Source organism: Carcharhinus amblyrhynchos, chromosome 22 (genome assembly GCF_965287045.1).
Source record: "Carcharhinus amblyrhynchos chromosome 22, sCarAmb.v2.hapA, whole genome shotgun sequence".
Lineage (NCBI taxonomy): Eukaryota > Metazoa > Chordata > Chondrichthyes > Carcharhiniformes > Carcharhinidae > Carcharhinus > Carcharhinus amblyrhynchos.
This window is the reverse complement of record NC_137345.1, coordinates 44,441,291-44,513,379: the sequence shown is the minus strand read 5'-3', so window position 1 is coordinate 44,513,379 and position 72,089 is coordinate 44,441,291. Positions and strand designations below refer to the sequence as shown.

The window sequence follows — 72,089 nt, the reverse complement described above, 5'->3', positions numbered from 1 at the left end:
CATTCTCCCCAAACCCCTTGACACCTTTAGAATCTAAAACTCTATCTATTTCCTTCTTTATATTCAGTGATATGGCCTCCAAGCTTTCTGTGGTGTCGAATTCCACAGGTTCACCACCTGCTGAGTGAAGAAACTTCTTTCATCTCAGTCCTAAATAGCCTACCCCTTATCCTGTGACCCCTTCTTCTAGACACTCCCAGCCAGAGGGAATAACGTCTCTGCATCCAGCCCTCTCAGAATTCCATGCATTTCAATTAGATTCCTTCTCGCCTTTCATAATCCCAGTGAATCCAGGCCCAGCCGACCCAATCGCTCCTCACACAACAACCCTGCCACCCCAGGAATCAATCTGATTTATCGACTGCTGCTTTTCTTGACATAGATTAATGACAAACTTGAGAATACAGGGCACAATTTCTAAATGTACAGATGATATGAGACTTGCAAGCATTGTGAACTGTGAGGAGTGTCACTACCAGGTGAGAAGGGGAAAACTGGCTTCCCTCTTTTAACATCTATTTTGATCACAACTGAGGTTTAAGTTTTCTTTTACGAGGATGTATCCTTTCCAAATTGTGAAATGTATTCTGCTATTTAAACTGTGAGGAAAAGGAACCAACCAGACAAGGTTTATTGCGTCAAAGAATGAGCAAGTTTATTACCCACTAAACCAAGAAAAATAAGAAAAAAACTTTCCATTTATGGAAATCTTTTAATGCAATGGGAAAGTTCCAGTCTTTGAGACAAATGCTTTGGGTTCCTTGGTCTTGATGGCCAAGGGAGGTGCATTCATAATGCACTAAAAGATTGATTATCAACTTGCAAAAATCCTTCCAAACACACCAATGATAGGTGGTTAGAGAGGAAGAGGCTCCTGGTCAACCGTGCTTGATGTGGAATGGCAGTCCTCAGGCTATAAGCGTCTGGTGATCTGGTGTTCCAGGAAAGAACAGCTATCACATGTTGACTAAAGTAATACCTGAAATAAGTGGGTTGACTTATGACAACATATTGATGAAGATAGGCTTGAATCTACAGGCATTTAGAAGATCAAGACATGACTCAGTTGGTCTTTAGCATCCCAAGATTCTTGGCAGGACTTGGGAAAATTTAGAACTGTTTAAAAACAAGGGGTCATCCATTTAAGGCAGATGACAGGAATTTTTTCAGAGGATAGTGAGTCTTTGAAGACAGAACCGTTAAGAGTGTTGCTAAGTAGAGGGATCTGGGTGCACAGGTACACGGGTCACTGAAAGTAGCAATGCAGGTGGAGAAAGTAGTCCAGAAGACATTTGATATGCTTGCCTTCTTCGACCGGGTCATTGAGTTTAAAAATTGGCAAATCATGTTGCAGTTTTACAGAATCTTAGTTAGGCCGCACTTGGAATATAATGTTCAATTCTGATCACCACACTACTAGAAAGATATGGAGGCGTTGGCGAGGGTACAGAAAAGATTTACCAGGATGATTCCTGGTATGGAGGGCATGAACTATGAGGAGAGATTGGAGAAACTTGGTTTGTTCTCACTGGAGCGACGAAGGTTGAGGGGTGACCTGATAGAAGTCTACAAGATTATGAGCTGCATGGACAGAGTGGATAGTCAGAAGCTTTTTCCCAGGGTGGAAGAGTCAATTACTGGGGGGCACAGGTTTAAGGTGTGAGGGGCAAGGTTTAAAGGAGATGGACGAGGCAAGTTTTTTACACAGAGGGTGTTGGGTGCCTGGAACTCGCTGCGGGGGCAGGCAGTGGAAGCAGACACAATAGTGACTTTTAAGAGGCATCTTGACAAATATATGAATATAATGGGAATGGAGGGATATGGTCCCTGGAGGGGATTTTAGTGCAGATGAGCAGCATGGTGGATGCAGGCTTGGAGGGCCAAAGATCCTGATCCTGTGCTATAATTTTCATTGTTCTTTGGATGTTTTCACAGTAGATGTAAGTAAATTATTGATAAACGATGGTAGTTTGGGTGTGGTCAGATGTGGAAAATGTTGCAATTATTATGAGATCTTGGTTCAGTGGGAGGTTTCCAGTAAAACTGGGTGCTGTAACCAGGTGATACTCTTATACGAAAAAGAAAAGAAGGGGGAGATCAGAGCCCTCAATGTGTTTCCCCTGTTGAAGATTTTCTGGACGCTACTTGCAACCTCTCTTGCCGTTGGCAGCCTTGACTTGAAATATTTCACCCATTGTGTATTTCAAAGATTTTTTTTGGATGGGTCTGTCTGTGGCAGCCACTGGCTCAATAGTCAGCACTTCGTATTTTGAGTGTTTGTTCCTGAGACAATCATGCGTTTTGATGGGTGTTCGAATTAGAGGAGATGTCTCTTGCTTCACACTCCCCTCAGGGTGATTTGTTGGCTTCTCATGTTCACTTTGGAATATATGACCTTGCATTTTGGAGCAGTTTACTCAGTCTCAGTTCAAACTGCTAAAGTTCTGGTCAGTTGAAAGTTGAACCATCATATTTTCAAAAGTAAAGGTGCATAGTTTCTTAACAGGAGGATAGTAATAGACTTCTGGAGGACACAGATAGACTTGTGCAATGGTAGACACAAGGCAGATAAAATTTAATACAGAGAGATATGACGTGATACCTTTTGGTCAGAAGGATAAGGCGAGGCAATACAAATAAAGGTTAAAATGTGAAATGAGGTACAGGAATATAGAGACTTCCGTGTTATACATGTATCTGCAAATTGTTGAAGGTGGCAGGACAGGTTGAGTAAGTGTTTTAAAGGCTATACAGGATCCTGGATTTTATAAATAGAGATGTGGAGTACAAAAGCAAGGAGGTTGTGATAAACTTATATAACACCCTGGTTCTGCCTCAGCTGGGAACAAGTTTCCTGGCCTGTCACACCTACCTGAGGAGAGGGTGTCTGTAAAGGTGGGATTTTTGTTCTGGGAGGTCAGTTCATGCCTGTCACTCCAGGAAAGAGTTTGGTGACAGCCGAAGTGGATGCTGGGGTGAGGAGTGCTGGTTAGAAGGTCCACCTTGGTGCTTTGGGATTTTGTCCCAGTTATAAAAAAAGACAATAAGCCCCTGGCCCTCATTCCTCACAATCCTTCACCCCCAAACACTCCCCATGTCCCATCAGTGCCAACGTACACCCACCACCCATCCCTACCCCCTTCAATCCCCTATGCCAAGCTTTGTTCTTCTAACCATCCCCTATGGCCCCTCATATCCTCAATGCCAACCTAAGGCAATTACATACCTATTCACCCACTATCTCCTCTGTACAACCAATTAACCTTATAGTGACAAAGGGGTATGTTTAAAAAGATTTTCTAAAAATAATTTATTCATATACTACAAGGCAATAAAATGACAATATCCACACTTTTTAAAGTACCAATAGCATAAACTGCAAGGACGTGAAACTCTTTATCTTATGTAAACAAACATTATGAAATTGACAGGAGAGATCAGCGAGCTGGAGCAGTCAATAAGCAATATTTTCCTTGGGATGCAGTTGCCTCAGTACTCTAATGGATGTCTGGGCTTTCAGCCAAGCCTCACTATTATTCCTCACCAACATAATGCATTTTACTTACTGCTGCTTGAACGTTAATTATTAAATACTAATTTTTTGATAGTTCCATTGTAGTACTTTATACTGGGGAGATGGCACCAAGGCAGAGCTACACCAGTATTTATACTGGAGGTAGACTGGGGTGTGGGCTTGGAGCAAATATTTCTGCCTCTCTAATAATGCTTGTGAGCAATGAAGAGCTGCCAGCCTTTGACTTGCCAACGAGGAAGGCAGTGGTACTGATAATGCACCACTCACGGCCCAGGATCACTGAGTGACCCAGGCATCAGGAGAGTGTTTGCAAGAGGGGAATTGTGAGGTGGGGGTTGTGGGGAAGGGGGGTCTTAATGAACCCCTGCTCCTGATGCTGGGTCACTTGACCTGGCACTGAGAGCCTTAGAACAAGGGACTACCCACTCCCAGAAGCTGCCAGAACGCTGACAGAGTTTGTTTTTTTTAGCTGCTTAAGAACATAAGAACATAAGAAATAGGAGCAGGAGTAGGCCATCCAGCCCTTCGAGCCTGCCCCGCCATTCAATAAGATCATGGCTGATCTGAAGTGGATCAGTTCCACTTTCCCGCTCTCTCCCCATAACCCTTAATTCCCTTGTCTACCAAAAACCTATCTACCGGTGACTTAAATATATTTAGCGAGGTAGTCTCCACCACTTCAACAGGTAGAGAATTCCAGAGATTCACCACCCTTTGAGTGAAGAAGTTCCTCCTCAACTCTGATCTAAACTGCTCTCCCCCTTACCTTGAGGCTGTGCCCTCTAGTCCTGCTGTCCTTTCTAAGCAGGAAGAATCTCTCTACCTCTACCCTATCCATCCCTTTCATTATCTTATACATCTCTATAAGATTCCCCCCTCATCCTTCTAAACTCCAACGAGTACAGACCCAGTCTATTTAGTCTCTCTTCATAGTCCAACCCCCTCATCTCCAGTATCAGCCTAGTGAACCTCTTCTGCACTCCCTCCAAGGCCAATATATCCTTGTGCAAGTGCGGCGACCAAAACTGCACACAGTACTCCAGCTGCGGCCTCACCAATGCCCTATACAGTTGCAGCAAGACCTCCCTGCTTTTATATTCTATCCCCCTCGCTATAAAGGCCAACATTCCGTTCACCTTCATGGTTCCTCGCCTGATGTTGGGTGAACACCAGCAGTGGTGGGATGAGGACCTAGAGTGATCATTTAACGTCTGAAAATGTGGTGGGGTGGGAAGGATATCCAAAAGGCTTCCAAGCCACGGATTTATTCAGGCAGAAACAGAGAGGTGATATCTAGCATGTTATTAAATGTCCCCTCAGCACCAAATGTACCATGGGGGAGGGCATTAACTTCTGACCATGAGTCCCTTGGCATCAATGGAAACCAGAGCATTAGGATAATTGTAAAGGCCTGTTGACTGGCCATCACCCGTGTTACACTATGACAAACAGTTGAGATTGACAGCAGTGTATCAGTGCTGCCTTCCAGTTGGTTGAAAGATTTCAGTGTCTGCAAGATGAACAGACAGTAAATATTTCTCAGGGTCAAACATTACAAAAACAACTTGTATTTATGTAGTACCTGTTATAGGTACGAGATACCTCTGAGACCAGTTGTGAGTCAAAGTATAGCAAGTTTATTCAAAAGCTTCTGGGAGATACACCTGGTACCTAACAGCGGTTCCCCAGGCTTCTCCCCGAACACAACTTAAGAGCGCATCTTTATACCCCTCCAGTCACGTACGCATCTTCTCATTCTCAGCAGGTTCCCAGGCTGTGGGTTGTCCTCCATCGTGGGAACACGGCTGCCTCGGTGTTTCTTCATGGTTATCTCAAGGCCGCAATTCTCGCTGGTTTCATTAACCCTTACCTAACATACAGGCCGGCAAAACAAGTTAAAGTTAACGGGGCCGGTAAAACAATTTTATGTTCGTAGGTTGTGTAGCATATAACATGTTGGTACATGACACATAAGCAGTACATAACGAATATATATATGAATATATATTTATGGCATGTGTGCTTCACTGTGTTAGGCAGAAATCCATAATATTAAAGACACAGACATAGATACGAGCTGGGTGAGCTACATTTCTGAATGTACTATCATAACCTCATGTACAACAGCAAGGACAATTACAGTCTTATTGTGGATAATTTCCAAACATTACACTCACATTAATCTTTGACTGCACTAATAGAGGGGGTTTTTGCTTCTGGGAGTTACTCAGAATCCATTTGTGATTATTGGATCTCCTCTGGGTTGTGCACTGTCACCTTTACTTTGCATCTTCTATACGAATGACTGATGATCAGAGTATGATGACGTAATGATCCTGAAGTTTGCTATATGGTACTTGTAGGACTCTTAAGGAATAATTGTGGAAACACAGGAATTTGGTGGAGAAGTTCATACAATGATGTGATAGCTATTCTTTTAAATTGAATGAAAAAATATGGAAGGGCTAGTTATACACTAGAAAAAGCCAGTTAATGATATTGTCCCAGTGAAGAACAAGTATCTAGATATCAAAGTTGTTATAACTCATTTCAGAAACGCAAAGTGTTTTATAAAGTCCACCTGGATCATAATTTTTGCACTATGAATTTGGCCAGGGTGAGCAAGAGGTATTTCACTCCAGGTATGATTCAAATGACCTACTAGGGAGCTTTTATCAAACAAAGTTTACTTAAGAATACAGTTAACATGTATGGAAAGAAAATTAGCAATATCTTTTACCAATTACATACAAGAAAACACAATCATGATATAGTATCAATCTTAACAGCTAAACAAATCGCGTAAACAAAACCTTTGCCACAACAAAGACTAATACATCAAAGACTAATGCTTACTTGATACTGGAACTTAACCCTTTGGTTGAATGTTGCAATTCTCTTGAGGCACACACAGACAAGCTTGGACTCAAAATTGCTTCTGTCCTTTGGTTGGATAATTGAAATCCTGAATTCTCAGCCTTGTAGCTTCTAGCAGCCTTCGGATACACCCAGAACAGTTTGAAGTGATAAAAACATCCCAGAACATCAGGACACAGAGAGAGACTGTAGGCAAGCCAACCACCAACAGCAGATTTCCCCCCACCAGGAAGGCAATAAGCCGTACTTTCAACTAACCAGTAGAATTTTGAATACTAGGAGAGAAAGAAAGAAACACTGCTTTCAACCTGATGATCACTCCCTTCTAAAAAACTGAAAAATTACTCCTTCAATTGTTTTCTGGGGAGAAACCACCTGACTTTGACTTGTCAATTAATCTATCCCTCTCAGTGCAAGCTTATAAATGATTCCAGATAAACAAAACCCCATTTAAGCCATTGAAGTAGCAATAAAAGGACTTCTAGTAGACAGCCCAGAAATAATGAAAAAAAAACAACCTGAAAAGGTCTGCTTAGAACTGTGGAGAATATGATTTAAAATAAAACATATCTTAAAGGTACACAAATGACACAAGGTTGATGATAAGTTGAATTGGAGGGAACAGTGTATGGATGTGATGGCTAAGGGGTATACGTAGTTATACTACATATGAAAACTAAAATCCTTTTGAGTGAACATACTGAATCCTTTTGAGTAAAAATCCTTTATGCACTATATTTCTATTAATGGTTTGGATGAAAAAATAGGAGGCATGGTTAGTAAGTTTGCAGATGACACCAAGATTGGTGGCATAGTGGACAATGAAGAAAGTTATCTCAGCTTGCAATGGGATCTTGATCAATTGGGCCAGTGGGCTGATGAATGGCAGATGGAGTTTAGTTTAGACAAATGCGAGGTGATGCATTTTGGAAGATTGAACCGGGATAGGACTTAATCAGTTAATAGTAGGGCACTGGGGAGAGTTACAGAACAAAGAGATCTAGGGGTACATGTTCATAGCTCCTTGAAAGTGGAGTCACAGGTGGACAGAGTGGTGAAGAAGGCATTCAGCATGGTTGATTTCATTGGTCAGAACATTGAATACAGGAGTTGGGACGTGTTGTTGAAGTTGTACAAGACATTGGGAAGGCCACACCTGGAATACTGTGTATAGTTCTGGTCACCCTAAACTAGAAAGAGTGCAGAAAAGGTTGACTAGGATGCTACCGGGACTTGATGGTTTGAGTTCTAAGGAAAGGTTGAGTAGGCTGGGATTTTTTTCTCTGGAGCGTAGACGGGTGATCTTATAGAGGTTTATAAAGTAACGAGGGCCACAGATCAGCTTGATAATCAATGTCTTTTCCCAAATGTAAGGGAGTCTAAAACTGGAGGGTATAGGTTTAAGGTGAGAGGGGAGAGATACAGAAGTGTCCAGAGAGGTAATTTTTTCACACAGAGGGTGGTGAGTGTCTAGAACAAGCTGCCAGAGGTAGTAGTAGAGACAGGTACAATTTTGTCTTTTAAAAAGCATTTAGACTGTTACATCTTTAAGATGGCTATAGAGGGATATGGGCCAAATGTGGGCAATTGGGACTGGCTTCAGGGTTTAAGAAAATGGCAGCGTGGACAAGTTGGCCAAAGAGCCTGTTTCCATGCTGTAGGCCTCTGTAACTCTATAACACTATAGTTGAGAGTGGTAATCTTTTTGGAAGTCTTGACTGGCACTGTTGTCTGAGGAAAGCAGATTCTTTAAAGATACAGAGATTATTGGACCAGGCAGGAAGGGGATTTTATCAACCATTCCTTCCTGATGAAATCTGCTGTCAAAAATATCTGACAAGAAGAATGAGGATCAGCCCTTGTCTGTGGGATATGTTCTGGGAAACACCCGCAATCACTCAGATACAGGACAAATTTGTTCTGAAATCATTTGTGCCCGTGGAGAAGTTTTAACAGAGTTTGATGTAGGGATAAGGATATGCAAGCTGGGTCTCACTGCCTGAATATTTTAATTCATTGGAATGGCCTTAAAACAAATTTTAATTAAGGTTAAATCTCTGTGATAGGGTTTTTAAATGTTATTGCTATTATTTATTTGATTATAGGATGTCTTGTGGGCATTGCAAATGATCATAACATTGAATAACTGAGCTGTTAATGTTTGCAAGAAGTTCATCATCCAATGCTTTGGATGGGAACTCACCAAAGCTCCTTAGGCAGGAGTCTAAACATTCTCTCTGTGTCTGCGTGAATTTCCTCCGGTGCTCCAGTTTCCTCCCTCAATCTGAAAGCTATGCTGATTAGGTGCATTGGCCATGCTAAATTCTCCCTCAGTGTATCCAACAGGCTCTGGAACGTGGTGACTAGGGGATTTTCACAATAACTTCATTGCAGTGTTAATATTAGTCTACTTGTGACTCGTGAATAAACTTCTTGTTCCCAGTCCTTTTGTAGGAGCCTCTGCGTACAGACTTTGAAGTTGCTTTCTGTTGTAGTGTGATAGATTTGTCTCCCGGTGTATCACTTCTTCGAGTTTATTGAAATGTCTTTCATGTTACTCTGACCCCTCATGCCATTTGAGGAGAGAGCCCATGAGCTGTCCAGGGGTGGATGAAGAGTGTGCCTGCACAGATGGTGAATTGGGGGTAGCAGGCAAATGTGAGAATCCTCAAGACATGCTGTAATTGATCAAGTTCCAAGTGAGTAATTAATGTTCCCTCCGTACCCCCCTGTAACGCAAAGATGGCATCTCCTGTCTCTGGCAGGCCGACCAGTGGGACAGGCTGAACCATCCTTGTGCTCCCTGGACCACCAGACTCCAGCAGTTCAGAAGGGGGGACATCCTCGTTCCCAGTGACCTCAGACTGTGCAACTAGGTATAGCTCTGGATATTAAACTGGCGTGCTGGACTTCTCCAATATTCATCACGTAGTCACTCTGGCAATACCATTCATCTTGATGAGGCACACTGAATCTTGAGAGGTTGGCAATTAGCTTTTCAAGCAATTTCCTAGGGGGCCACTTCATTCTTCAGGGGTTTTCAATGTTGTGTAGTTAAACAGTCTTGTATGAGAATAATCAATGCACTCTCACAGCTGTACCTTGCATGTTGGACTGCCCGGGAAGTAATGACCACCTGAGAGCTCACCTCTAATATCCCCCTCAGAGGTGACAGCACCAGGTTCAGTAAGGTTGGTGTAAATGGTGCCAACGTGACTTCATGCTGGTGCCAGCTGAATATTTGGTGTGGGTTCAATATCCGGATTGAGGATTGGATGCTGTTGCATTCAGATTAAGTTTTCACTTATCCCTGGCATGTTCCACATCCCTCTGGTGGCGAGGTTAGCTCAGAATTGGAAAACACCATCTCACGGGTGAGAATCACACTCTTCTGAACTCTCCACATTTTGTGTCCGTGCTGCCATTCCCACAGACGGCGAACTTAGGCTCAAGAAACCGTCCTAGAGACAGTCAGGCTTTAGACTCAAAATGTTGGGTCTTCATTGAGGGCATTTCTTGCATCTCACCAGCTGGCTGGTTGACTGATACATTACTACTCAGTGTGTGACTGCAATACAGCAGTAACATGTGGCACCTAGGATATATATTCACAGAGTAATTAGTTCTTAGCTTTTTATGAGCAATATAACAATTTACACAGGAGAGAAGGTGGAACATTTTCAAGGTAAGGATTCTGAGAAGTTAAGTGGCATTTTGTTAAGTTAATCTGATGTTTCAGAATCTAATGAAAAGAGTCCCAGTCAGAACAGTGTTACGCAATGTCTAGACAAATCTGTACAATTTGCCGCACTATGCCCATGACACAAAACTTTGAAAAGACAATCGAGTTTTGTATTGTAAATACTAACTTGTTTTCCTAAAGCGGTAAAGATTTCACACCTGTTCATCTTTCATTTCCTTATTTCTCACCTGGTCACCAGTCCCTGCAGACCTATATGACTAACCCTTCTATCATTTAATCTCCTTCTTTCTTCACAGACCTTCCTTCTGTTCCTTTATCCACCCACCCCTTTCTCATTGCTTAACTTTCCCAGTTCTGTTGAAAGGTTGACGACCTGAAACATTAACTCTGTTTCTCTCTTCATAGATGCTGCCAGACTAGCTGAGTATCTCCAACACTATCAGATATTAATGACACCACAATGACTGCTGTATTCTGTCGTGTCTAGGAAAGGTAACACGCATATCAGTTTCCACACTGCACACGATTGCAGTCAAATACACATACCAACAACATTCCTAAATTAATCTTGATTACTTCATTGGTGTGGGCAAACTGAAAGATGTTACAGGCAAGGGGCATGTGGATTTGAACGTGCCTCAACTGTGCATCAACATCGACAGACCCTTTTCATGTCAGAACACAGAGAAGAAATTCAGCGCTTATTTGACATAATCGAGAAAACTGGGGATAAGACCACCTCCTGGTTTTCTCTGGAGCATAGGAGGCTGAGGGGTGATCTTATGGAGATCTATAAAATAATGAGGGGCATAGACAAGGTAGATAGTCAAAATCTTTTCCCAAAGGTATGGGAGTCTAAAACTAGAGGGCATAGGTTTAAGGGGAGAGGGGAGAGATACAAAAGTGTCCAGAGAGGCAAATGTTTCACACATTCTGCATGGTCTCCCCAATGTACCATGCCTTCGGGACATCCTTTCCTGCAGCGTATCAGGTAGACAACGTTGGCCGACTTGCAAGAGTATGTACCGTGTACCTGGTGGATGGTGTTCTCATGTGAGATGATGGCATCTGTGTCGATGCTCCAGCACGTCTTGCAGAGGTTGCTGTGGCAGGGTTGTGTGGTGTCAGGGTCACTGTTCTCCTGAAAGCTGGGTAATTTGTTGCGGACAATGGTCTGTTTGAGGTTGTGCAGTTGTTTGAAGGCAAGAAGTGGGTGTGTGGGGATGGCCTTGGCGGGATATACGTCTTCATGAATGACATGTTGAAGGCTCTGGAGAAGATGTCATAGCTTCTCTGCTCCAGAGAAGTCCTGGACAACAAAGGGTACTCTGCCCACTGTGTCCCGTGTTTGTCTTCTGAGGAGGTCAGTACGGTTTTTTGCTGTGGCATGTCAGAATTGTCGATTGATGAGTCGAGTGCCATATCCTGTTCTTATAAGGACATCTTTCAGCATCTGGAGATGTCTGTTGCGATCTTCCTCATCTGAGCAGATCCTGTGTATATGGAGGGCTTGTCCGTAGGGGATGGCTTCTTTAGCATGTTCAGGGTGGAAGCTGGAGAAGTGGAGCATCGTGAGGTTATCTGTGGGCTTGCGGTACAGTGAGGTGCTGAGGTGACCGTCCTTAATGGAGATGCATGTATCCAAGAATGCAACCAATTCCAGAGAGTGGCCCATGGTGAGTCTGATGTTGGGATGGAACTTGTTGATGTCATCATATAGTTGTTTCAGTGATTGTTCACCTTGAGTCCAAAAGAAGAAAATGTCATCGATGTATCTAGTGTACAGCATTGGTTGAAGATTCTGTGCGGTGAAGAAATCTTGTTCGAACCTGTGCATGAAGATGTTGGCATATTGAGGGGTGAATTTGGTCCCCATGGCTGTTCCGTGTGTCTGGATGAGGAACTGGTTGTTCTGAAGATTCCTTCGTTTGATTTTTGATTGAAAGTGATCAAGGGGTTAAGTGAGGCTCTGAAGGTAAGACCAGTAAAAGTGGTGTTTGTGAAGTTTGTCAATCTTGCGGTTTGACATTTAGCTTAATCCTGTCTTTTTAAAACCAATTGTTCCTGAGGTTAAATTACCTTCAAAATAAACACTCCTTTAAATCTTCGAAATTATCCAAAATTTTTGAGATCAGACTTTTCCCATTGATTTTCCTTCTTATTTTTTACACTAAAAATAAAACCTGGAAATATCCCAGGATATTTCCCAGGATCTCAGAATAGTACAGCTCATCATATTTATACTAGCTCTTATGAAGGACAATCCAGTTAGTCCCATCCATTCTACTGCTCTTTCCCCATTAGCCTGTGTTTTTCTTCCCCATCAGATACTTACAAAGCGTCATCTGGACTCGAAACGTCATCTCTTTTCTCTCCTTGCAGATGCTGCCAGACCTGCTGAGATTTTCCAGCGTTTTCTCTTTTGTTTTCAGATTCCAGCACCTGCAGTAATTTGCTTTTGTCAAATATTTATCCAATTCACGCTTATTAATTCGAAATAGATGAGAAAAACACTGACTTTAATCATCCATAATAACAGTGCTTGCTTTTACATTCCAGATGTGATTTTAAAGATTAAGCTTATCTGCTTTGGTTTCTAATCATTGGCTTTCATCTTCAACAAGAACAGCACAGGGCGGCACAGTGGCGCAGTGGTTAGCATTGCTGCCTCACAGCATCAGGGACCCAGGTTCAATTCCAGCCTTGTGTGACTGTAAGAAGTCTGCACATTCACCCTTTGTCTCTCAGTCCTCCAGTTTCCTCCCACAGTCCAAAGATATGCAGGTAAGGTGGATTAGCAATGATCAATGCACACAGGATTATGGGAGAGTGGGCCTAAAGTTGGTACAGGTGGGTTGAGTGGCATCCTTCTGCACAGTAGAGCTTCACGGATTCTATTCCAAGAGAGAAGCTACTCATTGCTTCCCCCCTCTTGACATTCAGTGGTATTATGATTGCTGAGTTTCCCATTATCAACATCCTAGGGTTAACCCTTGAACAGAAACTGAACTGGCCTCGCCATATAAATAGAACATAGAACATTACAGCGCAGTACAGACCCTTCGGCCCTCGATATTGCGCTGACCAGTGGAACGAATCTAATGACCCTCTAACCTAAACTATTCCAATGTTATCCATATGCCTATCCACTGACCATTTGAACGCCCTTAAAGTTGGCGAGTCCACAACTGCTGCAGGCAGGGCATTCCACGCCCTTACTACCCTCTGAGTAAAGAACCTACCTCTGACATCCGTCCTATAATTACCACCCCTCAATTTAAAGCTATGTCCCCTCGTGTTAGCCATCACCATCCAAGGGAAAAGGCTCTCACTGTCTACCCTATCTAACCCTCTGATCATCTTGTATGCCTCAATACTGTGGCTACAAGAGCAGGTTGAATGCTAGGAATCGTGCAGTGAGTAACTCACCTTCTGATTCCCGAAAGCCATCATATACAAGGCATGAGTTAGGGATCGGGAGTCAGGAGTTTGATGAAATACTTTCCATTTACCTAGATAAGTGCAGCTCTAGCAACATTCAAGAAGATCAACCCCATCCAGGACAAAACAGCCCACTTGATTGGCACAACATCCAAAAATATTAACTCCCTTCACCACTGCTGTACAGTGGTAACAGTGTGTAATATCTATAAAATGCATGGCAGTAACTCACCAAGGGTCCTTAGACAGCACCTTCCAAACTCACAACCACTAACATCTAGAAGGATAAGAGTAGCAGACGCATCAAAATTCCCCTCCAAGTGACTCACCAACCCGAATTCGAAATACATCACCGTTCCCTTATTATCGCTGGGTCCAAATTCTGGAACACCTTTACCTAACAAGACTATGGGTCTACCTACGTCACTTAGAGTGCAGCAGTTCAAGAAGGCAGCTCACCACCACCGTCTCAAGGGTTGTCATGGATGGACAATAAATGCTGGCCTCGCCCAGTGAGGCTTTCATTCCATGAACAAAAATAGAGTTGGGGTAGGGTTTCACCTTGGTCATGCAGACTGGGAGTTATCACAGCCACTGCCTGTTCTACACCCCACTGAGGACCTGTTCCATTGCAGTAAGTAGGATTGATTATCACGAGCTTGGTTAGAGGTAAAGCAATACCACCTAAAATAAATGTTTACTCAACAAGTGCAGGGATGTCAATCATCAATCATCACGCTCGAACCTTTTCTCAATATTCTTGTGCTATGTTGGTGCTAATGTTCTCTGGTGTGTTTGTGAAGGGTGCGATTTCACAGTGAAATTCAAACAGGAAATATGTAATTACAGTAAATAGCCTTTCTCAACAAACACATTCCAATTGTGAGTGGGGTGGAGATGAGCTCAATAGGAGGTTGAAGACATAGGTTCTGAGTAATTGTCCTTCAACGAGATTGTTTTTTTTCCATAGGTATTCAGAATTCGCATTTATCTTGCAATCCAAACTGTGAAGACACATGAGTGATGTCAAATGATAGTGAGAAAGGTGTTTCATTGAATCTTAAATAGTTTTTGTGTGACGTGCTAACCTGTCCCGACTCCTGCCAGCAAACACTTTCAAATGCTGGTTTCCATTACCCATCGATGAACACAAAGGAACAGGTTTCCCTTCATTCCAGTCTCTTGTGTGCCTGCCAACCTCAATATCTTAATAAGAGCGACTTACGAACATAATAATGACAGCGATTGAAAAATTTAGAGATATAATTGTTCTTAAATCCAATTGAAAGGATGTTGGGAATCCCCATAAAACTTGTATAGTCCTGTACAAAAGGCTACTGTACAAGTGACCTGTCGGGTCTCTGTTGGACCAAAGACTGTGGCAGGAAATTGGAATTCCCATTCCCTGTCTGTGTACACACACTTGATTACTCTTTTAATTATAGTCAAACAAACCTAAAGGCTTGGGTGTGGGGGTGGGGGTTTCTAGTGGAGGAGGGAAGTGGAATTTCCACTGTGTAAATCTATCCCCGAAAGAAATCTCACAACACCAGCTTAAAGTCCATAGAATCATAGAACCCTGCAGTGCAGAAAGAGGCCCTTCAGCCCATCGAGTCTGCACTGAACACAATCCCACCCAGGCCCTACCCCCATATCCCTACATATTATACCCACTAATCCCTTTAATCTACGCATCCCTGGACACTAAGGGGCAATTTCTTAGCACGGCCAATCAACCTAACCCGCACATCTTTGGACTGCAGGAGGAAACTGGAGGACCCGGAGGAAACCCACACAGACACGAGGAGAATGTGCACACTCCACACAGACAGTGACCCAAGCCAGGAATCGAACCCAGGACCCTGGAGCTGTGAAGTGGCAGTGCTAACCACTGTGCTACCGTGCCGCCCCACATTATTTGTAGCAAATGCCCCAATCTTTCGGAGCACGCTGTTCCTTCGTCAGGTGGGTGGGAGTTCTGATCACAAACAGGGCACAAAGACACAAACTCAACTTACATGCACAATGATTGGAATGTTAGTCTTTGTAGCTAATCAATTCTTAAAGGTAGACAATGTGAGTGGAAAGAGCTTTAAGTGCAGGTTAAAGGGATGTGTATTGTTTCCAGACAGGAACGTTAGTGAGATTTTGCAAGTTGTAGGGGGTTTTCAAATAGCTATCATGTGTTCCTTTTGAAATTAAATTTATTTACTAGTCACAAGTAGGCTTACATTAACTCTGCAATGAAGTTACTGTGAAAATCCCCTAGTGGCCACACTCTGGCGCCTGTTTGGGTACTCTGAGGGAGAATTTAGCATGGCCAGTGCACCTAACTGGCACGTCTTTCATACTGTGGGAGGAAACTGGAGCACCCGGAGGAAGCCCACGCAGACATGGGGAGGATGTGCAGACAGTGCCCCCGGAAATTGAACCTGGGTCCCTGACGCTGTGAGGCAGCAGTGCTAATCTCTGTGCCACCATGCTGCCCTGTTGTTGAATTTAGAGTTGAATTTGTTATTTCCCCCCATTCCTTAAGCGTTGCGAACAGTCCAGCCATGCAGCCGATTGGGCAGGGGCTCCGGAGTCCTGCTCCTGGTCCCCCGCCTGTCTCTGCAGTGAGGCTGAGGTTGAGGTGGTCGATCTTTCTCTCCCCTCCTTCACAGCATTGGGCATCAGAACTGCTCCCTTTTTGACCCTCTCTGGGTCTCTCACACAACAAACCCGTGACATTATTATCGCTGTCTATTGCTTTTCCAGTATTTCTTCTGTCATTTCATTCAATTTCTTTCTCTTACAAAATAAATAAAGGCGTAACACGGAATGCACAGGGCTGTGGTGCGGACTGAAATGTGTGTTTGGAGGCCAAACCAGATCTTAGGTTTAGGGGGTGATAATAAAACCCTTCTATTTTTATCATTTTGTGGCAGGTGGCTAGCTGGCCAGCATTTATTGCCCATCCCGAATGTCCTTGAGAAGGTGGCGGTGAGTTGCCTTCTTGAATCGCTGCAGTCTGTCTGGTACAGATAAACCCACAATAAAGCAACAATGATATCGTTCCAAGACAGGAGAGTGAGTGGCTTGGAGGGTTCTTGGCAGGTGGTGAAGTTTCCTTGCGATTGCTGCCCTTGTCCTTTTTGGTGATAAGAGTTTGTGGGTTTGGAAAGTGCTGTTAAAGAAGGCTTGATGAACTGCTGCAGTGTGTCTTGTGCAGCTAACATTGTGCGGAGGTGGTGGAGTCAGTGAATGTTTAAGATTGTGCCTGGGGTACCAATCAAGCAGGCTGCTTTGTTCTGGAAGGTGTTGAAATTCTTGAGTGTTCTGGGATCAGCACTAATCCAGGCAGGTGGATGGTATCCTATCGCACTCCTGACTGTGCTTTACAGACAATGAACAGTCTTTGACCTGACAGAAGGTGAATTACTCACCTCAGAATTCACAATCTCCCGCCTTCTCTGGTAGACATAGTTGCTATCCAATTACATTTCTGGTGAATGGCAATGCTGGGATGCTGATAGTAATGTTGTTGAATATCAAGGAGAGATGTTTAGATTCTCTCTTGTTGGAGACAGTCACACTATATCAAAGAAGAGCGGGGGAATTATCCCCAATGCCCTGGCGAATATTTATCTCTCAATCAACACCACCAAAAATGGATTACCAGGTCATTATCACATTGCTGTTTGCGGGAGTTTGCTTTGCGCAAGTTGATTGCAATGTTCTCCTTGTTGCAACAGTGACTACACTTCAGCGGCAGACAGGGAGTCTGCAGAGATCTGGAGGGCTGCTGTCTCCCCTTCTGTAGACCATTCGGCCCCTCAAGTCTGTTCCACATTCACTAAGATTATGGCCAATCTGTTCATGTTTCTCATTCCATCTTCCCATCTACCCCGACAACTTTTGATTCATTTGCCTAACAAGAATCTATCCACTTCCTTCTTACAAATATTCAATTCCCCTCCACTGCTTTCTGAGGCAGACAGTTTCAAAGTTGCACAGAGCTCTGAATCTCTGTCCCAAAAGGGTGACCCCCCCTAAGTTTAAAACAGTGTCTTCTGGGACTCACCCACAAGAGGAAACATGCTCTCCATGTTCACCGTGTCAAAAATGTTCAGGATCTTATACACTTCAATCAAGATTACTATGCATGTGGCATACTATTCTTGAATTTAGATAAAAACAGCAAGCAATACATCACTCGGAAAAAGTTCTGGGACCTTAGCTGAGAATACTCCTTTGAGTTGCATATGGGGTGATGTACAAAAGTCCAGAGTCAGAATGACAAGGGGAAGGGAAAGGTTAGTTGAGGAGGTTACAGAGATAGGGAGGGGTGAGACCATGGAGGGATTTGAGCACTAGGATGTGAGTTTTAAATTGGAGATGTTGGGCACCAGAAGCCAATTCTCAGCAAAGCCAGGGAAAGATGGATGGGGAGAGAATCTGGATTAAACCCCAGATTCAATAAGAAATTGCTGCAACCTTCCTGGTCCCAACGAGGGGCGGGGAGAGGCTGTGGGTGGGAGCAAGAGTAAAACCCGAAGATAGTGCATCGTGATTGGCTTCTGACAGATAGAAACATGGAGGGAAATGGGGGGTGTGAGAGGGCATGGAGGAAACATGGTGGAGTATGAATGATCTGCAGGGGCTAGGAGGTCAGTGAAGGGCAGAGGGGAGTGAGGGTTGAAGGTTAGGGACCCTAAGAGCAATTTAGAGAACTGAGCCAACGTCCCAGTGACTGGAAGTGGGCATTCTAATTTGCCAGCTTGGCATCGGCCAAGGAGGAGGAGGCCATTTGGCCCTTCGAGCCTACTCCGCTATGCATCACGATCATGGCTGATTGTCCAACTCAATAGCCTAATCTTGCCTTCTCCCCTCCTGATGGGGAAAATGCACAGGAGTGTTCACTCTGCACAGTTATAAAGCACAGTGACCTGTGAACGGATGTACTGTTTCCATTCATTCTGAGGCGGTGCGTAGTGTGAATAGGCATAAATGCTTGCAAATACAGCTCAAATGTTCCTTATCCAAAATCCTCAGGGTCATACGTGTTTCTATATTCAGATAGGCTATCAGATGTTGCAGTATATATGGTAGGCCTAGGCATCTCTAGGCCTTTTGACTCTGTATCAGATCAAGCCCAGGATGGGGTGCAATGCTCAGTCTTGCCAACTTGGATCTTGTTTTTGCCTCTTTTGTGGGCCAGTGAATTGGATTCAATTTGAATTTGGTTTTTCGGAACCAGCAAGGAGTCGGATTTGGGTCTGTTCTGAACTTTGGCTTTTAAGAATGGAGTCAAAATTTAAATTAAAGATAAATGGTATGCCCAGGCTTACTTACATTAAAATAGCATCAGCCTGGGTTAGCATTAGTCTACAAAGGCCCTGTGGCAAGCTTGTTTTCCATTTGTGAACTCTTACCTGCTGTTTTATTAACGTACAAATAAATGAACTGTTTAAAAAAATGTTGGGTTTTTGGATGTATGGAGAAAGGATATTTGAGCTGTAATAATTCTCTCATACACTCAAAATCTTGTGCCTAATCTCTTGGTCTATTTTGCTTCTCTCTCTCTGTCTGGCTCTCCTAATAGCCGATCAGTTGGTGTCACTGCAGCCAGGATGCAGGAATCTGCCTCTCCACCCTCGCTCGTTTTAATCTCACGTCTCAATTCTTGTGAAAATATTTACCCCTGGATTAACTTCAATGAGGCGGCTGTTTACAAGGCAGTTTCAAAGGCCACATTTTGAGGTTGAAGGTCACAGGGCAGGGTCATAGGTTATCCAGCACAAGGAACCGAGTGCCCTTCTTAGCAAAAAGCCACTTTAACCATTAACAAAGAACCAGGGGTCCAGCTGGAACTTTGGAAAATGCTGGAAATGCTTGCTGTCTGCTGAGAGAACAGATCGTTTCACCGGCTGGATTTTACCTCTCGGTTTGGAAAGCGCGAGTCAAACCACTTCTGGATTTTGTGTTCCTGACTGCTGAACGCCAGCCCGTTCACCCAAACGTTTCATCTTCCAGAGTCAGGTGCAGGTACAGTCATCTCCCCCTGAGGTAGGCCGATGCCAAGGCTGGCAAATTAGAATGCCCGCTTCCAGTCACTGGGAAATTGGCTCAGTTCTCCAAATTGTTCTTAAGGCCCCTAACCTTCAGCCCTCACTCCCCTCTGTTCCCCATTGACTCCAAACCCCTGCAGATCATTCACCATATTTCCTCCAAGCCCTCTCACATCCCCCATGCCTCTATAGTCCTAATATACCCAAAAGTCCCTCCATGCCTGAGTATCCCCTAATATGTCTCATGCCCGCTCCACGCCCCCAGGCCTTCTCCATGACCCATACATCGCTCATGCTCACTTATTCAGCATCCCCTATGTATAGACCTCATAAACCATACAACAGCACTGAAATGCTTAGGAAATGCAAAGAAACTACCCTTGAAAAACCTCACTCACCTCAAGTGCTCATTAATCTGTCAAATATTTCTCAAAACATACAACGTTCAACCCTATTATCTACTGACATTGCCTAGTTGCCCAAGGGCAGCTGAGTGTCAACCACATTGCTGAGGCTCTAAAGTCACGTGTAAGCCAGACCAAGTAAGGATGGCAGATTTTCTTCCCTAAAGGATATTAGTGAACCAGATGGGTTTTTTCTGACAATTAACAATGGTTTCACGGTACTAGCAGTTTCTTAATTCCAGATTTTTAGATTGAATTCAAATTTCACCATCTACTGTGGCGGGATTCAAACATGGGTCCCCAGGACATTAACTGAGTTTCTGGATTAATTGTCTAGTGATAACATCACCAGGCCATTGCCGCAATCAAAGAAGTACGGCGACTGTTCAGTATTTTCCAAAGTCTGAGAAGATCTCTGGATTTCAAATGATTGCACTACTAAATCCACGGTGTCCAGAGGACCCATTTAAAACATATTCCCAAAACATTTCAAAGCAGAAGAGGGCTTTATCCACTGAATAAAGTGTTCTAATGCATGTGAATATTGACACAATGCTGGTTAATTTAGCGATCTCTCACTTTTAAGGACAGAACTCTATGATCAATTGAAAGCATACTTGAATCATCATACACCATTACATTATGACATTTGAACGCACTGTCAAAATGTTCCTCCATGTCAAATGACTTCATATCAAGTTTCCCTTCAGACTCATGAAATAAGTGTACCGGCATTGGTTCCACACCCCTCAGGGACCCACCCACTTTGATGAAAATATTGATGTCAGAGAAATGTATTTTCGGGAGGCGTTATTTAAATGGTAATCCTGAGGTTACCTTAAGTGAGCATTAGGTTACCATCTCCATGTTCCCTGCCTTGGGGGAAATGTGTTTGTCAGAAATCGACTGGAAAGTTAAAATTGTGGTCTCTCTCAGCTCCACTTTAGATTTCCTGATGTGGATTTGCTCAGGATTGGGAAAACTTTTGGCCCCATGTTTCAGGCTCCTTCATCAGAACTGAAGGAGAATACGGATTAAAAAGGAACAGGTACAACTGAATATATACAGCATCATAATTATCCACTCACAATCACACAGTCAAATATACTCCCACCCACAGACACACACACACACATTCACATTGTCTTTCTCACACATACAGTCACACTCATAAGCACACTCACACCCAGAGGAAAGCATGCACAGTCACACTCACACAAACAGTCACAGTCAAGTACTCACAATCACACACGCTCACACTCTCACACAGACACACTCAATCATCAGGCAGAATTGTCTCAGAATTGATAAAATCCATCTACAGATGGAGAAAGTGTTGTTTAACCTGCCAATGCAATGGTGGCATATTTACCTGTATTGTGCACATACAGAGACACGCACACACACACACACGCACACACACACACACACACACACGCACACACACACACACACAGATACACACACACACACAGATATATATACACACACACACACACGCACACACACACACACACACGCACACACACACACACACACAGATATATATACACACACACACACACGCACACACACACACACACACGCACACACACACACACACACAGATACACACACACACACACACACATACACACAGATATATACACACACACACACAAACACACACAGATACACACACACACACAGAAACAGACAGACAGACACAGATGTACACATACACAAATAAACACACAGATACAGTAATGTTTATGCCCTCAGTATATTCACATACACAACATCTAAATAGGAGCAGGCCATTCAGCCCTCTGATCCTGTTCCAGAATTTAATACAATCATGGCTGATTTTTGACCTCACCGCCACCTTCCACATCACCCTTTGTGGCTTCATTTCCAATTTCACTCACACGAACATTTCATTCCCAAATTAAAAAAACCTGAATTAAAAAGCTAAGACTCCACGGTTAAACCTGAATTCAGGTTCTCTGGATTCTCAGCTCAGTAACAGACCAGCGACACGGCGCTGCTCCAGAAACACTCAGAGAACAGGGCGTTTGCATAAATGATATCAACAAAAATCCTGAGTTCCCGCACCCGTTGGCCCAGTCTGACCCCCCTCCCACCCTGACACTGACCCCCCTCCCACCCTGACACTGACCCCCCTCCCACCCTGACACTGACCCCACTCCCACCCTGACACTGACCCCACTCCCACCCTGACACTGACCCCCCTCCCACCCTGACACTGACCCCCCTCCCACCCTGACACTGACCCCACCCCCACCCTGACACTGACCCCCCTCCCACCCTGACACTGACCCCCCTCCCACCCTGACACTGACCCCACCCCCACCCTGACACTGACCCCACTCCCACCCTGACACTGACCCCACTCCCACCCTGACACTGACCCCACCCCCACCCTGACACTGACCCCCCTCCCACCCTGACACTGACCCCCCTCCCACCCTGACACTGACCCCACCCCCACCCTGACACTGACCCCCCTCCCACCCTGACACTGACCCCCCTCCCACCCTGACACTGACCCCACCCCCACCCTGACACTGACCCCACTCCCACCCTGACACTGACCCCACTCCCACCCTGACACTGACCCCCCTCCCACCCTGACACTGACCCCCCTCCCACCCTGACACTGACCCCACCCCCACCCTGACACTGACCCCACTCCCACCCTGACACTGACCCCACTCCCACCTTGACACTGACCCCACTCCCACCCTGACACTGACCCCCCTCCCACCCTGACACTGACCCCACTCCCACCCTGACACTGACCCACTCCCACCCTGACACTGACCCCACTCCCACCCTGACACTGACCCCACCCCCACCCTGACACTGACCCCCCTCCCACCCTGACACTGACCCCACTCCCACCCTGACACTGACCCCACCCCCACCCTGACACTGACCCCACTCCCACCCTGACACTGACCCCACCCCCACCCTGACACTGACCCCACTCCCACCCTGACACTGACCCCACTCCCACCCTGACACTGACCCACTCCCACCCTGACACTGACCCCACTCCCACCCTGACACTGACCCCACTCCCACCCTGACACTGACCCCACCCCCACCCTGACACTGACCCCCCTCCCACCCTGACACTGACCCCACTCCCACCCTGACACTGACCCCACTCCCACCCTGACACTGACCCCACTCCCACACTGACACTGACCCACTCCCACCCTGACACTGACCCTCCTTAGCTGAGGCCGATTGTGATGTTTGCAGTCGCTCCATGTTCCTTTAGTTCTTTTTGCTGCCTGGATCCATTACTATGTGGTCTGGAAGCCCCAAACCACAACAATTCTGGGACAAAGTATGTAACCCAGTACCCAAAAATGGGCGTTCCTGAATTTCTGCTCCCATAACTCCGACTTTCCAGCTGTGTCCGCTATCAGGATCTCATGGTCTTACTGAAAGTCACTGGACATGTGGTTGGCCCGCTGCATCGCCCACCCCCCAGCGCCCCCCCGCCCCACCCCATCTCTCAAGTGGGTTCCACCACGAAGAGGCTGGAAAATCCCACCCTGTGGCCAGAATTCCCACCCTGTGGTGAGGATTTGCCCTCCGATCATACCTCCCCACCTCTCTTAATGAGGACGGAGAACCCGGCGCTCAGTGTTCACTAAAGCAGGATGGGTGACACTGCTGCGGTGAGGCCGGGGAACCTGGGTCATTGGCTCTTTGTGAAGTTTAGCTGCGATGAACGGACAGGCCACAAGGAGGCAGCAGCTCAAAATAACTAACCTCGAGTGATTGAAGGGAATTCTTCACAATGAGACACCTTAAATGAGATATTCTACAAGATTATGGTGGAATTTGACTTAACCTTCTTTCTTTACTTTATCTTTCAAGTAAAAGATTTAAATGAGCATTCAATAATGTTCCACATTTTACTGATTTAAGTTTTTAACATTTATTCTCAGGATATATATATACATATATATTTATATATAGTAGGTATGGATATCATTGGCACCACATATAGGCCTGTTTGTGCTGTAGTTTGATCTGGAGGAGGGAACCGAGTGTAGGGTGTCGAAATTTGCTGATGACACCAAGATTGGTGGAACGGCAAATTGTGCGGAGGGTGTGGAGAGTCTGCAGAAGGATCTAGATAGGCTGGGCGAATGGGCCAGGAACTGGCAAATGGAATTTAATGTTGGCAAGTGTGAAGTTGTCCACTTTGGTAGGAATAATGGTAGGAAGGACTATTACTTACGTGGCGAAAAACTGCAGCAGGCGACGGTGCAGAGGGACCTCAGGGTCCTTGTGCATGAGTCGCAAAAACCCAGCCTGCAGGTGCAGCAGGTGGTCAGGAAGGCGAATGGGATGCTGGCCTTCATAGCGAGGGGGATTGAATATAAAAGTAGGGAGGTCTTGCTGCAGCTGTATAGGGCACTGGTGAGACCGCAGCTGGAGTACTGTGTGCAGTTTTGGTCGCCGCACTTATGCAAGGATATTTTGGCCTTGGAGGGAGTGCAGAGGAGGTTTACTAGGTTGATACCGGAGTTGAGGGGGTTGAACTATGAGGAGAGGCTGAATAAACTAGGCTTGTACTCGTTCGAGTTTAGAAGAATGAGGGGAGATCTCATTGAGACATATAAGATGATGAATGGGATGGATAGGATAGAGGTGGAGAGACTCTTCCCGCTCAGAAAGGACAGTAGGACTAGGGGGCACAGTCTCAGGATAAGGGGGGGACAGTTTAGAACGGAGTTGAGGAGGAAATTCTTCACTCAAAGGGTGGTAATTCTCTGGAATTCTCTGCCTGTTGAAGTGGTGGAGGCTACCTCGCTAAATATATTTAAGACACGGGTAGATAGGTTTTTGGTAGGCAAGGGGATTAAGGGTTATGGGGAGAGGGTGGGAAAGTGGAGCTGATCCACTTCAGATCAGCCATGATCTTATTGAATGGCGGGGCAGGCTCAAACGGCTAGATGGCCTACTCCTGCTCCTATTTCTTATGTTCTTATGTTAGTTTTTCTATGTTCTATATTTCTGTCACTGGAAAGGCCATTGCTTCACCCTAATTGTCCTTGAGAAAGTGATGGTAGGTCTCGTTCATGCACCAGGTTTAGTTTACAACAGAGTAGAGTCAACCAAATTGGTGTGGGCCTGGAGTCACATATAGACCTGACTGTGTTGGGATGGCTAGGCACTGTGCCATCTTGTGCCCAAGAGACAAAGTGCCCATGTCCAGGGGACACCTTGGCATTAGGCAGTGCCAAGGGCGTGGTGCCTATTGTGGGTGGGGGCCCAGGGTTGATCAGTGGGGATGGTTGGGGGGGGGTCCTACTGCCACTCTGCATCAGGATTGGTCTGGGCTGGAGGGATGCCAGCGATCGGGGCGGACTGGAGGGTCTCTGCCTCCTGTGGGGGTGGTCTGCCTCCAGGGGATGGGGGTTAGTCTGGTGGGGTGGATCAGCAGGGGGTTGGGGGGGTGGCCTGTTGTGGTGGAGGGGGAATTGGGGATTCGCCACTGTGGTGGTGGGGGGGAGTGGGCTGGACATCGGGGCGCTCCGAGACAGCAGGAGGTGGTCAGGCCTGGCCCAGGAATTGTTGTGGGGGCCTCGATTGGTTCATGGGGGGGACTGGAAGGCCAGCACTGGGGGGGTTCCCGGGCTGGCCAGCAAACGGGGAGACTGACAGATCGGGGTCGCTGCGCATGTGCAGAATTCTGGAGCTGTCAGACTCCAGTGTGAATAGTTCCCCCCCCCCCCCCCACCGAGATTCCAGATTGGGACCTCTGCATTGCGCAGAGTGTGGAGATTCAGGCCTGAAACTGCACTGGGAAAGCAGTGGTGATCTAGATAGAGGTGTACAAGGTTACATCAGCTTTAGATAAGAAGGTAGAATGGGCAAACTGTTCCCATTAACTGATCCTATAAGAATTAGGAGGCAGAGATGGAAGATTTTGGCCAAGAGATGGTGTGGGGAGTGGGGGGTGGGGAATGGTGTCTGTGAAGAAGATCTTTCGAAATAATGAACAGTAATAACCTGAAACTCGGTACCCTTGAGGGTGGTGGAAGTGGAAACTATCACTGGTTTCATAAGGAAATTTGGGGACAATAAGTTTCAGGGTCTGGGGATAGAGGAGTGGAATGGGGCAGAGTGAATCTGCAGACAGTCGATGTTAACTGAATGGCCTAATGTCTGTATGGCTGATGCAATTCTCTGTTGAAAATTACCCATCAATCTACTTCAAACACCCTTTCAGGCAAAGCATTCCTGACCACCCCCATTCACAGCACTAAAGGATTCTTCCCTCGATTGATTCTTTTACCAATTATCTTAAATCTGAGTCCTCTGTTTTAAGAAACCCCCACCAGTAGAAACAATTTCACTTTATCATGCTTTCAAAGACCTTCTCGATTTTGAACACCTCTATCAAACCTCTCCATGATCTTTGCTGCTCTATGAAGACCAAACCCAGCTTCTGTGGAGCGATTTGAGAAAATTTACACCCCCCCCCGGTTCCCACTTGGATCTAATTTCACTTTTCAAGGTACCTGACTCTAGTTGGGAGTTAGTTGAGTGTTAACCGCGGCGGTGTCGTGCGACTACTCATGCTCAAAGGTCATTAGCTATTTGACAAACAAACAAAGAGAGATCTGATAAAAGGGACACGCCCGGATCCTCAAAGTCCATCCTTTCACCTTGCGAATGGCAACTCATGGACAGCACGTCTACTTCTCTTTCTAACACTCGTTAGGTTTCAGAAGCGGAACCGTGGTTTTCTGAATCTGAGTTGTAATAAATGAAACTCACAAACATTGAGAGTGAAGTGTTTGCGCAGAGTGGCTGGGATTTTACCATCCTGCCTGCCAGGGGCGAGGGGTGGACCACGGAAATCTCCCTGGACAGCAGACTGGATTTTACTGCTCTGGGACAAGTAAAACCGCCCTCTGCGGTTTCCACTGAATGGGTTTAAACTCTGTTTAAATATATTCCAGATTCCTCCATTCTTCACAAATTATATTGGCATGAACAGCTGTTGGGCAAAATTCTTCTTTTGTTCAGCAGCAAATGCAGAACCCAGTGACGTGAATTGAATGTAAAGCCGTCACCTCTTCGAGGCACATTGTCTCAATGGCAGTGATCCCTTTGCTTCTTCATTCACCGAAAGAAAAGCTTTTCAACAAACTTACTTTCCAATGAGTCACTGCTCTCTAATGATCGCAGCAATTCTCACTGCTGTATGTTATTGCTTTTTATGGTTGCGTGCTAAAGTTCATTATGCCACCGTTAATGGTTGCTGAATGTGTTATGACTTATTGCAAGTACAAGTGGAGAAGGAAGCCTGGCATCGAGATCTGAACCAAACAGTTGGAGAGAATTAGGTTCATCCCTTGTAGCATTCGTCTATTTTCCTTTCCTTTATTGTCTAACAAAGAGTTTGTTGATGCCCCCATCAGGAAAATTGCCTCCAAGGAGAAATTCTGTGTGAGGATTCTCAGTCAATGGGGAGCGCTCTTGCCGAGAGCTGTTACTGTTACACTGTGTGGAATGCTGCAGTCACCATGTCACAAAACTACAGTGGGTTTTGGCAAAGGCTGTGACCCATTCTAGTGACCTTGTGCAGGAAGTGCTCCCCTTAGCACTGAGAGACACGTAAAGCTAACTGAGGTGAACCTCCCTGCTGTTGCTCAGAATAGTGCAATGGGATGTTGTATTTTTACCTGAGAGGGCAGACAGGGCCTTAGTTCAGTGTCTCATCTGCAAGACAACACCTCTAACTGGGCAGCACCCTTCTAGCGCAGGAGCATTTGTGCAAATCTTTGGAGCAGACTAACACATAATTTTCTAAATTCAGGATCAAGAGGGCTACAAACATAACAACAGCTGACACATAGTCCATGTGTGTGAGTGTGTGTGTGTGTGAGTGTGAGTGAGTGCGGGTGAGAGAGTGTGTGTGAGTGTGTGTGAGCATGAGTGTATGTGTGTATGTGAGTGAATGAGTGTGTGTGTGTATATGTGTGAGTGAGTGCGTGTGAGTGTGTGTGTGAGTGTGAGTGCGTCTGAGAGAGTGTGTGTGAGTGAGTGCGTGTGAGTGCGTGAGTGTGAGTGAGTGCATCTGAGAGAGTGTGTGTGTGTATGTGTGAGAATGTGTGTGAGTGTGTGTGTTTGTGTGAGTGTTTGTGTGTGTGTGTGAGCATGAATGTGTGTGTGTACGTGAGTGAATGAGTGTGTGTGTGTATATGGGAGTGAATGTGTGTGTGTGTGTGAGTGTGTGCGAGAGTGTGTGTGAGTGAGTGTGTGTTTGTCTGTGTGTGTGTGAGTGTGCGTGTAAGTGTGAGTGCATGTGAGTGTGTGTGTGAGTGTGTGATCGAGAGTGTGTGTGAGTGTGTATATGTGAGAATGTGTGTGCGTGTGTGTATGTGTTTGTGTGTGTGAGTGTGTGTGTGAGTCTGTGTAATTACGAGTGTGTGTGTGAGCATGAGTGTGTGTGTGTGAGTGTGTGTGTTTGTGTGTGTGAGTGTGAGTGAGTGTGTGTAAAAGAGTGCGTGTGAGAATGTGTGTGAGTGTGTGTGTGTGCTTGTGTGTGAGCACGAGTGTGTGGGTGTATGTGAGTGAATGAGTGTGAGTGTGTGTGTGTGAGCATGTATGAGAGTGTGTGTGAGTGTGTGTGTTTGTGTGTGTGAATGTATGTCTGTGCGTGTGAGTTGTGAGTGAGCGTGTGTGTGTGAATGAATGTGTGTGAGAGAGTGTGAGTGAGTGTGAGTGTGTGTGTGTATGTGTTTGTGTGTGTGTGTGTGTGTATGTGTGTGAGTCTGTGTGTAAGTATGAGCGTGTGTGTGAGCATGAGTGTGTGTGTGTGTATGTGAGTGAATGAATGTGTGTGAGTGTATGTGAGTGAGCGAGTGTGTGAGTGAGTGTGTGTCTGAGTGTGTGCATGAGTGTGTGTGACAGAGTGTGTGTGAGTGTGAGTGTGTGTGTTTGTGTGTGTGTGAGTGTATGTGTGTAAGTGTGTGTGTAAGTATGAGTGTGCGTGTGTTTGTGTGAGTGTGAGTGAGTGTGTGTGGGAGAGTGTGTACAAGTGTGTATGAGTGAGAATGTGTGTGTGTGAGTGTGAGTGAGTGTGTGTGAGTGTGTGTGAGTGTGTTTGTGTGTGTGTGTGAGTGTGTGTGTGTGTGAGTGTGTTTGTGTGTGTGTGTGTGAGTGTGTTTGTGTGTGTGTGAGTGAGTGTGTGAGTGTGTTTGTATGAGTGTGAGTGAGTGTGTGTGTGAGTGTGTTTGTGTGAGTGTGAGTGAGTGTGTGTGTGAGTGTGTTTCTGTGTGTGAGTGTATGTGTGTGTTTGTGTGTGTGTGTGAGTGTGTTTGTGTGAGTGTGTGAGTGTGTGTGAGTGTGTTTATGTGTGTGTGTGTGTGAGTGTGTGTGTGTGTGTGTGAGTGTGTTTGTGTGTGTGTGTGAGTGTGTGTGAGTGAGTGTGTGTGTGTGTGTGTGAGTGTGTGTGTGAGTGTGTGTGTGTGAGTGTGTGTGTGAGTGAGTGAGTGTGTGAGTGCGTTTGTGTTTGTGTGAGTGTGTGTGTGAGTGTGTGTGTGAGTGTGTTTGTGTGTGTGTGTGAGTGTGTGTGAGTGTGTTTGTGTGTGTGTGTGTGTGTTTGTGTGAGTGTGTGTGTGTTTGTGTGTGTGTGAGTGAGTGTGTGTGTGAGTGTGTTTGTGTGTGTGTGAGTGTGTTTGAGTGTGTGTGTGAGTGTGTGTGTGTGTGTGAGTGTGTGTGAGTGTGTGAGTGTGTTTGTGTGAGTGTGAGTGAGTGTGTGTGAGTGTGTTTGTGTGTGTGTTTGTGTGTGTGAGTGTGTTTGTGTGAGTGTGTTTGTGAATGTGTTTGTGTGAGTGTGTTTGTGAGAGTGTGAGTGTGTTTGTGTGTGTGTGAGTGTGTTTGTGTGTGTGTGAGTGTGTTTGTGTGAGTGAGTGTGTGTGAGTGTGTTTGTGTGAGTGTGAGTGAGTGTGTTTGTGTGAATGTGTTTGTGTGTGTGTGTGTGAGTGTGTGTAATTCTGTGTGAAGAGTTGCACACAAGCCATAAAACAACAGTTCTCAAAGTCTTAGAATCATAGAAACCCTTCAGTGCAGAAGGAGGCCATTCGGCCCATTGATAACAATCCCATCCAGGCCCTATCCCTATACTCCCATTTATTTACCCTGCTAGTCTCCCTGACCCTAAGGGGCAATTTCATTTAACCAATCAAGCAAACCTGCATGTTTTTGGACCGTGGGAGGAAACCGGAGCACTGGGGGAAACCCACTCAGACACGGGGAGAACGTGCAGACTCCACACAGTCACCCAAGGCTGGAATTGAACCTGCATCCCTGGTGCTGTGAGGCAGCAGTGCTAACCACTGTGCCACCCCTGTGGCACTCTGCCCTTCCTCCCCCTGTGCTGTGAACTGTATCATCATCATCCTGTTTGCCCCTTTTAAACAGTTAATCAGCAAATCACAAACATGTTAGAATCGCGGACTGATAACTTTCTAAGGAACCATGAATTATTTTGTGATAACACAATAACTTTTGGAAGGAGAATCGTGAGTTTACTTTGTCCTTTGCAGTGTGGATGAGCCAGCCTGTGCTGAACAGACATTTGAAAGTTTTGGGAAGTTCCAGTTTAATTGTTTTTTCCCAGCTGGTGACGGCTGCAACGTGAAAGGATTCCTCACAGAACGGGAGCTGCAGGTATCAGCGGAGCTCAGTGACCCACTCCCAATCAAGCCTGGGACACAGAGTGCTGAGGGAGTGCTGCAGAGTCAGAGGTGATGGCTTTCAGATTAAACGTTAATCTGAGGCTCCACCTGACTTCTCAGGTGGATCCTAACCCTAACCCTAACCCTTCTCAGGTGGATCCTAACCCTAACCCTAACCCTAACCCTTCTCAGGTGGATCCTAACCCTAACCCTAACCCTTCTCAGGTGGATCCTAACCCTAACCCTAACCCTTCTCAGGTGGATCCTAAGCCTAACCCTAACCCTAACCCTTCTCAGGTGGATCCTAACCCTAACCCTAACCCTAACCCTTCTCAGGTGGATCCTAACCCTAACCCTAACCCTTCTCAGGTGGATCCTAACCCTAACCCTAACCCTAACCCTTCTCAGGTGGATCCTAACCCTAACCCTAACCCTAAACCTTCTCAGGTGGATGTGGAAGATCCCATGGCACCATCTCAAACACAATCGGGAAGAGCTCAGCCCAATATCCTGGACAATATTTATCCCTCCATCAATGTCACTAAAATCTGATCATCATTGCTGTGCTGTGGGATCTTGCTGTGCCATGTTTCCCACATTACTACAGTGATAATATTCGAAAGTACTTCATTGGCCCTAAAGTGCTTTGAGATGTCCTGAATTTGTGAAAAGTACACATCTTTCATTTATTTTGTTGGAGCACAAAACTTTTATTTACAGACAAGCCTAACATAAAGGGTTCTTGTGTTTGTTCATATTTATCTAGGGGTCATTTTAGTATGTTAAAACCGCTGGATAAATATAAACTGTTGTTGTATGGAATCTCAAAGCTTTTATCAAAGACCTACAGGATAATTTTCTAATTGAGGAATAAGACAAGCCAGAGAGTGATGGGCTAGTTGGTTATTGTGCAAATCGCAACTTGAACAAGTTCCAATCCGGAGCAGAGAGCATACAGCACTGACGGTAAGTGTGAAGAGTAAAGCAGGTCTGAAGTTCTCAACCTCCTCTCAGTGCTGGTAGGATGTAACTTCACCTGTCCAGGAGTGTCACTGTGCTTCATTCAACCACTGGTCACCTGAGGCACAGGGATTACACCCTTGGATAGTGGAACTAATGAGCAAATTTGAGAGATTTTGAACACTGCAGCACAGATATACCAGACAGTCAGCTGGAAATTCAATCCAGACAAGAACTGATCATCTCAATAACAAGAATATCCATTCTTTAAAATTTAGTTAAAAACCTCATGGTTTAAGAGCCACAGTACTGTTACTCCTGAGTTATCACTATGTCTTGGTCAACATTCAACCAACATATTAAAAAGCGTTTAGATAGTTACCTGGGTAAGATGGATATAGAGGGATATGGGCCAAATGCGGGCAACTGGGACTAGCTTAGGAGTTTTAAAAAAAGGGGCAGCATGGACAAGTTGGGCCAAAGGGCCTGTTTCCATGCCGTAAACCACTATGGCTTTATCTGTGACTCTATAAAAAGAAACAGAAAAGAATCTTGTCATGGTCACGTTGCTCTTCAAGAGCTAGGAAACAAGAACTAGAGGACACAGCCTCAAAATAAGGGGGAGTCTGTTCAGAACAGAGTTGAGGAGGAACTTCTTCTCTCAGAGGGTAGAGAATCTCTGGAATTCTCTGCCCATTGAAACGGTGGAGGCTACCTCGTTGAATATGTTTAATAGATAGATTTCTGATCGATAAGGAAATTGAGAGTTATGGTGAGCAGGCGGGTAAGTGGAACTGAACCACTTTCAGATCAGCCATGATCTTATTGAATGGTGGGCAGGCTCGAGGGGCTAGATGGCCTACTCCTGCTCCTATTTCTTATGTTCTTATGTTCATGTAGGCAAATTAGCTTCCACGTTTCCTCCACCATGGTGGGATTTTTCTCCCACTCTGCGGTGCGTTTCACTGGTGGTGGTCAGGACCTTCTGGTACCGCTGTTGTCCATGAGTTTTTCCCATTGAACGCGTGCCTTGCCACTGGGAAACCCGCAGTGGGGGTGTGCTGTAAAATCCCGCCGGTGTGAACAGCACCAAGATTGCAGCATACATCAGGGACTACACTTCAAGATGACCATTATTGGCTGTGAAGTCCTTTGAGATGTTCAGTGGTGGAGAAATGCCCCAAATAAATTCCAGTTATTTTCTTTTTACTCAAATGTGAACAATAATACAAAAACGAGAGACACATATCAACAACAAATTTAAATGTTTCGACCAAAGAGCTGTTATAATGGTACTTTCTCACCAGTAAACTGTTGATAAAATTTTTTAGACAAAGCAAGCTTCTTAATGATCATTAAAATGGGCTTGATTGGTCAAGGTTAGGAATTACACAGAGTCTGTAATGGTTACAGTACAGATTGCAGCGTTCCAAATTCAGATAAAAGCAAAATACTGCTGATGCAGGAAATCTGAAATAAAAACTGAAAATACTGGATTAAACTCAGCAGGTTTTCTTCAAGAGTCATCTGGAATTGACCATCTGTTTCTCTCTCCACGGATGCTGCCTGACCTGTTTTTTTTTCCGAATTGGGATGACCAGGGTTGCAAAAACTAGTTCTGCATTCCCTTGAGAATGGAAGATTGAGGAGTGATCTGACCACACTGTATAAAATGTTCAAATAATTTGATAAAGGAACTGCTTTCTTGGATGGGGGAATCAAGAATCGGGAGATGATGGAATCTTAAAATAAGAGCCAGGCCAGATAGGAGGGAAATTGGGAATCTGCTTTTCATATTTGGGCAGCATGGGGGGGGGGGCACAGTGGTTAACACTGCTGCCTCACAGCAGCAGGGACCCAGGTTCAATCCCGGCCTCAGGTGACTGTGTGGAGTTTGCATGTTCTCACAGTGTCTGTGTGGGTTTCCTTTGTGTGTTCTGCTTTCCTCCCACACTCCAAAGGCATGTGGGTTAGGCTGATTGGCCATGGTAAATTGTCCCTTAATACCAGGGGGATTAGCAGGTTAAATACATAGGGTTATGGGGATAGAGCCTGGGTGGGATACTCAGTGCAGACTCGATGGCCTCCTTCTGCACTATAGGGATCCTATGAATCAGAATAGAGGAAATCTAAAATCCACAGCCAGCTTTTTGCTAGTTAATGGTCTTGGAATTAACTCAGGTACCTCACTGTATTAAGGTACAGATCAGTTATGATCTGGTGAAATGGAGAGAGCCTTCTCCCAATTTTGTTTAGGGTATATTCACACGCTTTTTAATTGGGGAAAGGATTCTCAAGCCCATTTGAGAAGGTTCCTTCCATGGTCCTGGCGTTGGATTTGAACCCGGAGCTTCTGGTGCAGAGGCAGGGACGCCACACTCTGTGCCTGCTGAACACTTCCTACTGCCAGCAGAGAGGCGCTGCTGCCACACCAGGGGGTAGCAGAGAGCAGGGTGAAGGTGTACACATACACCTGTTCACCTGAACTGGATGGAGCAGGTGTAACACAAACTTGGCTCAGTTTGATACAGAGTGAAATCCCACCCACCTTGAGCAGCTAAAGAAGCTGTGGGAGGGGAGAGTCACTAACTAACTGCTCCTTTACAACTTATTCAACAACTTTGAAAACCCTTCTGCAAAAAAAAATACAATCACTTTGTAAATTTCTTGAAAACAAAAGATAATTGGGAAAAAAAAGACGCCCAACTCCAGCTGAATCCCAGCCCTGAGACTTCGCAAAGCCATAATATTTCACACATATCTGAAATGATTACAAAACCTGTTGGTTGGAGTTTTCTGGCAATGATTAATGGGAGGGACTGGTTTCCCGTCACTGGCAGAGCGGGCTGGCTTGTTGCCAGCTGTGTAATACAGTCTCTCTCTTTTATGCAAATCCCTCCTTGGTGACCATGGCCCTGGCTCAGGTAGGAATTCCCCTGAAGGTGGGGTTTCTGGCTGCACAGCTCACCTCGTGATTCCAGGCGAGCCCTTATAAAGTGGCAGCCCGCAAAAATAGCGCAAACTCGGGGGTAAAAGGCAGGTGAGCGCAGGGTGCAAACAATTCACTGAGAAACAAACTGACAAGTACGGATTATAATTCGGGCTGCTTGAATCTGAGTGATTCGCAGAGGTAGGTTCTTGTTTTATGCATCTCGCAGTGAGAGTCCTACATTGTATCCAGAAATTGTTCAAATTCACCCTCTGTTTAAATTGCAAAAGTTTGGATTTTTCACCCCGTGCCCTCGTTAATGCAGCTCCAGATCTCGACATCTGCGGGTTCCTTCTCTGGACTTTTAATATTCAATATTCTCTTTTGTCCTCAGAAGTTTTATTATGGCTTCAACCTACGGGATTGGCAATATCCTGACTGATGTGATGCGCTCTATGTATCAGACTGAAGAAAACCAGCCCCTCTCCGCGGGTGCTAAGGATCAGCATGCAATCCCAATGTTACCGGCAGATATACTGGGTAAGACAGAGACTCCCAACTGAGGAGGGGGGAGATCTGGGTATGAAATGTAGCACTCAGATATACTGGCTAAATAAGACGGACCACCCCCGCCCCCCCCCCCCCAATTGAGGGGGAGATCTGGGTATGAAACATAATATCTCAAGTAAATAGCTGTTTTGAAATTGTATGTTGCTTTAAAAAAAAATTGCTCAGATAGTGAGGTGAACCAGACCACTGAGTCTCCTTGCTGAGTGCTGTATAACCAGGATAACCCCAAGCTGTTGCTGTAACCTGCCTTATTTGGCAGCTGTTTCAATTATTAAAAAGGCAATCGGTTGCCAATTTTCAAAAGTTTGTCATTATTCTGATGGACAGTTTCAGCAGCATAACCTGGGGTGCGGGGAGGTGGGGGGGGGGGGGGGGGGGGCTTCTTAACAGTTTAAACTCTCTGCTGGCCTTAATGTTAGTGAAGATTATCTGACAATTGCTTCATATAAAATCCCCACTAACCAGCTGTTAGCATCTAGTAAATATTCAAAGTGTATACAAGTTCAGTTTGCTTGTGAATGTAGATATGAATTGTTTAACTTGGGGGTTGAAATGTTAGGCACTTTTCCAAGACTGTGTGCACCTGTTGATGCTGTGACTGAATCACCTGGCCATCTCTCTATATTGGATCGGTCTCTTTCTTTTTCTCTCTGTTAGATTCAACCTCTTGGTTTCAACTGGAACCTCAGCTGTGGAGCAAACAACACGTCCTGGAGTGGATCAGTTACCATGTTGAGAAGCACAAGTACGACGCCAACAATATTGACCTGTCCTTCTGTGACATGGACGGGAACACCCTTCGATCACTGACAAAGAGCCAACTGGTCGCCATCTTTGGACCACTGGGGGAAGAGCTCTACAAAAGCTACCAGGATTTAAGTAAAAACAGTAAGTGGAACGTCTGACAGTGGGAAATACTCAGTACAAACACTCAAACATCCAGTCAGTCGAAATTGAATGGAAACTGCACCATATTAATTGTGTGTGAAGGGTTATGGCTAGCCTTAGTTCTTGACTGCAGTGACCATCACCAGTGTTAGCTAGCAATAAGCTGGGATAAATGGGGAGGCTGCAGTTGAACCTCTGACCTTAATGACCATTGAGCTAATACCCACTGGTTAATACGCTGTCAACAAAAGAGATTTTGTGAATCTCATTGACAATTAATTAGCAACTCACTCGAATGTGGTGATCATCTAAAAAGTCACTGAACTTAAAACTTTACAATCAATGTATGTACTCAGTAAGATTATTATTGTTCAATTCCAGAACTGCCAGTATTGCAATTTATTTTGACCTCAGACATTGTGCGTGAAGAGTTTATTCATTTTGTTTTCCGTTGGTGCCAGGTTTTGATCTGATGCTACCCGATGACTTCAGTGACATTTTCTTGCCAAGCATCCTGCCAGAAGATTGTAGTGAATACAAGTTTCTGGACACTGTAATCAGTAAGTATGGTTTCCCCCCCCGTCTTCCCTCCAACTCTCTCAGCTGGGTTGAACAATCTCACTATGTCACGGGCATTTGTGGTTGCGTTGAACTTGGAGCTGGTTTAAATGAGATTCTGGGGCTTTGTGGTTTGATGCCAGACATTTCCCTAAAGAAGAAAACGAACCCTTTGAGAATTTTGGGAAGGGGGATGTACACTGTGTGGTTCATGATGCAGGAAGACTGATGAACTGACTGAAGAAATTGGGTGATATGTTCAATTATATGAACAAAATTGCAGGGCTTTTAAACCTGGAATCCCACTCTACACACTGGCTTTTTTTCCCCTTCCTTAATGCTAGTGATTTTAGAAGTGACATCCTGGAAAGGCTATGCAAAAGCTTAAAGTCTGAGGGTTGGAGAGATTTGAGGAAGGGGAACTGGGGCCACCCTGAAGCCCTTAAGCTCCCATTTTCATGTAAAGTGTGTGTGGGACTTCCAGGTACAATACTGCTGAGTTCACAGCCATTTGATCAAGCTAATTGATTAGTGCCACAAGTAAGCGTACATTAACACTGCCATGAAGTCACTGTGTGGAGATCCCCTTGTCGCCACTGCTCCTGGCACCTGTTCGGGTACACTGAGGGAGAATTTAGCACGGCCAATGCACCTGACCACATCTTTCGGACTGTGGGAGGAAATTGGAGCACCTGGAGGAAACCCACGCAGATACTGGGAGAATGTGCAAACTCTGCACAGACCCAAACCGGGAATTGAACCTGGGTCCCTGGCACTGAAAGGCAGATCTGCTAACTACACTGCTGCCCCAAGTCACGTGTTGCAAGAAAGAGGGAGAGTAGTTCAGAGACTTGAGCTACCTTTACAGGTTTTTAGGAGATATGATTTCTGGCATTGGAAATGGTACTAACTGTTTAGCACAAATGGAGTTTGATCCCTTATCTGCCAATGATCATGTTCTTGGCTGAACAAAGGGAAGCTGTTTTTCTCTCTACAATCTTTTCTTAAACCTTGCAATGCTTTTATTTTTAAGGTGGATTTCTATACCTGTTATAGTTTGGGTAACCACTTTCTTCCTTAACATTCATTTCTTTTGCCCCTAGCCTGGAATGACTTGGATAGTGAAGAGTCACCGGATCATTGGAAAACTTTGCCTGATTTCCTCCCCAGTGACCCTGGGTATGAATCAGCACCCACCTCTCCGTACAGTGTTGATGACTCCAATTCAGGTAAATGGAGCTCTGTGTACAAGAGTCCCTGCAAAAGTACATGGCAAACCTAACCTCTTACAAATAGCAGGTGCATACCTGCTAATGCGGAGGCACTAAGTATTAAGTAAAAGCTGGACATTGTTTGAAAGTATTTTGGTACCACTGTAATCTGAGCAGTCAGTAAAATAATCCAGCTCGTTTACTGGAGTTCTTTAATCTTTTTTACAATAAGCTGGCAAAGTTATTGCATTGTGCACTGAACTTTTAAGTGAGTCTATTGTGTACTTTTGCATGAATCAATCAATGTAGGAACTAACTTTGAATTCTGCTATTTCATTGTTTTTTTTTGAAAAAACAAACCTAACTTCTGGTTTAGGTCACCAGACACTCACCTCCCACTGACTCCTGTCAGTCATGCCTAATGTCAGCCAGCAGGTGGTATCTTCAGTGGGTCTGTAAATTTGCCCTCCCGTTGTGATGGGACATGCCTGTACGTCACACGTGGATCCATCCAAGGTGGCTTACACCTTGGTACCAGCAGGGGAAGGGCATACTATTGGGGCACCCAGTCGGGTCATGGCTTTTTATTTGGAAATGGGGGCAGGATTTAATGGCATTGCTCATCCCAAAACTGTAAAATCCTGCCCTGCGGTCAAAGGACCTTCCCATGTTTGCCCACTCTGATTCCCGTGGGCAGGAATTCTGGCCCGTGTGTGATTTAACGGCTGAATACTTGGTCATCCCCACCGTGCCATTAATACTCATGTTATTTAGGGTTAGACTGTGGTCAGTCTCTTCAAGAGATTCAAACCAGTTAACTGGAAATAGTTTTGTAGAATCTTGATTTTAACATTCTCATTACTGTTGGTTACACAGTCGAGATTAAATGAAGGTGAGACATGTGCTACGTTCTTGTGTTACAGGGTCCCAAGCGCCCAATTCTCCAGACTCCGGTGGAAGTGAATCAGATTTTGATCCCTCAATAACAAATAGTCGATACACAACTCAAAATGGTAAACCTTTCTTCAGTTTGCTTTTCCGGGACAAATATCATACGCAACTTGTGCTTCCTTTCCATTCCAGGGCTGGAGGCCAGGGTTGAGGAATTTTTTCTTTTGATTTTATTTCATCAATTGGCCAGTGGAATTATTTTTCTTTCTAGTGTATAATTTTCTCAGGTCAGGGTTTGTACCTTGGTACCAGCAGGAGAAGGGCATACCATTGGAGCACCCAGTTGGGTCATGGCTACTTTTTTTAAGAGATGAGGGCAGGATTTCGTGGCCTTGCTCATCCCGAAACTGTAAAATCCTGCCTCAAGGTCAAAGGACCTTCCCATTGTTTGCCCTTTGCCCTCTGATTCCCGTTCAAGCCCCCTTCATCATCTTATATGGGGATTTACTGTTGAATAAGTTCCATTTTTGTCAGGGCTACTGTGAATATGATTTGTTTTCTAGTGTCAATAAAGAACAAAAAATTACAGCACAGGAACAGGCCCTTCGGCCCTCCAAGCCTGCACCAACCATGCTGCCTGTCTGAACTAAAACCCCCCACCCTTCTGGGGGGCCATATCCCTCTATTCCCATCCTATTCATGTATTTTTCGAGGCACCCCTTAAAAGTCACTATCGTATCTGCTTCCAACGAAGATTGAATTCTAGTTCCACCCTGGAATGGTGCCTTATTTTACTGAACTCTACAGATACTGAGATGCCTATTCCCAGTTGGCTTTGCATCCAAATCCCAGAAGCTAACCTATTGCCCCAGTAAATTCTTATTTGCATAAATTGAATACATTGCTTAAATAACCCTGATTAAAAATACTCAGATGTTGAACAAATTTTTAGTAGATCAAATATCCTTACTGGAATATTTTTATTAATACCCTTTCTTTCAAGACAAAAACATATTAATAATTTCTGTAACTGTCCCTTATTCAGTACAGTATCTGAAATCACCTGTCAATGCCAATATATATTTCAATTTTCCTAGTAGGAAATACATTGTGGGGCTAATTCTTTTCCACTTTTTTCCCTTTAACTGTAGAAGGATTTCCTAAGATGTCAAATGGTGACTCCAACCCTCCCAAACGAGGAAGAGGAAGGCCAAGAAAATTTGGCAAAGAAGAGAAGAACTGCATAGAAACCAAGAAGAGTAAGCACTGTAAGTGATTAGTGTTAGTGCCTCAGTATGAACAATCAGTCAAAGTCGAAGCCTTCCAAAGAGATCTAGCTAGTTACTTGTAGAGACCTTAGAAGGTGGAACTAATTAAGTTGCTCTTGTAGAGAGCCACCATGGCATGAAGGACTGAATGGCCTCCCCACTAACCATTTTATAACTTCATGGAACAAATGTGCCTTAAATAAGCCCAGTCAAAGGGCTGTAAATACCATTATAATGGGACTTCTCACTAGAGTTTTTTTCTTTTGAGAAATGTAGTTTCTTGATTCTAGCTATTTAATCTGATGTTGGGCTCTAAGCTAAGCAGTTGCATCAAATCTGTTCCTTTTTTTTAATTATAACCTCACAGACGCTGGCCTTTTTTTTTCGGGTCACATTATTCCTGTCACTACCTTCCTTCACTATTACCAGTAAACTAGATCAACTGGTTATTCATGTTGGTGGGATATGGTCGATGGCTACAGTTAAACACACAAGCTGCTTTGCAATGTCCTTCAGAAGTAATTCATTGCAGGCAATACCTTTTTATGGCGTTTTAGTTCTGAGGCGTTAATTTAGTGACTTGGGCCTTTGTATCGAAAGCAAAACCTTCCTGGAAATGCTCAAGTCTGGCAGTGACTGTGAAGAGAAAGTCATCATTAACATTACAGGTCAATGACCTTAATGTGATACAAGTCTCACTGGGTACGATTCCAATCTTGGCTCTGCCAAGGTCATCTTCAACATCAAAACACTTTGAACAGGCCAAGAATTCGTTGACAAATAGCCTGCTCACCACTTTCTTTTTAAAGTTTGTTTATTAGTATCACTAGTAGGCTAACATTAACACTGCAGTGAAGTTGCTGTGAAAATCCCCTGGTTGCTACACTCTGATGCTTGATTGGGTACACTGAGGGAGAATTTAGCACGGCCAATGCACCCTAACCAGCACGTCTTTCGTACTGTGGGTTGTTCCTTTATGTCCTTTGGTAGCAAATGTTCAAACTCTTAAACGTTCAATTCCTAGTACCATGGGTGTGGTCAAGGCTTCTTTCAGTAGCTGCTTTGATTTCTGTTGTGCCTGTATTTTGTTTTTTATGCTTTGAAATTCCAACCCCTCCATTGTTTTTGCAGCCCCGCGTGGAACACACCTCTGGGAATTTATTCGGGACATCCTCCTTCATCCAGAGGTCAACAATGGCCTTTTGAAATGGGAAGACCGGTCAGAAGGAATCTTTAAGTTCCTCAAATCTGAGGCTGTCGCACAGCTGTGGGGTGAAAAGAAGAAGAATAGCAGCATGACCTATGAGAAACTCAGCAGAGCCATGAGGTGAGGAGAGCAGGCGGGAGAGGTTCATTTAAAATTCACCCCAAGATCTGGGCGTGACTGGCATAATTTGCTATCCTGAGTGTCCCTTGAAGCTGGTGGTGAGGTGTTGCCTTGAAACACTTCAGTTCATGTGGTGAAGGCAGTCTAGAGAATTCCAGGCTTTTAAATTGGCAAGGAATGGTGACTGATGTTGGAGACAGTGGTGTTGTGATATTGTCACTGGACTAGTTATCCAGAGACCATTTCAAATCCCCCCATAGTAGATGGTGAGATTTGGATTAAGGGTGGCCATTGAAGAAGCGTATGATTCACTAATGCACTTCTTGGGAGAAAATCTGCCATCCACACTTGCGTGACCACAAAAATGTGGTTGACTCTTAAAAGTGCCGTGAAATACTCAATTCCATGAATGCATTGACAAAATGTATTCAAGGTGAGTATTGAATTACTGGAATGAATGGGCCACCCCTCAATGCTTACACTAGTAGACCATCTTGGTTAATAAATTGGTTCATGATTTGGGGAGAGGAGATTTTGGCAATGAAGTTCAATCTAGATGGATAATTATATGGTGTACAACATCAAATCGATCCTTTCAGTTCGAGGTATTAAGAAGTAGTTAAACATTCAGTTGCTAAGCAACATTCTGATAGAAACGCAGGGATATAATCCACTCTAACCGTTCTCCTTCTCTTGCAGATATTATTACAAGCGGGAAATTCTGGAGCGTGTAGATGGGAGGAGGCTGGTGTACAAATTTGGAAAGAACTCCAGTGGCTGGCGTGTTGGAGATGCATGATCAGAATATATATATACATATTTTCTTCTAATAAAAGTTCACTAACTCTGCAAACAAGTTTGCTGGCAAACAAATCCCATCAGTTGGAGTGAGAACACCCAGCCTGAAATGGACTTGAGACTTCCTCCATATGGAGAATGTGCTCCATGGGCATGTTAAGTAGTGAATTTTATGAAGAGATGGAAGCAATTTTTTTATTAATTCTCTGCATTTATCAGACTCCAGCCTTTCAAGGCCAAAAGTGTGTGCCATTTGAAAGATGGCACTGGGAATAGTAAGCCTATATTTGGGCCAAAGTAGGTTATTAAACCAATTTTTTTTTTAAAAACTGTTATGGACATGCTACCAGAATTCAAGCAAAGCCCGTTTGAGTGCACAGCCAACAGTGGGCGAAGCTGAACAGCTCTGATCTCCATTCTGTCCTGGAGTTGTGGTTGTTTCAGGAGTACCAGTTGCTGAGAAGATGCCACAGTGCACACATGTGGACAATGCAGCTACATTGCAGGACTTGTTCTGTTGCTTACTCATAAGTTTGTTGCTTGCGCATGAGAACTGTCATGCAATGAAGATGATGATGATTTTGGAGATTGATAACGTGTATAAATATATACTGACATTCTTTTCATGGCAGTTTTGAGATGTTGGAAACTTAATTCAGCTGGACTGGTGCAATTTCCACAGGAATGTGACTGTATATATGATTTGAAAAAGACATGAGGGTTAATATTCTTTAAATAGGTTGCATAGATTTTGTAAGAAATTAAGTCCCTAAACACATAATTATGGATCTGTATGTACTTTATTTTCCTATGGAATACATTGATATTTTGCAAATAAAAACAGATTTTAAATTCCAACTGGATCATCAGTTTTTTCATTTCCAGTGTTTGTCTTTGGGTTACACATTCACAATTTTGCAGTCAAAAATCAGCCTTTCCATTGAGTGTCACAAGGAGGTCATCTCCTTGGATTTTGTGTTCTGTTGTCTCCACCTGGTAAAATGAGGAGACAAGCTCTAATCTGTTTCAATGACGTTCTAATCTCCAAGCAGTGCACAAACACAATCAATTATAGACATTGAGCTGAATATCGTGTCTGACCCTTTGTCACAAGGAGTCCCTTCAGGTTATATATTAATATAGCCTGACCGTGCTATGATCCAGACAGTTAAAAGGTTGTCCAATTTTATGTTGTATACCTTTTATTCAAACCAAACAAAGTTTACGTCCAACAAGTAATTCTTGTGGAGTATGTTTAAAAGTGAAATATTAAGAGATTTTACCCCCCACTGCTCATGATTGCAAGATTACAGAATGCTGGCAGTTAGTCAACAGGCAGCAACTCTTGTTGATTGATTTGGTTGAGTTTTTAAGTGTGGAGTGAGTCAATTAGCTTGAGGTAACTGAGATGGGCAGAATGTCAAGCTTCATATCAAATTTGAGCTTATTTATAACACAAGGTAGAAACAGAGATACAAACTGATGAATGTGAAGGAGTACCAGGACAATAAGTAACGTGATTCTGCTTTGAGTACAATAGGTGCACCAGATTTCTCATCTAGTAATAACATGCAAACAGAGATTACTATAGAAACTAATGAATACTTGTGAGAGATTGCTAGGTTAGAAATCTCCTCGAGGGGTTCAAGTAACATAAACCAGGAGAAAGAAGTGTAAATGGTTTCTAACTTGAATGCGACTAACCCTTAGCCTGCCATCAAATCCAGGCAAATTCCAAACTTAGCTCTTTGAAACAAACACCAGAATCGTTGCATAATGAAGCCACTAAGATGTCAGCAGTAGCTTGATTGCTGGGATATATTCTTGACTTCTCTGCCTGAAGGCAGGTCTGATCCACAGTAGCCATAGTTGGGAGGGTTGGCTTATGAGGGTAGACTGGGTCCATACTCAGTGAAATTTAGAAGAACGAGGAGGGAGTCTTACAAGAATGTATAAAATTATGAAGGGGATAGAAGCAGGGAGGTTGTTTCCACTGACGGATGAAATTAGAACAAGGGGGCATAGCCTCAAAATAAGGAGGAGCAGACTATGGACTGCACTGAGGAAGAGCTTGTGGAATTCCCTGCCCAGTTGAGGCTACCTCACTGAATGTTGGTAAGGCAAAGATAGATTTTTGAACAGTAAAGGAATTGAGGGTTATGGTGAGCGGGCGGGCAACTGGAGCTGTGTCCATGAAAAGATCAGCCATGATCTTATTACATGGTAGAGCAGGCTCAAGGGGCCAAATGGCCTGCTCTTTGTTCTTATGGGCTTTGCCAAGGGCAGTGCAAGGAGCTGGGGTCCCGAATCCATCCCAATCAGAACAGGGATTGACTCCCCATGCTGTTGTTACCACACTGGCCTTCAAGAAAACCGAGCCAAGCACTTCCCAAGTTGCGATACATGTAGTCTGAGGCTATGGTCAAGGCTCCAAATTCTTTCCATGATCTGATGGCCTGTTCCATTTAATAAGATCATGGCTTATCTTCTCATGGACTCAGCTCCACTTGCCCACCCACATGGCTGACCAGGGATGTCTCTGACCTCTCAGCACTGGTGTGTGCGGGGGATGGGGGGGGGGAGATTTCCAAGTTGATACAGAACCTGAGTGCACCTTCCTTGGCCAATGAATCTTGGGGTATCACTTGAACCCAGAACTTCTGGCTCAGTATCCATCCTGCCACCAGACCTTCTCACTGCGAGATTTGCATAATTTAATATTAAATTTAAATATTATTAAATAATAAAATAAACTTTACCTTGCCTTCCCCTGATTTCCCTCTTTCTTGATTTTACTTTTCATTTTAGTTTTGTTTTCACTTTTTTTGATCCACTTTTTATGTCCCTTTCTCTATCTTCTGGGATGTTGTTCTCCATGATAGTTATGAGCCAAAAGCCAGAATGCGAATAATTTTATAACTACATTTAATAAATTCAAAGAAAGCAAAACACCAGGTTTTGATTTTCTCCCCAGGCTGTTACCTAGAGATTGGTGCAGTTTCAACTGCAAACATAATCAGGTGCACCTATTTTTATTCATACCAAATAGACCATCTATACTGCTTGGTCAAGTAACTTTCTGGTGCTGAAGATGTGTTGCTTTTGCATTAGTGCAGTCAGGGTAAAAGACACTTCAATCCAGAAAATCTATTGTTTTTATATTGTATGCTTTTTACTAGAACGCAACTGGGGATGAGAGACTCTGTTATGAGGGCAGTTTTGGGAAGATTCTTCTCCTTGGGGCAGAGATTGGTAAGAGGAGATTCAATAGCCAGGCCAGAGAGAAACTGTTCCCACTTGCAAGAGGATCTGTGAATAAAAGGACGTTGATTTTGGATAATGACTGGAATTCTCCGATCTCGTTCACTCCGCCAACACTGCCAGTGAGAATGGAGAATTTGGCACTCAGCCAAAACTCCATTCACTGCAGCGAGACTGGAGAATCCCAGTCGCAGGCGAGGTCGGAGAATTCTGGCCATTAGGTAAACATTAGGTAAACAGATGGGATGAGGAGAGGCTATTTTTCACACAGATAGTCACTACGATCTGGAATGCGCTGCCTGAAAGGGTGTTTAAAATAAATTCACTTATAAAACCTGAAGACCATAAGACATAGAAGCAGAATTAGGCCATTCTGTCCATCGAGTCTGCTTCCCCATTCAATCATGCCTGATATTTTCCTCATCCCCATTCTCCTGCCTTTTCCCCATAACCCCTAATCCCCTTATTAATCAAGAATCTAGCTATCTCTGTCTTAATGACACTCAATAACCTGGCCTCCCCCACAACCTTCTGCGGCAAAGTGTTCCACAGAACCACCTCTCCCTGGCTGAAGAAATTCCCCCTCATCTCTAAGTAATTTTCGAAAGGGAATTGGATGAATAGTTAACAGAGAGCACTTCGATGGGCATCGTGGAAAGAACAGAGGGGTGAGACACGCATCTTCAAAAAATCACGCAAGGCACAATGTCCCACAGCATCTTTCTGTGATTCCATAAGTATATGGTTAGATTGAGCTGTGGATCCACGCTCTGTCTCCCACAGCACCCTACGACACTGAGGTCCACAACTATTGAATTCGTTGTTGATGATTAAGGAGGGATATTTCAGAGTAGCTGTCGATTGTGGGGAAATGTTGTCCGCAGTTACTATATTGTAATGAGATTGAAATATAAGTTATAGAATGGATTGTCGAAAACCAGACAACAATTAAATAAAAACCTGGAAATGCTGGATATTTGAAACAAAAGCAGAAAATGCAGGAGGTACACGTGTTAGTCAGAGAGGGAAAGAGGGTAACATTTCATGCGGAACTTCTTCAAAACTGAAAACTGCGATAAATATTATAGTAAAACTGGACAGAAATAGGAAGGGGAACAACAAAAAGATAAGTATTTCATTACAGAGGGTTGATTCACTTGCAATCTGTTAAATGAATCATGGAGGATGGTTATACTCTAGAAAATATATTTGAATTTTTATTATGGAACATAGGCATTTATTACCCATCCCTAGTTGCCCTTATTCAGAGGGCAATTGAGAATTAACCACATTGCTGTGGCTCTGGAGTCACATAAGAACGTAAGAAATAGGAGCAGGAGTAGGCCATCCAGCCCTTCGAGCCTGCCCCGCCATTCAATAAGATCATGGCTGATCTGAAGTGGCTCAGTTCCACATTCCCGCTTTCTCCCCATAACCCTTAATCCCCTCTCTTATCAAAAACCCATCAACCCGCGTCTTAAAAATATTTAGCAAGATAACATCCACCACTTCAACGGGCAGAGAATTCCAGAGATTCACCACCCTTTGAGTGAAGAAGTTCCTCCTCAACTCCAATCTAAACTTCCCCCCCCTTATCTTGAGGCTGTGCTCTCTAGTCCTGCTGTCCTTTCTGAGCGGGAAGAGCCTCTCCACCTCTACCCTATCCATCCCTTTCATCATCTTATACGTCTCAATAAGATCCCCCCTCATCCTTCTAAACTCTAATGAGTACAAGCCCAGTCTATTCAGTCTCTCTTCATAGCTCAACCCCCTCAATTCCGGTATCAGCCTAGTGAACCTCCTCTGCACTCCCTCCAAGGCCAAAATATCCTTGCGCAAGTGCGGTGACCAAAACTGCACACAGTACTCCAGCTGTGGCCTCACCAGTACCCTGTACAGTTGCAGCAAGACCTCCCTGCTTTTATATTCAATCCCCCTCGCTATGAAGGCCAGCATCCCATTTGCCTTCCTGACCACCTGCTGCACCTGCAAGCTGGGTTTTTGCGACTCATGCACAAGGATCCCCAGCTCCCTCTGCACCGTCACATGTAGGCCAGACCAGGTAAGGATGGCAGATTTCCTTCCCTAAAGGACGTTAGTGAACCAAATGCATTTTTCCAACAATGGTTTCATGGTCATCAGTAGATTCTTAATTCCAGATTTTTTTTTATTGAATTCAAATTCCGCCATTTCCCCTGGCTGGATTCGAACCCAGGTCCCCAGAACAGTAGCTGAGTTTCTGGATTAATAGTCTAGCGATAATACCACTAGGCCATCAGCTTCCTCTTCTCTATATTCTGGAAAAGATTATCTTAATGAGACAATGTTAAAAAAAAACAAAAGTACACTCAAATAGCCACCTCCCCCCACCCCGCCCCCACCCCAACACCACCCTCTCCACGGCAGGGGTGGTTCGCCATTGACTAGCAACCATGGTCAGTGGCAATAAGCATGACTTTCCTGTCCTGCTGCTGGAGAATCCATGATGGGGGAACAACCTCGGCAGGACTGGAAGATTCTGCCAGTTGGAAGGGCTGGAAAACCCACCCAGTATCTCCGACGTGAATTCCAGAGGCTAAAAGGTACAGAAAGAGGCCATTTGATATAATGGAGATGGGGAGACAATGCCCTAGTGGCATTGTCACCGGACTAGTAATCCAGAGACCCAGGGTAATTCTCTGGAGCCCCGAGTTCGAATCCCACAATGGCAGATGATGAAATTTGAGGTCAATAAAAATCTGAATTAAAAGTCTAATGATGACCATGAAACCATTGATGATTGACATAAAACCCCTCCTGGTTCACTAGGGAAGGAAATCTGCCATCCTTACCTGGTCTGGCCTACATGTGACTCCAGAGCCAATGCAATATTGTTGACTCTCAGCTGCCCTCAGGGATGGGCAATAAATTTTGGCCCAACCAGTGATGTACCATAACCAAATTAAAAAATGGGCAGCGGCCTTGGTGCTGGAGAGGATACAGGGTGAAAGGTCAGAGTGAGGTCACCAAGCTTGCACCAATTGGGTCCAGAGAGAGCAATGGAGCCAGTGGGTAGGGAATGAAGTTTGTGTTGGAAACTGAAGACAATTGGTTCAGTCTCCGCAAGACTTAACTGAAGGAAATTTCTGCTCATCTGGTATCATCTAACAGTGGAAATGTCAAGAGAATAAGGTAGTGAGATAAAACTGACTCAACTTACACTTGGAAGACTGGTAGATGGTGTTACATGTGAATAAGCAATAGGAGGGAGACAAGCATCCCTGGGAATTACAGAGATAGTGGGGCAGGAATGGGATGAGAAGCCATTGTGAATGACTGGATAGATAAGTATGGAACCAAGTGATTACAATCCCAGCCATTGGAGAGGTGAGGTTAATTGTGTTAAAGGCTGTGGACAGATGGAGAAAGCTGGTGGATGGGCATGGTGGCACAGTGGTTAGCACTGCTGCCTCACAGCACCAGGGTTCCAGGTTCAATTTCAACCTCGGGTCACTGTGTGGAGCTTGCACATTCTCCATGTATCTGAGTGGGTTTAGTCTGGTTTCCTCCCATACTCCAAAGAGGTACGGGTTAGGTTAATTGGCCATGCTAAATTGACCCTAGTGTCAGGGGGATTAATAGGGTAAATGCATGGGATTACGGGAATAGGGCCTGGGTGCGATTGTGGTCGGTGCAGACTTGATGGGTCAGATTTTTTTTGAACCAATATTTCCATTTATAATCCCATGTTTTTTCTGTTGCATCATCATAACAAGTTCCACAGCGCACACGTATCCCCACAACACTGGCCACCCCACCCAAAACCCTCCCCCCAACTCCCCCAACACCACCACCCCACCCCGGTTCTTTGAAAGGTGCCGTAGAACGTTAACCTAAGGGGGCTCAGCTAATATTGCAAATTAACACAGTGGGGGCAATTCTCCCAAAACTATTCTAAGTGCTGAGTTGGTGGGAAAAATGGCGTAAATCACGATCGTTTTTTCAGTGGGAGTTGAGACTCGAATCTCCCACACTCTGTGCAATGCAGAGGTTACAATCGTGAATATCCTTAAAAGCTCGGGGGGGGCGGGGCCTATTCATACCAGAGTTTGACAGTTCTGGAATTCTGCACATGCGCAGTGGCCCCCGATCTGTCAGCCTGCAGTTTACTGGCCAGCTCCATCTCTCAGTAGCCCAGGACCCCTGCTGTTCTTCCCCTCCAGGGCCCCCCCCCCCAATGACCCTATCGCAGCCCCTAAGACAATTCCCATGCCAGCCTGAACCCTCTCCAGTCTCGGGGCACCGCAATCTCTAGCCCTCAAGCCCCCCTCCCACTCCAGCAGTATTGATCCCCCCCATCTCCCGCCTCAGCAGACCCCCCCATGGGAGGCAGATACCCCCCCACGGGAGGCAGAACCCCTCCCCCCACAGAGCAACCCCCCCCCAAGCCCGCCCCGATTGCTGGCCTCCCTCCGGCACCAATTCACCCCCAGGCAGAATGGCCGTGGGATCCTGCCACCCCCACCACTCATCCCTAGACCCAGCCCAAAATTGGCCCTGCCCCCATAGACCCCGCTCCCTTGACACTACCCAATGGCTGGAGGGCAGTGCCAAGGTGCCCCTGGGCATGAGCCATTTGCCCTTTGGGCAGTGCCAGGGAGCACGGGCTGGTACTGCCAGGGTGCCCACGCCCACTTCCCCACTGCCGAGCTCCTGGCGCGTCCTGATTGCCCCCCCTTTCATTCCGGTGGGATCTCCCGCTAGTTCCTGGAATGTGGGAAGCTACTCTAAACCCCGGCGGCGTGAGATGCTCCTGGTGGGATAGGAGATGCTATTGGGCCTGGAGAATTCAGATCCGGGCCCACTAATCACATGGAAATTATTTTACAAATGGATTAACCTGGCCTTCCTGCCGGTTTTCAGCGTGGTCCCAACTGTGTGGTGGGCGATGTGCGTGCGTCGGGACTGTGTGCACAAATCCCGCGAATGGGTGCACACACACGTCTCCCCTTCCAACCCATCAAAAAATTAACAGGTTTCTCCAGTATCTCTGACAGTGCAGCACAATGGGAAGGCAGCTGGCCTGGATGGGGTACCCGGACGAGCACTCAGGTCCTGCGTGGATCAGCTGGCGGATCACAGATATCTTCAACCTCTGTTTACACCAATCTGAGGTCCCTATCTCCTTCAAGAAGGTGACCATCATCCTGGTACCTAAGAAAAACCAAGCAGGGTGCCTGAATGACTATTGTATCATCCATCATTATGAAATGCTTCGAAAGGTTAGTCCTGGCAGGAATCAATTCCAGCCTCCCGGACTACCTGGATCCATTACCTGGATTACTGGATCCTGGATCCAGTTTGCCAACCACCGCAACAGGTCCACAGCAGATGCCACCTCCCTGGCCCTGTACTCAACCCTGGAGCATCTAGATAACAAGGACACCTCCTATTTATTGACTACAGCTCAGCCTTCAACACCATTATTCCCATGAAACCCATCTCCAAACTCTATGGTCTGGGACTCGGCACCTACCTCTGCGACCCGATCCTGAACTTCCTAACTCACGGACCACAATCAGTAAGGATCGGCAACAACACCTCCTCCATGATCATCCTCAACACCAGTGCCCCACAAGGGCTGTGTTCTCAGCCCCCTACTATACTCCTTACACACCTATGGCTGTGCGGCCAAATTCCCCTCCAATTCGATCTTCAAGTTTGCTGATGACATCGCCGTAGTGGGTTGGATCTCAAACAATGATGAGACAGAGAACAGGAGTGAGATAGAGAATCTGGCGAACTTTTGCGGCAACAATAATGTCTCCCTCAACAAAACGGAAGAGATTGTCATCAACTTCAGGAAGCGTAAAGGAGAACATGCCCCAGTCTACATCAATGGGGACAAAGTGGAAATCATTGAGAGCTTTAAGTTTTTAGGTGTCCAGATCACTAACACTGGTGCCCCTCATGCTGACACTATAGTTAAGAAAGCCCACTGAAGCTTCTACTTTCTCAGAAGATTAAGGAAATTTGGCATGTCAGCTACGACTCTCACCAACATCCACAAATGCACCTTAGAAAGTATTCTTTCTGCTTGTATTACAGCTTGGTATGTCTCCTGCTCTGTCATGAACAAAGCCCAGTCCATCCCATAAACCAGCCTCCCATCCACAGAGTACACTTCCTGCTGCCTTGGGAAAAGCAGCCAGCATAAACAAGGACCCCACACACCCTGGACGCACAAACTTCCACCTCACTGGGGGAAGTCTGAGGCCAAGTCCCAACCAACTCAAGAACAGCTTCTTTCCTGCTGCCATCAGACTTTTGAATGGACCTACCTCATATTAAGCTGATCTTTCTCTACACCCTGGCTATGACTGTAATACTACATAGATCATAGAACCCTACAGTGCAGAATGAGACCCTTCGGCCCATCGAGTCTGCACCGAACACAATCGCACCCAGGCCCTACCCCCATATCATACCCACTAATCCCTCTAACTTACACATCCCTGGACACTAAGGGGCAATTTCTTAGCATGGCCAATCAACCTAACCCGTAGATCTTTGGACTGTGGGAGGAAACCGGAGTACCCGGAGGAAGCCCACGCAGACACGAGGAGAATGTGCAAACTCCACACAGACAGTGTCCTGAGCCTGGAATCGAACCCAGGACCCTGGAGCTGTGAAGCAGCAGTGCTGACCACTGTGCTACCGTGCCACCCGTTCTGCACTCTCTCATTTCCTTCTTTATGTAGAGTATGCTTTGCTTGTATAGTGTGCAAAAAAACAATACTTTACACTGTATACTAAAGGATGTGACAATAATTAATCAAATCCAATTCTTTAGTAATGCAATGAAGAGACAGCCTATATGATGCATTTCAGTCTCTGGAGTGAAATCTTTGATTCAGAGGTAAGCTTTCTGCTCGTGAATCACAGCTGACACCCAGGATTGTTTGCAGATTCGATTTGGCATTGCCTTGAGGGTTTCACTGTATTTTATTTAGGTCGGACGTCAAGTGATACACAATGTAATCATTTCTCTGTGAATTGGCAAGTCCCAGTAAATCCTTGGCTCATCCCCAAGTTCAGGAGCGCAGCAGAAAACGCTGGCTCTGTTTCTCTCTCATTATTATAGAGAGTGTTGCGAATGAATGGAACTGTGACACCTTGAAATGGGGCAGCTGGTGAGTGATGGACACGAGCCAGACTCAAGACAGCTAGAGTAGCTTTGCAGCTCACACTGTGGACTGGCTGCCCATTCTAAACCCCAGCAGTCAGTGCCCATGAGTGGTCTTACACCCAGGCAGCAAGTTGAAAATCTACCCCCTAGGTTGAAGAGACATTTTTCCATTAGGTTTGCCGGTTGCGTAGATAACTAGGAGTTTGGATGAACTGAATAATTAGTGCCCCAAACAATGAGAGGAACTGAAGTTATGTATTAATGTTCTCAGGTCCTCACAATCATGAAAATGATGGAACATTGAGAATTTCAGGAACTGCAAAAATACACTTCACCAAAACAAAAGGGAACTTTTAAACAGAACAAAGAACAATACAGCACAGGAACAGGCCCATTGGACATCCAAACCTGCACCAATACATGGTTTCTATCCCTCTGTCCACCCCCCGTTTATGTATCTATCAAGATATACTTTGAAGGTTGCTAACGTGCCTGCTTCCACCAGCACCACTGGCAGTGCATTCCAGGCACCCACCACCCACCACCCTCTGTCCTGGAACCTGTGCCCTGTTATGGTTGACCCTTCCACCCTGGGAAAAAGCCTCTGACTCTCCATCCTGTCTACGCCTCTCGTGATTTTGTGGACTTCTGTCAGGTTGCCCCTCAGTTTCCAGTGAAAGCAATCTGACTTTATCCAACCTCTCCTCATAACTAAAGCCCTCCAGACCAGGCTACATCCTGGTAAACCCTCTCCAGAGCATTCATGTCCTTCTGGAAATGTGGCGTCCAGATTAACGATAATTTTACTATCGCGGCTGATGGCTTCTGTTTTGGTCGAACATATTGGTTATCACTTTAACCCCTCTTCCCATCCCCACAATACCATTAGTCTTCTAGCCTCTGGCAATAAAGTTCACTGCAAGATTTGATATCCAGCCTTCCCTCTGGACACCATACAGTCCACTAATCTCAACACCAATCTTCATTAACTTCAGACATTGCCCATAATCAGCTATTTGTTTTTACAGGGGCAGATAATGGGGTTTTAATTGCTTATCATTGCCACTGAGCAGGGTGGCAGATTACTTCAGGATACATTTCTGGTGTTAAGTTTGCATTTTGTGCCCTGTTTTATCTTCTTCTAGGACTGATGTATCCAACATTTCCCAGAATTTCATTTAGCTCGTATCCGTGGATTTTATTTCCCTCTTGATTCCTCCATTTTTAAAATTTGGATGGCTATTTTCCACGGATGTCCTCACTAATGAGTGCAAAGGTTGTGGGTTCACCTTGCACGCTGAAAATAAAGTTGCCTCCAATTTTCATGGGATGTGCGTGTCACTGACTAGGCCAACATTTAGTGTCCATCCCTAATTTGCAACTATACCGGACCTTGGTGAGACCACATTTGGAATATTGTGTTAAGTTCTGGTCACCTCACTATAAGAAGGATGTGGAAACATTGGAGAGAGTGCAGAGGAGATTTACCAGGATGCTGCCTGGTTTGGAGAGTAGGTCTTATGAGGAAAGGTTGAGTGAGGGAGCTGGGGCTTTTCTCTTTAGAGCAGAGGAGGATGAGAGGCGACTTAATAGAGGTTTATAAGATGATGAGGGGGATAGATAGAGTGGACGTGCAGAGACTATTTCCTCGGGTGGATGTAGCTGTTACTAGGGGGCATAACTATAAGGTTCATGGTGGGAGATATAGGAGGGATGTCCGAGGTAGGTTCTTCACTCAGAGAGTGGTTGGGGTGTGGAATGCACTGCCTGCTGTGATAGTGGAGTCGGACACTTTAGGAACTTTCAAACGGCTATTGGATAGGCACATGGAGCACACCAGAATGATAGGGAGTGGGATAGCTTGATCTTGGGATTGGGCAAAGCTCGGCACAACATTGAGGGCCAAAGGGCCTGTACTGTGCTGTAATGTGACCTGAGCTAGGAATCGAACCCAGGTCCCTAGAGCTGTGAAGCAGCAGTGCTAACCACTGTGCTACTGTGCCGCACTACATGTGTTAAAACATTACAAACTGCCTCTTAAAAAGAAATAGCACTGGTTACTCCCCAGTCTTTTGAGATTCATTTTCAGTTATTTAGAATTAGGTTAATCACAGGCGGCGGATTGGTTATGGATTAAAAATGTTTTTTATTTTGAAATAAATCCATTTTCAGTTGCGCTGATCAAACTGCAGCAAGGATATATCACGGAATATTTGCTGAGGCAATTTATTTCCTGTTGAATTACTGACATTCTAAGGTGGAGTCCGACTGCACTGGCTCAAGATAGTGTAATAAGAAATCTCACAACACCAGGTTAAAGTCCAACAGGTTTATTTGGTAGAATAGGCTTTCGGAGAATTGAAACTTCTTCAGGTGTGACTACTTTATGTGACTTTAGGAACTTTCAAGCGGTTATTGGATAGGCACATGGAGCACACCAGAACTATAGGGAGCTCGATCTTGGGATTGGACGTAGCTCAGCACAACATTGAGGGCCGAAGGGCCTGTACTGTGCTGTAATGTTCTACATATGACATTAATAGATAGGGTGGATAGAGTGGACGTGGGGAGATGTTTCAAAGAACAGCACAGGAAACAGGCCCTTCGGCCCGACAAGCCCACACCACCCATTTTAACACTCAGTGAGTGCCTCATTTCTTCTACCTACAACTTCTGTCTACGCCTCTTGGTCTCTACAATAAAGGGGTGCAAATGTAGAGAATTTCCATTGGTGGGAGAGACTAGAATCCTCAGAACAAAAGGACAACCTATCAGAACTGAGACAAGCAGTAATCTCATCAATGGAATTCATTGCCACAGAAATCTAGGGAGGCCAAGCCATTGAGTGCATTTAAGACGGAGATTAATAGATTCTTGATAGGGAAAGGGATTAAAGATTAAGGGGAAAAAGCAGGAGAGTGGGATTGAGAAACTTATCAGCCATGGTTGAATGGCAGAGCAGACTCGATGGGCAGAATGGCCTAATTCTGCTCCTATATGGCCTGGCCTTGTGGACACGTCTCTTGTGAGAAGACAAGTTACATTTCAACTTAGCTATAGTGTGTTACAGAGGCACAGCAAATCCAATACAAAGGGAAAATGAAAGGAAGATAGTTAAAAATGATCTATATTTGCCCAGTTTAACTGTCTGCATAAATTAAAGACCAACTGTATCAGTTATGAACAGACTTCTGCCCTCTCATTAAGTACGGACTATCACCTGCACATTGCTAATAGCCTGAATGGTATTTTAGCTTAAATACATCAAATATTAATGCTTGCACTTATAAAAGATTATGCTGAATTGTCACTTTGTCAAGCGATAATTTATTTTCTGACAGAGAGGTGAAATTCATTTGCCTTTTACTTTGTGCCAATTAATTAATCTCAGTTGATGAACCGCGCTGGAACTATTTGGCGAAGTCAAACATGGCTGCATTGCCCAGAATGCATCACACTCCCAGGCAAAGGAGCCTGAACCCTGTTTCCCTCACCGAGCCAGGTGGCACAGTGATCAGCACTGCTGCTTCACAGCACCAGTGACCCGAGTTCGATTCCTAGCTTGGGTCTACGTGGAGTTTGCATGTTCTCCCCGTGTCTGCGTGGGTTTCCCCCACATTCCGGTTTCCTCTCAGATTCTGAAGGATGCGCTGGTTAGGGTGCATTGACCCGAACAGACACCGGCGTGTGTCGGGGTAGGGGAATTTTCATAGTAACTTCATTGCAGTGTTAACGTAAGCCTTACTTGTGAATAATAAATAAACGGCCTATTCTTAGACCTAACTGAATGATTCTTTCATCTCAGAGAGAGACAGTAAAGCAAACAAAGAACAGGCTGGGTGAGACTCTGAGCTAGTGAGTGGAACCAATGATTCATCATGAGGAGTGAGTGTGCCAACAATAAAAACAATTCAACGTAGCAAAACGTCACAGGGCACTCCACAAGAATGTCATCATACAAGGTTTGACACTGGACAATATAAGGAGGTGTTAAGAGAAGTGTCCCAAAACCTGGGCAAGAGAGGAAAAATTTAAACAGAATCTTAATGGGGGAAAAGGAGGCCGAGACCTTTAGGAAGGGAATTCCAGAACTTTGGTAGCTTTACCTGTCAGTGGTGGTGCTGGAAATCGGAGGCCAGAGTAGTTAGATTTGGAGGACTGTGGTCCAACTGTACAAGGAAGCTTGAATTACCTGGGCCCGGGCCCCTCGGAGTGACAGAGGACAGCCTCAGAGTAACTGGCTGAATAAAGAGATCAGCCTCCTTCAGGGTCACTCCTCCCTTTGGCCTGACCCCCACATTCTGGGCCTCAGCGACTGACTGATATACAATGACCGTCTCCCTTCCCGCGATGGTTTTTTAAAAATTTATTTTTATGGGACATGCGAGCCATTGGCTAGGCCAGCATTTACTGCCCATCCCTAGTTGCCCTGGAAACGGAGTGGCTCACTGGCCCATTCCAGAGGCCGGCTGAGAATCAACCACATCGCTGTGTCTCCGGAGTCACATGTAGGCCAGACCGGGTAAGAATGGCAGACTTCCTTCTCTAAAGGACATTAGTGAACCAGATGGGTTTTTCTGACAATCGGCAATGGTTTCATGGTCATCAGTAGATTCTTAATTCCAAAATTTTTAAAAATTGAATTCAAATTCCACCACCTACCGTGGCAGGACTCAAACCCGGGTCTCTAGAATATAAGCTGAGTTTCTGGATTAATCGCGATAATATCACTAGGCCATCACCTCATTTAATTTGCTTGTTACTGGGAATTCTGCTGGAGTCAGTACAGAGGAGACTTCACTCCGGTATTATTTTACATCTTTAGGCCATTGTTTAAAATATAATGATTACAAAGGACATCAGCATACTTAACTATGGAGTGGTACTATAGGAGGTAATAAGGCAAAACCTCCACATATTTTCTTTTTAACAACCCCATGGCAGAAAATTTCTAAAGGTTTGTACAAAATACAAAAGATGTGATCAGCAAATAGTTGAAGTTTATAAATAAGCTCAAACTTCACCAGGCCCAGGGTCTAACTAGGCCCTGACTCTCATTAAACCCAGACTCTCACTAGGCTCAGGTTCTAACTAGGCGCAAACTCCCATTAGGCCCAGACTCTCACTAGGCCCAGGCTCTCACTAGGCCCAAGCCCTCACTCGGCTCAAACTCTCACCAAGCCCAGGCTCTCACAAGACCCAGACTCTCACCAGGCCCAGGCTCTCACTAGGTTCAGACTTTCAGTAAGACCTGGCTCTGATTAGAACCAGACTCTCATTAGGCCCAGACTCTTACTGGACTCAGACTCTCACCAGACCCAGACCCTCACCAGGCCCAGACTCTCACTAGGCCCAGACCCTCACTAGGCCCAGACTCTCACTAGGCCCAGACTCTCACTAGGCCCAGATTCTCTCTAAGCTCAGATTCACACTAGGCACAGATTCTCACCAGACCCAGCCACTCACTAGGTCCAGATTCTCACCAGGCCCACTAGGACCCAGACTCTCACTAGGCCCAAGTCTCACTAGGCTCAGACTCTCACCAAGTCCAGACTTTCACTAGGCCCAGATTCTCACAGGGCCAGATTGTCACAGGGCCAGACTCTCACCAGGCCCAGATCCTCACTAGGCCCAGACTCTGACAGGCTCAAGCTCTCACTAGGCTCAGACTCTCACTAGGCCCAGATTCTCACCAGGGCTAGACACACACTAGGCCTAGGCTCTCCCTAGGGCAAGACTCTCACTAGACTCAGACCCTCACCAGGGCCAGAGTCTCACCAGGCCCAGACTCTCATTAGGCCCAGACTCTCACTAGGTCCAAACCCTCACTAGGCTCAGGCTCTCATTAGGTTCAGGCTTTCACCAGGGCTGGACCCTCACTAGGCCAGACTTTCACTAGGCCCAGATTCACATTAGGCCAAGGCTCTTAGCAGATCCAAATTCTCACTAGGCCCGGTCTCTCTCCAGGCCTAGACTTCACCAGGCCTAGACTCTCACTAGGCTCAGACCCTCACCAAGGCCAGACTCTCACCAGGCACAGACTCTCACTAGGCCCAGACTCTCACTAGGCCCAGACTCTCTCAAGGCCCAGACTCTCACCAGGCACAGACTCTCACTAGGCCCAGACTCTCACTAGGCCCAGATTCTCACTAGGCCCAAGGGTCTCACTTAGGCCCAGACTCTCACCAGGCCTAGACTCTCACTAGGCTCAGGCTTTGGCTGGGCCCAGACCCTCACTAGACCCAGGATCTCACTTGGCCCAGGCTCTCACTCAATAGAAAGTTCAAACTTGAAACCTGGGAAACATTTTAGAAGCGGCTGAAAGCTTTGATGAGGAACACAGGGAATCTTCCCCCAGTCCCATGCTCCAGGACCGGTACAGGGAGGAGGGATAGAGGTGGAGGCAATGTGGCCAGTGGGAACTAATGCTTCAACATCTCAATCCTGAATCTGCAGCCTGTCCTCCCTCACACTACGGCTTCCCATGGGAAAGACACAGTTATTCCTTATTGTTTTGCATGGATGAGTGAGGGTGGGGAGTACTGACTTTCTTCTGCTGACTTACAACCTTGTAGTGATGTTAAAACACTGGGTGTTTTAAAAATAAACAAGTATAGAAGGACGGAGGTAGAGTGAAGCTGGATAAAGAATGGGAGAAGGGGAATAGGAACTAATTATTATTGTTCTTGATTTTTATAAAACTGAAAATGAGGAATTAGCTTGACAGCGCAGATTGATATATCCTGGAAATGATCATAGAATAGAATAGAATCATAGATACCCTACAGTGCAGAAGGAGACCATTCAGCCCATCGAATCTGCACCGACAACAATCCCACCCCAGGCTCGATCACCATAATCCCACATATTTATCCTGCTAATCCCTCTAAGCTACACATCCTGGGACACTAAGAGTCAATTTAGCATGGCCAATCACTTAACCACGCATCTTTGGACTGTGGGAGGAAACTGGAGGACCCACAGCATGGCGGAACGGTGGTTAGCATTGCTGCCTCACAGCTCCAAGGACCCAGGTTCGATTCCCAGCTCAGGTCACTGTCTGTGTGGAGTTTGCACTTTCTCTCTGACTCTGCCTGGGTGAGTGTGTGTGTGAGAGAGGAGTGAGTGTGTGTGAGAGAGAGAGGATTGAGTGTGTGTGCATGCAAGAGAGAGGAGTGTGTGAGAAAGGTGTGTGTGTGTCTGAGGGAGAGAGGAGTCACTGTGTGTGAGAGAGAGAGGAATGAGAGTGTGTGTGAGAGAGGAATGAGCCTGCCTGTGTATGAGAGAGAGGAGTGAGTGTGTGTGCACGTGTGAGAGAGAGAAAGAGGAATGATGTGTGTGAGGGAGATGAGTTTGTGTGTGTGAGAGGGTACAGTGAGTGAGGGGGTAGGGTCTGTGAGTGAGTGGGTTGGTTGGGTGAGGGGGTAGGGTCTGTGAGTGAGGGGGTAGGGTGGGTGAGGGGGTAGGGTCTGTGAGTGAATGGGTAGGATGGGTGAGGGGGTAGGGTCTGTGAGTGAGGAGGTTGGTTGGGTGAGGGGGTTGGGTGAGGGGGTAGGGTCTGTGGGTGAGGGGGTAGGGTCTGTGGGTGAGGGGGTAGGGTCTGTGGGTGAGGGGGTTGGGTGAGGGGGTAGGGTCTGTGGGTGAGGGGGTAGGGTGGGTGAGGGGGTAGGGTCTGTGGGTGAGGGGGTAGGGTGGGTGAGGGGGTAGGGTCTGTGGGTGAGGGGGTAGGGTGGGTGAGGGGGTAGGGTCTGTGGGTGAGGGGGTAGGGTGGGTGAGGGGGTAGGATCTGTGAGTGAGTGGGTAGGGTGGGTGAGGGGGTAGGGTCTGTGAGTGAGTGGGTAGGGTGGGTGAGGGGGTAGGGTCTGTGGGTGAGGGGTTGTTGAGCTGAATGTGAATAATGTGTGGTGTGTTTTCACTGCCTCTAACTGCTGCATTCTTTCTGTTAATAAGTCAGCCACTCTGGACCCCAAGGGTTGAGGCTCACTTCTGTAAAGCTGCCTGCTCTCACCTGTGATGAATTGTTTGGCAGACGGGTGTGTCGGGTCAATGCCAGAGGTCGATTCACTCACGCAGCTTACTGTAACTGGACCAGCTCTTAACAGTAAAGACAGGAGTGGAGATAGGAGAATAGAGTGATCTCATAGGTAAACAGCTCGAGAGCTCATTTCCAGCATCGCTTCACATGAGTTCACCCACATTAAATATAAGCTAATTATTGGAGCCTGTTGTTTCTTTCAAACTACTCTTTGATCAGTGAGGCAGTATTTAACATTCAAATGATGCAAACTTTAATGTGGACATTTGGACAATTAAAATATTACTTATCTTGCTTGGTACACAATCGCATTGAGTTGAAAGCCCTTTTTTACTTTCCTTTTTGTGAGGAGCTTTGCTAAGCTGTGTACAGGAAATGAAGACTTTCCGTCTGGGGTTCCTCCATCTCACCTTTAAACACTTTCAAACCAATTATTTCCATAAAATCCTACAGTGCAGAAGGAGACCATTCAGCCCATCAAATCTGCGCCGACCACAATCCCACCCAGGCCCTATCCCCGTAACACAATGCGTTTACCCTAGCTAGTCCCCCTGACAATAAGGGGCAATTTGGCATGGCCAATCCAGATAACCAGCACCTCTTTTGGACTGTGGGAGGAAACTGGAGCACCCGGAGGAAACCCATGCAGACATGGGGAGAATGTGCAGACTCCACACAGACAGTGACCCGAGGCCGGGAATTGTACCCGGCTCCCGAGCGCTGTGAGGCAGCAGTGCTAACCACTGTACCACCATGTTCTTTGTCCAATGCAGATTAAAGCTTCCTTCTGCCTCAACCTCAGAGATGCATCCCCCACAGTCTCAATGTGACTATTTCTACTTGTGGCCATTAACACTAAACCAGGCTGGCTGTTTTCACTGAGATCCAAGTCCCAGAAGGAATGGGACAGTGACAGGCTTTCATTCCATTACTTTGAGGAGTGCCTGAATCACCCAGGAGCGATAAACTGTTTGCGACAGCCTGGAGTTGCAGTACTGAGTCCAGCTAAAGCAACCGTCCTTCAGAGAGCTGCAGTTCCCAGTTAATCCCAGAGCATGGGATTCCTTTCCTTGGAAATGAAGGAACCCAGACCAAGGTAATTCTGCTTAAGTTACAAAATGAAGGGCATTTTTTAAAAATTCATTGGTGGGATATGAATGTTGCTGGCTGGTCTGTGTTTACTGCCCATCCCCAGTTACCTGAAGACAGTTGAGAGTCAACCATGTTGCTGTGGTTCTGGAGTCACATGTAGGCCAGACTGGGTAAGGATTTCTTTCTCTAAAGGACATTAGTGAACCAGATGGGTTTTTATAACAATGGTTTTATGGTCATCAGTAGATTCTTGATTCCAGATATTTTTTATTGAATTCAAATTCCAATATCTGCCGTGGCAGGATTCGAACCCGGGGTCCCCGGAACATTAGCTGAGTTTTTGGATTGATAGTCTGGGGATAATACCACTAGACCATTGACTCCTCATCTTTGCTAAATCAAAAATTTAACCGTGTGGAGGGGAGGAGCTTGGTTTGGGATTGTGGTGGAGGGGTGAGGAGACATGTGGGATGAGTAGGGGAGGGTTGACGTGGGTGGGCCATTGGTTGGGCCTGGAAACCCTCACCCCCCCCAACTCAGAAGAAAGTTACAATTCTTCACCTGGTAGCCCCACTCTCTTGCTGCTAGTTAAATTCCTGAGGTGGTGGGAAGAGAGGGTGTGTGGGGTTGTAATGGGTATTAGTTATGGGTTTCAATGGACCCAGGGGTGAGCAGGTTGCCCGATCTCTGTCCACCATCACCATCCTCTGCCCCTCCCCACCCCATCACGAGCATTGGGGGCCCATGTTTGCCATTGCTGTAAGCTGTCCTACAGGAAGCACAATGGGATTTCCTTGGAATTACTATTTTTTCTTAAGCATGGCAACCTTGTAGTTATAATACAGGACTAATAATCCTGAGGTTATGAGTTCAATATTCACCATGGACATTTTAAATGACAGCAGGATAGATGAGTGTGCTATCTCAGATGGATTGCTATTAAAAAATCTTCTAATTTTTAATCACTGATATCTTTCATTCAACACTGGTCTGGTCTACATGTGACTCCAATCCTACACCGTGTGGTCAACCCTTGGTAGAATCGTAGAATTGCTACAGTGCAGAAGGAGACCATTTGGGCCATCGGGTCTGCATTGACCCTCTGATTGAGCATCTTACTCACCCCACCCCTGCCCTAACCCCACGTATTTACATCGCTAATCCCCCAACCGGCACATTTTGGGACATTAAGGGGTAATTCACCGTGCACAATACACTTTAGCTGCACATCTTTGGAGCGTGGGAGGAAACCAGAGTACTTGGAGGAGACCCACGCAGACATGGGGAGAACATGCAGCCAGTCACCCAAAGCAGGAATCGAACCAGAGTCTCTGGCGCTGTGAGGCATGGTGCTAACCATTGTGCAGCTCAAAGTGCTTTGCCAGTGAAGAGGTTTTGGAATCAGTTTTGGAATGTAGGAAACATTGTAACCAATTTGTGCACAGCAAGGTCCCACTGTTAGCAATGTAATCACCATCAGATTATATGTTCTGGATGTTGAGTGAAGGATAGCATGGCCGGGATACTAGGGAGAACTTTGCTGCTCTCTTTTGAAACCTCAGGATCCTTTACAACCACCTGAGAGGGTGAATGTGGTGTCAGCCCCCCCACCAAAGCCAAGGTACAGGTCAATGCTGATTTTGATGGATGTGCTCCAGTACATTCCCTAAGTGGCTGTCCTTGACTTGTTCACCTACATGAGTGTGGGTAACCATTGAACAATGGGTCACATCTCCCACACGCCTGATTCTAACCCTGGGATTTTGCAGGAGTGGATCTGTATTGTTGGAAAATTGATTCGGCCCCTGAGGAATAATGACTGCTTTTAGTTAAGTTTTTGGATGTTGCGCTGAGCTCCTGTTGAGATGATGGTTGGATTTGGGGGTAGCTCCTTCAGACTCACCCAAACACACACACTCACACACACACATATACACTCACATTCACACACACACACACACACACACACTCACACACATACTCACGCTCACACATATACACTCACATACACACACACACATACTCACACTCACACACACAAACACGTATACACACACATACACACACACACTCACACGTATACTCATGAACACACTCACACACACTCTAACTCATACTCAAACACGTGCACACACACACAAACTCACACACACAAACTCACATACACAGTCACACACTCACACACTCATACATTCAAACACTCACACACCCTCACACACATGCACGCAAGCAGTCTCTCTCACACACACACTCACTCACATACATACACACACACACACACACACGCACATACGCACACTCATACACATACACACATACTCGCACACACACACATACACAGACACAACGTCACACACACACAGACTCACACACACACACATCCACACACAAACAAGCGCACGCATATACATACACACACGTACATGTACACATACACACACATATACACACACATAAGCACATACATACATACACACACACATACATATACACTCACATACACTCAGACACACACACCATGCACACACACTCATACATACACACCACACACACGTGCACACACGCACACGCACTCACACGCATGCAGCGACAATTTTGGGCACCACATTTCAAGAAAGAAGCGTTACAGAGAGGAGGGTCGGTCACCAGGAATGAAGAACTTCAGTTTTGAGAGAAGTTGGAACTGTCTTTGCAACAGTGAAGATTAAATGAAGATGATGAGAGTAGATTGAGAAAAGTTATTCCCTCCAGCCTCTGGTTCAATAACAAAGAGACCACAGATTCGAAACTATTGCCAAAAGATCCAGAGGTGAAATTGTTCCAATCAGAGAGCGGTGATCAAGTGGATTACTGAATCTACCCATAATTTTAAAAGGGATTTGGACAGGCGATTGAAGGTGATGAATGTACAAGATTATTGACAAAAAGCAGGGATATGAGACTAAGCACAACTGTTCTTCCAAAGAACCAACACATGCAGAAATTGAAACTTAGAAACATAAAAGCAGGGGAAGGCCATTTGGCCCTTTGACCTGCTCCGCCGTTCATATTGACCATGGCTGATCATCAAAATTCAATATCCTGATCCCTCCTTCCTTCCATATCCCTTGTTCCCTTTAGCTCTGAGAGCCAAATCTAATTTCTTCTGGAAATCACACAATGTTTTGGCCTCAGCTACATTCTATGATAGTGAATTCCACATTTTCACCACTCTCTGGGTGAAGAAAGTTCTCCGCACCTCCGTCCTAACAGGTTTACCCCTTATCCCCAGACAATGAGTTCTGGACACTCCCATCAGGAATATTCTTTCTGAATCTACCCTGCCTAATCCTGTTAGAATTTGATAAGTTTCTATGAGATCCCCTCTCACTCAACTAAATTCCAATGAATACAATCCTAACTGACTCAGTCTCTCCTCATACGATGGAGCTGCCATCCCAGGAATCAGCCTGGTAAACCTTCGCTGTACTCCCTCTCTCAAGGACATTCTTTCTTTGATAAGGACATCAAAACCGCACACAATACTCCAGGTGTGGTCCCACCAATGCCCTGTACAACGCTCTCCTTCTGCTCTGTAAGTGCCTTTTTCCCAAGATTCTATGAAATGAAAGGCTTTTTAATGAGAGGTTTGAATCTGGATAACATACTTAGAGACTGCAGTACTGAGATTTCTGGATGAAACCCATGCTGTCGCCTTTAGTTTTAGCTGCATCACCACCCGAAGAAGGTTTCATTTTGGAGTGTTTGGGACTGTAAGGGTTAATGTGGAACTGGGGAAAGAGAAGTGCCCATATTTTGATATACAAAGCCACAATGTAATGTAGGGGTGAATCTGGTAGACGTAGACATGAAGATAGCACCTAAACAGGACCATATTATGTACATCTGTATATAGTTATGTGTTATTAATAAATGGTTACTGCTCAATCAGACAAGCCCCTCAACCTCATTGTGAGACAACTTACAACCTTACAACAGAAGACAACCCAAAGATAAAAACCATGAAGATGTTACAAGGAACCATTTACTCTTTCCCAGTAAGTGTCTCAAGAAACCTTTGCCTAAAGGACTAAAATACAAAGGAGCAGAGGTCATGCTCCACCTATGTAAAGCTCTGGTTAGACCACACCTGGAGTATTGTAAGCAGCTCCAGACTCAATGAAGGATATATCGGCCTCGGAGAGAGTGTGGCGTGGATTTGCCAGAATGACACCAGAACTCAGGGTTAAATTATGAGGCAGGTTTGCATAACTAGGCATGTAAGGGTGGCACGATGGCACAGTGCTTAGCACTGTGGTTAGACTGCCTCACAGCACCAGGGAGCCAGGTTTGATTCCCGGCTTGGGTCACTATCTGTGTGGAGTTTGCACATTCTCCCCGTGTCTGTGTGGGTTTCCTCCTGTTGCTCCGGTTTCCTCCCACAGTCCGATAGACGTGTTGGTTAGGCTGCATTGGCCATGCTAAATTCTTCCTCAGTGTACCCGAACAGGCACTGGAGCATGGTGACTAGGGGATTTTCCACAGTAACTTCATTGCAGTGTTAATGTAAGCCTACTTGTGACAAATAAATAAACTTTAAACTTTAAGTATGCACTGGAATTTAGTGACTAAAGGGGTGATTTGATTGACATTCTCAAGCTATTAAGGGTAACAAATAGGATTGGTAAAAATAAACTATTTCTGCTGGTTAAAGGGTTTAAGACAAGGAAGCAGAGTCTAAAAATTAGAGTTAGATCTTCAACATTGGAATTAGGAAACCTTTCTACACACAAAGAGTGTTAGACTAATTGTTCAATGCAAAACTGAGATTGATGTTTTTTCTGGTTATACGGAGTTAGGTTATAAACCATTCGTGATCTCAGTGAGTGACAGAGCAGGCTTGGGGAGCTGAACTGTCCAGTCGCAGTCTATCTCCCTCTGTGTTAACCTTTACCGGATTCACTCCATTTTACGGTAGCACAGTGGGTTAGCACTGCTGTTTCACAGCTCCAGGGTCCTGGGTTCGATTCCCGGCTCGGGTCACTGTCTGTGTGGAGTTTGCACATTCTCCTCGTGTCTGCGTGGGTTTACTCCGATTTCCTCTCACAGTCCAAAGATGTGCGGGTTAGGTTGATTGGCCGTGCTAAGAAATTGCCCCTTAGCGTCCAGGGATGCGTAAGTTAGAGGGATTTGTAGGGATATGGGGGTAGGGCCTGGATGGGATTGTGTTCAGTGCAGATTCAAAGAACAAAGAACAAAAACAGCCCGGGAAACAGGCCCTGCGGCCCGATGAGCCCACACTGCCATCGATGGGCCGAAGGGCCTCTTCCTGCACTGTAGGGTTCTATGATTCTATGATGATTCTACTCCCATGTGACTCTCTGCATTATGCGTGAGATTGAGATCGGACCTACCCCAAAGGCACGACATGTAGATAGACACGTGCTTGCAAAATGATAGCCAAAAGTGACCATAACTGCTGCAATTTAGAGAAAATTCTATCCCAGTAATCACTCCCTGTTGTCTGAATGTTGCTGCCAGTCCAGCAGTAATGACATAATCTTAGCAGAAAATCGGCTTGTTCATTGCTTTGGGTCTTTGATTTGTGTAAAAAATCTATCAATATCCATTCAGTATTCTGGGCATTTTTGCAGCTTCTAGCAGTGAAAGACAAAAATATCGATCTAAATTCCAGTTAGGGAAAGATTATCACAACATCATGTGGAGGGTTGGCACTGCTAATGGATTGGATACTTTGGTATATATTTTTTAAAGTTAAAGTTTATATATTAGTGTCAAAGAACAAAGAACAAAGAACAAAGAACAACACAGCACGGGAAACAGGCCCTTCGGCCCAATGAGCCCGCGCCGCCGTCCCACTGTCTCAGTGACCTATTCATGATTTTAGTCTATGCCTAATGTGCGAGGATCAGGGAGGTCCAATATAGGGACAATTTAGTACCCAATCAATCAGCCTAAAAGCACATCTTTGGGATGTGGGAGGAAACCGGAGCACCCGGAGGAAACCCACGCAACCACGGGGAGAACGTGCAAACTCCCACAGACACAGGCCCAAATCCATGTGTCCGCACAGCAACAGAGATAGTCTCTGAGCTGTCATGTTGCCCTCGAGATGGTCCAGTTTAAGCACACTAACGACATGAAGCAATAGGCAACTCCCGAAGCAACGTCCAAGAGCAGCCCACTACAACCTGCCGCATGCATGCCCCTTGCTGGACTTAAATGCCTGTGGAGACAAAAAAATTCATTATTAAACAGGCAAAGACATAATCCCAAGCCTACAATGTTTATTAAGGCCTGCTATATCCCCCTATATGTAGCCCGCTCATGTGGCTGTCTTAGTGACTCTTAAACAACCCTAGTCACTAGTAGGCCTACATTAACACTGCAATGAAGTTACTGTGGAAAATCCCCTAGTCACCACACCCCAGCACCTGTTCAGATACACTGAGGGAGAATTTAGCACGGCCAATGCACCCTAACTAGCATGTCTTTCAGACTGTGGGAGAAAGCCAGAGCACCCAGAGGAAACCCACGCAGACACAGGGAGAACGTGCAAACCCCACACAGACAGTGACCTAAGCTCGGCGGCATGGTAGCACAGTGGTTAGCATTGCTGCTTCACAGCTCCGGGGATCTGGGTTCGATTCCCGGCTTGGGTCATTGTCTGTGTGGAGTTTGCACATTTCCCTCGTGTCTGTGTGGGTTTCCTCCGGGTGCTCCAGATTCCTCCCACAGTCCAAAGATGTGCGGGTTAGTTGATTGGACATTGTAAAATTGCCCCTTAGTGTCCTGAGATGCATAGGTTAGTGGGAGCAGTGGGTAAAATATGTAGGGATATAGGGATAGGGCCTGGGCAGGATTGTGGTCAGTGCAGACTCGATGGGCTGAAGGGCCTCTTTCTGTACGGAAGGGTTTCTAGGATTCTATGAAGCCGGGATTCGAACTCGCTGTGGCGCTGTGAGGCAGCAATGCTAACCACCGTACCACCCATTACAGATACTAATGACTAAGCTTGTAAATGGAGGTGACAGCAAGGAGGATAGAAGCAGATACCAGCGAAAAGGCTGGCAAATCTCCCCTGATTTAAATTTTCATTGAAACCTAGAGCTCTCTGGGGAAATCCCGACATGGTGTGGATATGCCGGCGTTGGACTGGGGTAAACACAGTAAAAAGTCTGACAACACCAGGTTTTAGTCCAACCGATTTATTTGATAGTAAACTCACAAGCTTTCGAGGTTTCCCTCTTTGTCAGGTGAATGGAGAGTTCTGGCCTCAGACAGAGCGTATAAAGCACAGACAGTTTACAGATTACTGATTAGAATGTGAATCAATGGCAGGTTGGGTGTAAAGATTCGCATTCTAATCAGTAATCTGTAAACAGTCTGTGCTTTATATGCTCTGTCTGAGGCCAGAACTCTCCGTTCACCTGACAAAGAGGGAAACCTCGAAAGCTTGTGAGTTTACTATCAAATAAATTGGTTGGACTTAAACCTGGTGTTGTCAGACTTTTTACTGTGAAATCCTGACACACAGGGACTGATTTTACCGTTTTGATTAAGTGCTGAATTTGGGCACAATTCAGATCCGATTTGGAAACCTGTTCCCAGGCGCCCCTATACGCACTCAACCTGAAAACAAAAGGTGGGTTTGAATTGCGCTGTGGGTGGGGCTTAGCACGGTGGGTGGGGCTTAGCGCTGTGGGTGGGGCTTAGTGCTGTGGGCGGGGCTTTGCACTGTGGGTGGGGCTCAGTGCTGTGGGCACGGCTTAGCGCTGTGGGTGGGGCTTAGCGCTGTGGGTGGGGCTTAGTGTGGTGGGTGGGGCTTAGCGCGGTGGGTGGGGCTTAGCGCTGTGGGCGGGGCATCACGCTGTGGGCGGGGCTTCGCGCTGCTGGAACGATCGGAGCTCTGAACTCCGCATGCGCAATTAGAAAAAATTTGGAGAAAGCACCCCCGTGTCAGATCGCTCCCGAGCCGCAGGAAGCAGAGGAAGCGGCCTGAGAGTGAAAGGCGGGAGTGATGGCCCCCACTGACATCACTGACTCCCTTATCCAACCCCCCCCACCCACCCCGCTACCCAGACCGATCGCAATCCCTGCCCCTTTCCCCCACCGATCGCCAACAGAGAGGCAACAGACCCCCTTTACACCCTCCCCGCCCCCTCTCCCCATCAGAGATCCATCTGGCCTGCCCTCCTGCCCCCACCCCCACCAGAGAGCAATCCAGCCTCCCTCACCCCCCCCCAGAGAATGATCTGGCCTCACTACCCCACCACCCCCCCCAACCCCCCCAGAGAGCGATCTGGCCTCACTACCCCACCACCCCCCCCAACCCCCCCAGAGAACGATCTGGCCTCACTACCCCACCACCCCCCAACCCCCCCAGAGAATGATCTGGCCTCACTACCCCACCCCCAACCCCCCCAGAGAACGATCTGGCCTCACTACCCCACCCCCCCCAACCCCCCCAGAGAACGATCTGGCCTCACTACCCCACCCCCAACCCCCCCAGAGAACGATCTGGCCTCACTACCCCACCCCCCCCAACCCCCCCAGAGAACGATCTGGCCTCACTACCCCACCCCCAACCCCCCCAGAGAACGATCTGGCCTCACTACCCCACCCCCCCCAACCCCCCCAGAGAACGATCTGGCCTCACTACCCCACCCCCCCCAACCCCCCCAGAGAACGATCTGGCCTCACTACCCCACCCCCAACCCCCCCAGAGAACGATCTGGCCTCACTACCGCACCCCCAACCCCCCCAGAGAATGATCTGGCCTCACTACCCCACCCCCCCCAACCCCCCCAGAGAACGATCTGGCCTCACTACCCCACCCCCCCCAACCCCCCCAGAGAACGATCTGGCCTCACTACCCCACCCCCCCCAACCCCCCCAGAGAACGATCTGGCCTCACTACCCCACCCCCAACCCCCCCAGAGAACGATCTGGCCTCACTACCGCACCCCCAACCCCCCCAGAGAATGATCTGGCCTCACTACCCCACCCCCCCCAACCCCCCCAGAGAACGATCTGGCCTCACTACCCCACCCCCAACCCCCCCAGAGAATGATCTGGCCTCACTACCCCACCCCCCCCAACCCCCCCAGAGAACGATCTGGCCTCACTACCCCACCCCCAACTCCCCCAGAGAGCGATCTGGCCTCACTACCCCACCCCCCCCAACCCCCCCAGAGAACGATCTGGCCTCACTACCCCACCCCCAACCCCCCCAGAGAACGATCTGGCCTCACTACCCCACCCCCCCCAACCCCCCCCAGAGAATGATCTGGCCTCACTACCCCACCCCCAACCCCCCCAGAGAACGATCTGGCCTCACTACCCCACCCCCCCCAACCCCCCCAGAGAACGATCTGGCCTCACTACCCCACCACCCCCCCCAACCCCCCCAGAGAACGATCTGGCCTCACTACCCCACCCCCCCCCAACCCCCCCAGAGAACTATCTGGCCTCACTGCTCTGCACCCTCAACCCCCTGGCCTTCCCCCCCTTCCCCCCCCCACAGAACAATCTGGCCTCACCCCCCTCTCCCCACTCCCCCCCCCTGCACCCTGAAGCACATCTGACCCACCTCCCCCTCCCCACCACCACCGATCTGAGTCAGAGAGCTGCTGGAAGCTCTGAACTCACCTCTTCAGCAGCTGGAGCGCCCGATTCAGACTCTTATTCAGCAGGTCCATTACGGTGCGATTCCGGATTAGCGAACACGGTGGTAAAGGGGGAAATGCCGATAAAGTTGGACAGGCGATCCATTCATTCAATTTAAATGCATGCAAGTGTGTTTAAATCGTCGTTGCGTCCGTTTTGGGTGTGAATCAGACTGTGGTCAATCCCGGGTCTCAGTACAGTGACCATCTGTGGACGCGGGCGTGGATCGGGTTAATGGCCTCATGCCCGATGTTCTCGCACCCACATTGGTAAAAATCGGGCCTGATACCTGTCAGGATTTGTGGTCTGCTGCAGGCAACCTTGCCATCAGGAGGGCACAGTCTAGTCTAGTTACAAGATGGCAAGCAGAGCAGAAGAAGGAGGGTGGAGGCCACTATCGGAGGCCGGTTGGTGATTCACTCATGCGATTGTGATAGACGGAAACACGCTCCCAATTCCCCATTCACCAACACTCTCAGAACTTCCTTTCACTCCTCACTGACTGTCAAGACAGCGGTGATCTGGCCTGGCTGAAAGCAAAGTGGTGAGCACTGCTGCCCCACAGCGCCATGGGCCCGGATTCAATTCCGGCCTCGGGTGACTGTCTAGCAGAGTTTGCACATTCTCCCCATGTCTGCATGGGTTTCCTCCTGGTGCTCCTGTACACTCCAAAGACATGCAGGTTAGGTTGATTGGCCATGCTAAATTGTCCCTTAGTGCCAGGGGGATT

The 72,089-nt window shown here is 46.1% G+C and overlaps 1 protein-coding gene across 1 annotated transcript; it reads left to right on the top strand.

Annotated features, from left to right (window-relative positions):
* Positions 1–34,693: 34,693 nt before the first annotated feature.
* elf3 (E74-like factor 3 (ets domain transcription factor, epithelial-specific)) lies at positions 34,694–42,992 on the top strand. The gene is made up of 9 exons (XM_080210217.1): positions 34,694–34,824; positions 35,018–35,163; positions 35,851–36,081; positions 36,543–36,641; positions 37,743–37,868; positions 38,774–38,863; positions 39,893–40,009; positions 41,141–41,336; positions 42,036–42,992. The coding sequence occupies exons 2-9, from the start codon at positions 35,028–35,030 to the stop codon at positions 42,133–42,135; spliced, it is 1,095 nt and encodes a 364-aa protein (XP_080066343.1). The 5' UTR covers positions 34,694–34,824; positions 35,018–35,027; the 3' UTR covers positions 42,136–42,992.
* Positions 42,993–72,089: the final 29,097 nt, after the last annotated feature.

Excerpts from the sequence above, each read along its gene's own strand:
- elf3 (XM_080210217.1), top strand. The coding sequence starts at position 35,028 with ATGGCTTCAACCTACGGGATTGGCAATATCCTGACTGATGTGATGCGC. Across the intron at positions 36,642-37,742 it reads GTTTCTGGACACTGTAATCA|CCTGGAATGACTTGGATAGT; the intron begins GTAAGTATGGTT and ends TTTTGCCCCTAG. Across the intron at positions 37,869-38,773 it reads TGTTGATGACTCCAATTCAG|GGTCCCAAGCGCCCAATTCT; the intron begins GTAAATGGAGCT and ends CTTGTGTTACAG.